Raw genomic sequence first — 60,948 nt, 5'->3', positions numbered from 1 at the left:
TGACTTCACTATCTTACATCAAATAATTGAAAATGCTCGCTAAGTAGCAGCACAAGCCGACCCTTCAATTAAAAAAATTTTTAAGTGCAGGTTTTGATCTATTGAAAGTTACCATTAAGAATCTACTGTACCATCACCAAACTACACATATGGCGGTCGGTAATGTTTCTGTAATGCGACACAAAGTATACTTGGATGTTAATTCCGGCGCCACTAAGTACGGTGGAAAGAAACATACATTGTCTATAACAACTTTGGGAACCAAATACGTTGGCAACATTTAGTCAGTGGCATAAAGCTCCAGTGAACTGAAATGCATCTAACTCCAAGTCTCATCGACATCAACTACAAACAACTTATAATCCATTTAACTGTTTCAACATAAATCATTAAGATTTACTGCATTATATTATGAATGCACTTATAAGTCACTGGTTTTTTCTTACAATCGCAGTAAATTAAAGTAGATCATTGAATATATGATTTTATTGTTACATAGTAGAAAATCATGCTAATACTAAATGCAATAAGTTTTAAGTTAGTGAGATTTTAAAGCAATTGGGCATAATATCAAATTATTATTATAATCATGTGTAATTCAATAAAATCGGCTTTAAATACGACTGACTGCTTACAAATCATCCTCCATCGGTTATTCGAAGTAAATACGTCAAGACTTAACATCAATTTTCTTCCAGCTGTACCGGGAATAAAAAGCGATTGGTATTTTTTAACACTGAAACTAGCTTTTAGGACAAGTAGATGGCACCCATAACAACGTGGCAATCAGGGTGTCTCATAGTTGGCAGCAACAAGGTTACTAGAATAGGGTTACTATTCTAGTAACTTTGGGCAGCAACAGCTTAGAGGGTAAAGGTTTCTAGAAACTTTTCCCCTCCTTACGCACGCGTAAGCGAATCAGTTCAACACTGTTTGGGTCACTACGAACCCGAAAGAAAAACACAATACATCAGCATCAATTACAATAACCACGTGGCCTGGCCAGGACCAGATGATAGCAAAACAAAAGTTATTTAAGTTTCCAAGTGTGCCGATTTTATCTTCAGTTTTTACGTGGAGAAATATTTTTAATGGTATCGGAATTTCAAGTCATCAGCCCGTGGCACATAACGTTTTTTGAAGTAGGGAGCTTATAGTAAAAGAAAATACTGACGAGTTCCTGTGGTCAACATTACGACTTGCATTTAGTAACTTGGTGTAAACGTGTGGAAAATTCAAAAATAAATCTATAATTATAAAAATTATATGCGTGTGTGACAAATTTAAGTTTCATTTAAAACTCAAGTATTAGTACAAAATATGGATTTCAAAAAACTTCAAGAATTTATGGAATTATTAGGTCGACTCAAGGTTGGAAAAACTCATAACTTTTTGTTTTTTATCCGTAACATCGACTTTACTTAATAAGTACTTACTTTTATTTCTTTAGCACATGCCAAGAACTGGATGGGTCTTGCGAAATATCACAGATTCTGAATCGATTGCTTCACATATGTATCGTATGGCTGTGTTATCATTTCTTGTGGACACACAAGAAAATTTAAATAAACAGAGGTAAGTCTATTATTTTCATTTGTCGAACTTATTATTATCACTCATGCTAAATTTTGACGCTAGTAAATTTAATAAACATAACCCTAAAAAACTAATGACGAAGCTGTAACATAAATTTTCCTTAAGGCTGGGCCGCACCTAACGAAATCTCGAATTTAAGAATTCTAATTATTTATTAAATAATTATCATAACAGCAATTTTCTTAGTTTCCGACTAAAAGCAGAAGACGAACTTCCTCGCAAGATTTTCATCATCCAAGTCCCATAAATATTCAAAAAGTAATTAGAATTCTTAAATTCGAGATTTCGTTAGGTACGGCCCACCCTAGCGGTTTTGAATCACCTTGGAAACACCCTGGAAACAGGGTGGAATCACGGTGGATCCAGGGTGGTTACACGGTGGGCTTTTTTTCATTTTATCACCGTGGAATCAGGGTGGTTACACGGTGTACCCACCCTGATTCCACGGTGTATACACGGTGATAAAATGGCACAAACCCAGCGTGTAACCACCCTGGATCCACCGTGATTCCACCCTGTTTCCACTCCCAGGGTGTTTCCAGGGTGATTCAAAACCGCCAGGGCAGCCTTAAGGGTGGGCCGTACTAAACGAATTTTTGAATTTTACTTTTCTTTCAATTTAGTGATCAAGTGTTATTATAGAAATTTTTATAGCTTCCAAAAAAATGTGTAAGACAAACTTTTTTGGAAGGTTTTCATCATTCGAGTGACGTAATTATTCAAAACGTAATTGCAAAAGTAAAATTCGAAAATTCGGTTAGTACTGCCCACCTTTCACTTGAATGCATTATTGGCGAAATAGTATTTTGTGTGGTAAGAAATAGAACAAGAGGATTTAAAAACGAGGGTGAGAGTGGCTCTTAAGCCACAGATAAAGGCTGACATCACGGACTCTAAAATCCTGTTTTATCTCGTGTCTACACTACCATGTTGCATAATCACCTACATTGAAAGATATAGAAAGATTTTAACTTCTCTCATAGCACAGTTTGCTTGAGCAAAAGTTTACTGTACAAAAGTTTTCTTGAATTTTTCATCTAATTTCCGTCAACTTCGGAAGTTTCCATTTTTTACGACAATTTGTATGCAACTCGCTATTGAATTTGACGTAAATTTACTGCCCGAATTAGAATGCAAATTCACTTCAAGAGTTGACTAGAAAAAAATTATCTTTAATTTTCAGGCAAATTTTATGTCAATTTATCGTTAATTTGACTTGAAAAATTGTTAAATATATTTTTACCCTCAAATTGTAGACAATTTTATGTATAAATTTGCTTACGTTCTGAAATGGTAAGAAAGAACATTACCGACTGTTTTTTTTTCGTACAAGTTTACCTTTAAATTGAAGAAAAAGTAACCGCAAATTTTTATTTTCAACTTTTGCTGTGAAATTGTCTGCAAATTCGGGCAGCAGATTTCAGGTAATTTCAACATCAAATTACCATCAATTTCAATGCAAAGTGGCTATTAGGGTTCATGTACTCATTCCCTGATAGCTAAGTTGGCAAGAAACTAGCGTCAAACTAACAGCCGCAACTAGATGCCAAGTTGGCCGCAAAAGTTGGTACTTCCGACGTTGATAGACACTTTCTGAGAAAGTTGGTGGTAAAAGTTGGCAATCCATAAGTTGCCTTCAATTTTCTCAGAAACCTGCTGTCGAATTGCGGCTCTTCCCTGGCGTCAACTTTCTCAGAAAGTTGGCGGTAACTTGTAGCCAAAAGTTGCAAAAGCTAGAATTGTCCACAACTTGTCGTGAAGTTGGTCGCAAACTAATGAATACCAACTTTTTGACGAGCAACTCGTGCTATCAGGGTTCCCTAATAGCTACTTTGCATTGAAATTGATGGTAATTTGATGTTGAAATTACCTGAAATCTGCTGCCCGAATTTGCAGACAATTTCACAGCAAAAGTTAAAAATAAAAATTTGCGGTTACTTTTTCTTCAATTTAAAGGTAAACTTGTACGAAAAAAAAACAGTCGGTAATGTTCTTTCTTACCATTTCAGAACGTAAGCAAATTTATACATAAAATTGTCTACAATTTGAGGGTAAAAATATATTTAACAATTTTTCAAGTCAAATTAACGATAAATTGACATAAAATTTGCCTGAAAATTAAAGATAACTTTTTTCTTGTTAACTTTTGAAGTGAATTTGCATTCTAATTCGGGCAGTGAATTTATATCAAATGCAGTAGTAAGTTGCATACAAATTGTCGTAAAAAATGGAAAAGTCTGAAATTGACGGAAATTGGACGAAAAATTCAACGAAACTTTTGTACAGTAAACTTTTGCTCAAGCAAACTGTGCTATTAGGGTTCATGCGCCCATTGTTGTCAACGGCATTCGTTCAAAATTCCTTTTTGTTGGCTGGCTTTATCGATATAAGTATTATCAAATCCTACCAAAAACAGAATCTCTGTATAAAGTCGCGCCAAGTACACACGGAGAAAAAAATATAGCTCCTCGAACGATCTAAAGTATAGCAACTCGTAGATCGTTACCACAACAATATGTATACTTATGGTAACAATACCGTATCGTTCCTGTAACTATCTATTAGATAGCTGTAAGCCCTATACGACCACCTAAATTATTTAAGCATCCATTTTCGCGTCTATTTTGTGTATCGGGTATAATTGTTGCTAGCAGACGCTTAATAAATAAATTATTTTATTTAATCAAAATGATTTATTTATCATTTATTTATAAATGATAAAGATTTTTAAACGTCTCATATCATTTGCAACGCACGTGACGTCAAATAGGGCTCAGAACGATACGGTATAGGTCTCAGAGCTATCTACCGTATTGTTGTCAAAACGATACAGTAGATCGTTGAAGTAACAATCTAGTAGATAACTTTTTCGTATGGTTACTGTAACTATACAGTATACTTCTCAGAACAATATTTTTTTCTCCGTGCATGTTTAAAATTTTATAAAAGTAATAAAGAATCATTTTTTACAACAAAAAAAAAAAAAAAAAGGAAAGTCGAATCGAAAAAATACCAAGTATCTAATATGATTCCAAATCATGGTAAACATTTTCATAAAATTTCAAAAAAAATTGAAGAACAAAATTTCAATGTACTTGGTGTGCGTTACTACATGTATTCAAGCAAAATTAATTTCTAATTAAATCAAAAGATGTTCTTTCTTTTCCTATTTTGTAAGCACACCAAGTACATTGCAATTTTGTTGTTCAATTGATTTTGAAATTTTATGAAAATGCTTACCATAATTTTGAATCATATTAGATACTTATTTTTTCGATTTGACTTTTTTTTTTGTAGAAAATAATTTTTTTTTACTTGGCGCGACTTAATACAGAGAATTTGTTTTTGGTAGGATTTATTTTTTTAACTGCCCGCTAAGAAAAGTATAAATTTTCAAAAATTCGGGAAGTTATTGTTTTCACCCCGGTTTTCGAAAATCGAGTTTTCATCAGATGTCGACGTTTTGAGGTCCTAGGAAGCTATTCTGACTATTTTCAGAACGATGTCCGAGTGTGTGTGTGTGTGTGTGTGTGTGTGTGTGTGTGTGTATGTGTGTGTGTGTGTGGGTGTAAACTCTTTGTAACTTTTTAACTAATGAATCGATTTGGATGGTTAAGGTGGCAATCGAAAGAGCTTGTTGGCCATCAACTTTCCTGAAAATTTTAGATCAATTGATCATGTAGACTCGAAAATATTGGCGAATTAAGGAAAAAAAAAATTTTTTTTTGAGTTTTTTAGTGATTTCTCAGAAACGACCTGAACGATCGCCTTCAAAATCTAATCAGCTCTAGAATTTAATAAAACGCGTCGATTGCCGCCTTCTCAATCGGTTAATTTGTTCAAGAGATATCGCGGGAGAAAGAAATGGTAAAAAACAGTTATTTGCGAATATCTTTGAGAGGACTCAACCAGGACTCAACCAATTTCAAAATCTAATCAGCTCTAGAACTCAATAAAATGCGTCGATTGCCACCTCGACCATAACAATCGGTTAATTCGTTCGCGAGATATCGTGGGAGAAATAAATGTTAAAAAACGGTTTTTTTCGCAAACAATGGCTTTCGAAAATGTGTTTACAATAATGTTTTCGAGCTCCTTGAGCTCGAAAACAGCGGGAAGTTTTGGGGCTGGCCCGCAGGGTCAACCGATAGACCGATGTTTTTGTATAGTTATTATATTTTTTAATTTTTGGTATTATTTGACGCAGAATTTATTGCTTATCGATAATAAAGTATTAATTAGAGACGAGCAACCTACAGTCACTACGTGACTGCCAAAATATCACTACTAAATTCAGGGTTGCCAGAAAATTTTCATCCAAGTCGCACCATCTATGCTCAAAAATCGCAAAATATTCTAACATGTTGCCCAATCATAAGTTGAAAAGTCTTTTATTGGTAGTTGCATTCTTAGTCTATCCGTGAAAGTATACTTAAATTTACCGCGTAATTTAAAATCAATTTTTCAATAAAAATTATTTGTTTTATTTTTTAACTAGAATTTTTAAATTTTTCATCGAAACTTATAAGGCACTTATAGAAAACATTCGATATACTCCAAAATAAATTTACTATATATGTTTATTGATAATTCAAAAGTCATAAATTGGTTTTTATAACAAAAAAATAAAAAACAATATATTTTTATGCAGAATTTTTTTTTATAAATCAATTAAGCACATTTATTGTTTTTATTTAAAATCTTAAATATTAACTATTTATTTGTTATTATTAGTTATAATCATTTTTAATTTTAATATTAATGCTATAATATAAAAAATACTATTTATTTTTTTGTATTTTCATACAAATATTCAGTCATAAATACAATCATTTCTTAAATGACTATGTTTAATAAACTATTTAAATTAATTTGAGATTACAATGTCTAACAGCCATAAAGGAGATGATTAGTATTTAATTTGAGTACGCGACTTAAAAATACAGAATTTTTATAATTCAAATGATCACATGTTTTGCTTTTATTTAAAATCTTGAATATTAATTTGTTATTATTAGTTATTATTTTTAATTTTGATATCAATGCTATATTATAAGAAATACTATTGATTTTTTTATATTTTTATACAAATATTCAGTCATATATAAAATAAATTCTTAAATGACTATGTTTAATAATCTATCTAACGTAAATTAAAATCACATTATCTAACAGCCATAAAAGATATCATTAGTATTAAATTGGAGTATAATACTTAAAAATAAGTACAGAGTATATCATCTTCTTCATCACAGGTTTGATATTTATTATAAATACATGAGTTATATTGCAACATATCAGCATTTGGCTCGAAATTTAAGCAACATTTTCCGTCTTCTTCTAATAGCATTTTAATGCGAATAAGAGATGATAATGACTCTAATCCCATTCGACTTCTAGTTTTTGTTTTTATCGAAGTGATTCGTGAAAATACCCGTTCTACGGTTGCATTACTAATTGGGAAACTATAAACAGTTAATGCAAATCTTGAAATTTCTTCAAAAGCTAATTCTCCAGAAGAATTTTTAATCGTTATCAATTTTGCCCAAAATTCATCTCCTCTGTTAGGAATATTCCCAGAAAATATTTGGGTGAAGTCAACATTTATTAATTTTGCGCCATTGGCGTTCAATTTGAGGAATGTCGTCCGGAAGAAAAGTTGTACAAATAGAAGGAGATAGATTCTTGGCTTCACGCAGTATCTCAGTGTTACTAGAAATACGTTTAGACACTTCTGTACATGCTTTAACTAAAAATTCATGGCATCTTAACTTAACATTATGCAAGCTGTATGAAGATATAATTTTTTTTTTTTTTTTATATTCATCCGCCAGATTTGTGAATTTAAAGCCAAAGTCTACTTTATCAATAGGAAGGTAAATCGAATTGAAAGAGAAATTAACCTCAAGTTTGACAGGGGATGTGTATAGAACTCTTCCGTATAAACCCAATGCAAATTCCTCTAATTCACTTAATAAGTAAGCATAGTCAGAATAGTCTTTCTGGAATTTGACGTTTAGTTCTTCAAACTCCGTCAAAATTGGGTTCAGAAAAGTAAAATATAAAAATTTGGAAAATCCAAAAGTGCACGACTCGTAATGCTCATATATTATGAAATAATAAATAACAATAAAAAAAATGGCGGGAAGTGCGAATAAATTAAAAATATATACAATTCTCTTTCATTAAAACTTGTCTTGTTTTTTATTATGTTATTATTTTTTTATAATTATAAAAGAACTTATTCAAAATATCTCGATTAATAACAAAAAAAAAATAAACGTAAATAAAAACAAAAATAAAAAAAAATTGAATTGAAAAAAAATTCAGGCCTACCAATTAGCAAAAAAAACAGCTGTTCTAGGACGGTAATGCACAAGCGCCCCTAGCGGAATAAATGTCCGTATAATGTATAGATATATCACCATCCATGTTAGTTTTACATAGATATATAGATATATAGTTATACAGCCTTTTTTATTCTTTTATTAATTGTAATTAAACGACACTGAGTTACCTAGCCATTTGCAATAGGAGACCTACAATTATTTCAAAGAATTTTTTAAAAAAAAATTTGATTCAATTACTGCATTTTTTCGCAAGTTATCGTGTATACGGGTTTCATACTTAACGGACAGGAAATTTTTTAAAACTATTTTTGATGTTTTTTCCGTTTTTATTCAACTAAATAAATTTTTGAAAAGTATGGAATTAATCTCCATTAAATTTTCTTCAAAATAGTATGCAAACCATCTTAATTCCGTAAACTAACAAGGGTATAATAATTGATTAGTTACCGAAGTGAGGCGAAAAAAAATTTTTCGATCGTAAAGCACGAACGAGTCGTGCAATAATTGGCCGGATCTTCAAACATTTTTCCAAGTTCGCGTACGACGTAACGATCTTGATCATCTTTAAGTTGATAAGAATTATCAGAGGTGTCTTGTGTAAAATGTTGAGTACTTTCATAATTGTCATCAATTTTAGAATTATCCTCAATATTGGGATAATTAATAGCATCAAGTCCTACCGTTGGTTGATAATCCTTGCCTCTATTTAGCAATTGGAATTGTAGCTTAATTACATCCCATTGGTCGAGAAGTCGTTTGACTGCACTACTTCTAGCTAACCACCTTGTAGTTGAAAGCTGTATCAGATTTAAAGGTTCGTTGCCATCATTCATCAACTTATAAATTTTTAAATACTCATTTCTTTTGATAGCAGATCTTTTGAACCAATTGTAACATTCTCGGAGCATATAATCTACGTTAGAGAGAAGTTTAGAAGAGGCATATGAACAAGCTAAATGTAATGAGTGGCATACACATTTAACTAAAATTAATTTTTCATTCTCTTTTTTCATGAGTGTATAGAGAGAGTGGATACATCCCCATAAATTTGAACCAGCATCAGTGGCAATCGCAAAACAATTTTTGATGTCAAGTCCAATATTTATCAAAAGCGGTTTAAAGATGATCAAATAATATAACTGCAGTAGTTTCGATGACGAAAATGAGTCCTAATAATTGTGATACTATTTTATTTTTTCTGCTGTTGTAGTATCTTATGGAAATACACAAGTGCTTCGCACAGCTAATATCGGTAGATTCATCTAAAATTAATGAATATTTTACATTTTTAATATTATTAATTTGCTTTTTCACCAAAGACGGAGCTATAACATTTTTGATTAATGCATTACATTTTGTTTTATGTAATTTTAAATGATTAATAGCTTGATTATTATTATTATTACTATGATAATAATTATCATAATCATTAACATTTTTCATCTCTTTTTAAAATAAATCCGTTAAGTGGTCAATCGTACTTATTGCTGAATGACATGAAACGTATACAGCAAGACGTAACTCTAATTTAGTAATTGTGTTTTTATCTATTGGTTGAAATGTTTTTGTGATGATTGGCTGTAGATTTATGGAAGATGCATTGGATGAATGCTTATCTGTACTCTGATGTCTAAGTAAGTCAGTTTTATGCGCTCTTAATTCAATATTGCAAATCTTACATTGAGCTTTACTACCATCACCTACCTTATCTTCTAACCAACTACCAAGAACTGGATCAGTTAACCAATTTTTTTGAAACGATTTATTATATTTGCTCCATTTACTCATTTTGCTTCTTGTAATTATTTCTCTTATTCGTCTTGCCAATACGATTTTTCATCATTTAATGTATATTTTATTAATTACTCTGTCCTCTTCTTTTTCCGGAAAAATTATGTATTTAAAGTTTTCAGATCTTGATTTTTTAGTAAAAGAATTTCACCTTGTATAAAAAATTTATCACCATATAAAATAGATGAAATAAAAATATCATAAATATTGACTTCTATCTTTAGTAAAAAACAGAAAGTTGTTGTATAAATATAAAAAAAAAATAATATTATCAACTTACTTGATATTAAAACAAATAAATAATAATAGTTGTCTCCCTGTTGAAACAAATTCATAGATTCTCATAAAAAAAAACACATTTTTCTATGAGACTTTATGAGCTACAAAATTTTCTATGAGAAACGAAAAATTTGCTCATAAAACTCTTTATGAGAATTTATGGGTTTTTATTTTGTTCATGATCTTGAGCGATATATCTTATACAATTTTCATGGGAATGAATGAGAATTTTTATTTTATGAGATACTATAAGTTAAATCGTCAGAAATTTCTATAAGATTGAATATAGAAAATTTCTTTATGAGTTTTTATAAGTATTTACTACTTTACTCTTAATGAGAGTTTATACAGAATATCCTGATACGTAAAAGTCTCTCAAAATCTCATCAATTCTATTCATATAAAAACACCTACGAGTTTTATGAGTTTGAATGTGACTTTATCTAAAGTTGAATTCTCTTAAAAAATTTTAGAGTATTTAAAAGATTTTATAAGACATTTCCGCAGAGTAATGAATGCAACAATTTTAAAAGATTTAATGAGTAATTTCAGTGCCAAATACACATCAATTTCTCATAAAAATATATATATGTGGTTACTTGATTTATGAGTTTCTAAGAGATTTATCTAACAAGAAATTTCTCTTAAATTACTATTCAAATGTTCAAGTAAATAAAAAGTTCCTACATGATTATTAACTATATTATATCTACTTAACAAAATTGAAAGAATTATAATAAATTTTATTTCTTCATGTTGAAATTGTCATCCTATGAGATCCGATGAGAACTTGGTATATATCATAATGACATAAATTTCTCATAAAATCTATTTTTCGAAAACGCTAGATTTATGAGATTCGATGAGACTTTTTTAAAAATCAGTAACTCTCAGAAAATTTTTTACTGTTAGTAGATTTGTTGTGGTCGACTATTGAAAAATATGGAGCTTAATGACATCCCTTATTAAAAGGAACGATTTAAATCGATTAGAAAAAAAAATTTTTAAATAATTTTTAAAAAAATGTTTTTACCTACGTAATGTTTGAAGATTTTACATAAAGAAAAATTATTATATCTACACGGGGAGAAATTAATTATTGTATCTACAATACAAAAATTGTAATTTTAACTATCTAAAATGGTAATAACATTTTTCAGTGGTTATACTGATTAGTATTACTATTGAAAATGATAACAGTTACAATTGATGATGGTAACGGTTACTATCGAAGATGCTAATTGTAATTATTAAAAATTATAATTGTTACAATCGATGATGGTAACTATTACCATTCAAAGTTGTAAAAATTCTCAACTAAGAATGTGTGTGTGCATGAGTGTGCGCGCGTGTGTATGTCCGAGTGGGTGTATGAGTGCAAGCGCGCGCGAGCGTGTGCATGTGTGCGCATGTGTGCGGGTAAGTGTGCGTACCCGTGTGTATGTACATGTGTGCGAACCCGTGCGTAGGTGTGTGTGTGTGTGTGTGTGTGTGTGTGTGTGTGTGTGTGTGTGAAATTAATCACTTCCCCAGTTAAACAAATTACACATAGACAAGCGTCAGATTATAACGTTTATATTTTAATTTTTTATTAGCTTAGATGGTCATCAATATTTAGGCTGATAGTAACCATTACCATCAGGTTATTAAGAATTACGATTTTTTATAATAGTAGTAATTATTTAATATAATAACAGTAATAATTTCTGGTTATCATAAATAATTGGTAAACTTGACCATATAGATAGTAGATACTACCATTCAGATTGTTTATTTAATAATTTAAATGATATTATCAATCATATAATTCAGTTTAAGAATTGTACTATAACTTGATGGTAACTTTTACCATAAAATTCTCTCCGTGTAGAAGCCTATTAATGTTGAATGATATTTTATAACCGCTTAAAACAATAAGACAAACTATTCCCGTATTAATCCTCATAGTGACATTGCAGTTGATTACTCATACGTTCTCGTATAATAATAAGTCAAAAATGCCTTTCCACCTTATTAATTCATTCAAAATCGCGTAAAATGATAGAAAGATTAAGGATTTGCATATAAAACCTCATAGCAAAATTTTAGTCGATTATTCGTACGTTCACATTTAATTATAAGACGAAAATCGTTTTCAACTTCATTAGTTCATTCAATATCGCTTGAAATGATATGAAAATCAACTATTTCCTCATAAATCCTCATAGGGACATTGCAGTTAATCAATTATACATTCTCATATAATTATCAAACGAAAATCCCTTTCATTCTCATAAATTCATTCAAAATCACTCGAAATGACTTAAAGATTAAGTATTTCTTCATAAAACCTCATAGGAAAATTGCAGTCGATAATTCATACGTCTCGCCCAGTAAACACATTGACGTAAATTTGAGGTCAGAGTGACGTTACGCTATGTCATCATTTACGTAAGGTATAAGTCACGAATGAGTCAGGTGTGACTCATTATTTCCCACTTTTTTACGTAAGATTATGATGTAAAACTAATGACGTATGCATGATGTAAATGTGATGTCTGTGTGACCTTCTATGACGTCAATATGACATATGGGTGATGTCAAAATTATCAATTCGGAAAAAATATTTTGAAAAAGAAAAAAATAAAATGAAATACCGAATTTTTGATTTGATTATTACCGCGCGAACGCATTGTGAATTCTGAAACAAGATTAGATAACGTTAAATGATGAAAAAATCCTGGGCGTCTGCTGGGTTCGAACACGGCTCCTCTTGGCTGGTAGTCCTGAACGTTGCTCACTGGTCCACATCACGAGAGTTCAAATCTCGTGCTTAATTGATGTATTTAGAGTGAAATGCCGGAAAAGACATAGTTAATAAGTTTTCGTGATGGATTTTTACAAAATTTAAAAAACTCCATGAACTTATATGAAATTTTATAGAAGCAATATTTGTCGACCTCGATGATAATTGTATAAAATTTCATTAAGTTTCATCAAATTTTTAAATTTTTTGTTGTGATGTGAAATTTAAAAAATCTTAAATAAAATTTTGCGAAACATTAAATAATTTCACAAAATCGTATGAAATTCAATCGATTGAAAAATTGTGATACTAAACTTTAAAATCATAATAGCAAAAGAGTTCAAACTGTCGTTACATTTTCTTTGTCATCCTAAATGATATTTTCGATATATCATTTAAAAAAATAAAGTTAATTTTTTTATGCTCACACTAATGTTTTAATCTAAAACGTCTGAATGATCTATTATCGAGTTTATCGATTACTTTGACCCCAAAAATGTTCGACGTTTAGTTGTTATTTTTACACATTTACACAGAAAAAAAGAATTTCTTGGCGCAAGAAATATTTTGTATTATGAATTGAAGACAAAAATTTTTCTTGGCTCAAGAATTTTTTTCTCGCCTAAAGAATTTTTTTCTTGTTCCAAGAAAATTTTTTTTACCCCAAGAAAAGTTTTGTTTACACTTCCCTCGCGGAATTGCCATAACGGTATTTCTACGGTATTTTCCGAGTATTTTTTGGGTATAAGTATTATTACGGTATACCCTAGGTATAAATGCGGTATGTTTGTGAAATTTTATTACCGTATTAATACCGTAAATATATTGTGTTGATACCAAATTTATATAGGGACTGTACCGTATTTATACTGCGTTTATACCGTATTTACGATCTCGCTATACCGTATTTGTACAATGATTATACTCCATTTATATGGTTTTTATGCTGTACTTAAACGTTGGTTATACCGTATTTATACGGTTGCTATACCTCATTTAAACAGTGGTTACACGGTATTCATATAATGTTCGCACCGTATTTAAACGGTATTTATGCGGTATAAATATGGTGGTTATGCCGCATTTATACAGTGATTATGCCGTCTCACTCTTACAGGCTGAAAAATACTTTTCATATCTTTCAGTTTTATTAACAAACAATCTTCAGATTCTATAACAGATACAATATGTTTTACTACTACTTGCATTCTTAAATGGCTCATCTCTTCACTATGTTCTGCTTTCAATTTTTCAATAAAAAAGTACAGCTGTAAAAATGAATTAGTTCATTTTTACTTTCACAAAAAAATTTTTTTCAAAAAAATTTCTCTCATTAACAAATAAAAACTCTTGAAACTAGTAAAAATTTTTCAATTTAAACATAAAAATATGTTTACTTGAGGAAAAAAAATTTTGATTCAAGATTAAAATTTCAAGATAATTATTTACTTGGTGCAAGAAAATTTTACTTTTCCGAATCGTTAAAACAAAATTTCTTGAATCAGGAATTGTTTTCTTGATTCGAGTTAACTGTTTTTTCTATGTAGTAATGATTCGCAAGAACATCAGATAATTTTGAAATACATTTAGGATCAATATTATTAACTAGGATTATTTTATGATTAAAAATTACATTCTTCAATTGAAACATGTCTAAACACTGCAGTGTTTATGTCGTATGGGTATTTTGACATAAAAGTCTTTTTTTAGCTCATAAAGTTCTATATTTGTACATTATAAAAACCTTCACGCGTCTTTTAAATTTTAGTTTCTCTACACAGAAAATACAGTTAACTTGAACTAAGAAAAATATTCTTGATACAAGAAAATTTTTTTTAACAATTCGGAAAATAAAAATTTTTTTACATCAAATAAATAATTATTTTGAAATCTTTACTTTGAATCAAAATTTTTTTTCCTCAAGTTAACATATTTTTATGCTTTAGTCGAAAAATTTTTAATTGTTTTAAAAGTTTTTATTTCTTAAAATAAGAGATATTTTATTGAAGAAAGCCGTGCCAGGTTATTGTAGCAATATTGCATTTTTTTGTTTGAAAAAAATAAAATTTCTTGGAATAATTACTATTTGTTTAACAAAAGAATTTTCGTATGCTCCAACCAAAAAAAAAAAAGTTACTCAAACCGAGAGAAAAATTTCTTGGGAGAAAAGATATATATGGAAGAGAGGAAGGGAAGGAAGGGAAGTCACTGGTGCTAGGCAGCAGCAGCGAGAATAGTTCGGTGCGCGCCACTAGGTAGCGCCTACGATTTGTAGTGTCCCTGGTAAGAAACTTATTTCAGAAGTCTTATATTCCGAAATTGTGACCATTCTGGCGCGGGTACTCCTCCGTTATTTGATAGAGTGATAAGTACCTTTTTTGATGGTAATATAGTACAACCTATATTACATAATGACAAAAATATTTATTATCAATGTTTCCATAAATAATTTATCTCTGAATTTGAACTTGAGCTTTAACAAAAATATTTTAATCAAAAGTCTATAGAATCTCTACTATATGATTAAAAATATACGAGTGACATAATACATTGTAAAGCAATATAAATAATTATATAGAGCCATTTATCATTAATAATTATATATAGTTTTTTTTACCATGTACTGGATAAATTCCGTATAAACACCTCATTAAATCAGTAGAATTGTTGTGTGAACTTGGTAGAAATGCCGTATAAATTCAGTAGAAATGCCGTATTATTACGCTAACAATGTCATATTATTACGGTAGAAATTTCGTATTAATATCATATACATGAAGTATTAATCTTATAGAAATGCCGTATCAATACAGTAGAAGTACCGTATTATTACGGTAGAAATAACGTATTAATACGGTAGAAATGCCGTATAAGCTTCGTATAAACGCAGTATAAGCTCTGTAGGAATACCGTAATTAAATTTCACAAACATACCGTATAAATACGGTAAAACTACTTGTTATCGACTACGTGTATGCTCTTTTAATACAGTGTTCAAACCGTATCATGAAAACCGCGAGGGTTTATAATACAGAAAAATTTCTTGGGTCAAGTAAAAATTTTTTGCGCCAAGAAATCCTTTTTTTCTGTGTACACATGTTTGAAAATTCATTCTATGATTGTTTTATTTCAATAAATAGATGATAAAAAACTATGACTCGGACATTACATCAGCATTGCGTAAAATACTGACTTGTCACTGATGTAAAGATATGATTTAAGAGTGACATCCACATTACGTATAACCGTGACTTTGCTACTGACATAAATGTATGATTTAAAAATTACGTCATTATGATATACGGATAATGACTTTATTACTACATAACAATGTAATGTAGATTCTATGTCAAACGTACGTAATACATAAGTCATAACTGTGACATAGTACAAGAGTCATGCTTACATCAATATGATGTCACAAGCTTTACATCATATTAAAGTCATGTAGAACGTCAGACTGACATCAAATTTACATCAGATGTCGTGACATTGCTATGACCTACGTATGACGTCAAAATAAGGTCATGTGTTCACTGGGTCATCTAATTATAAGACGAAAATCCCTTTCAATCGCATAAATTAATAAAATTGAAAGGAAATTTAGTCTTATAATTAAATCAGAACGTATAATTAAGTAACTACAATCTTCCTATGAGGTTTTATGTGGAAATAGTTGATATCGATATATCATTTCAAGCGATTTTGAATGAATTTATAAGATTACACAGTATTTTCGTCTCATAATTTAATGAGATGGTATGATAAATTAACTGCAATGTTTCTATAAGATTTTAATGGATATACATAATCGATGATTCATCCGTTTTCAGCCAATTATAAGACGAGAATCCTTTTTAATCTTATAAATTCATTCAAAATCTCTGGAAATACTATGTGATAAATACTTCCATATAAACCTCAAACAAAAAACCTCATAGGAACATTGCAGTTAATTTATTATACATTCTCATATAATTATCAAACGAAAATCTCTTTCATTCGCATAAATTCATTCAAAATCACTCGAAATGACATAAAGATTAAGTATTTCCTCATAAGACCTCATAGGAAAATTGCAGTCGATAATCCATACGTCTCATCTAATTATACGACAAAAATCTCTTTCAATCTCATAAATTCATTCAAAACTGCTGGAAAAAATACGATCTACTATTTCCACATAAAAGCTCATAGGAACATTGCAATTCATTTTTTATACGTTCTCATATAATTATAAAACGAAAATCCCTTTCATTCCCATAAATTCATTCAAAATCTAAAATCAAAAACTAAAATTTATTTGGGACAACTAAATTTTATTACGTCAATATAATCTATTTTATCATTTTTAACAAATGATTTAATAGACCCTTTTTGGTTGACATTAATATTTCTCTCTCTAAGATAATAAAATCATTTGGTAAAGTTAAGAAAATATTTATTTAAGGGACAAGTAAAATATTTTATAGTCCCAATAAATCCAAATATTGAAGCAAAGTATTGTTATATTAACTCTAATAAACATTACTTAGATACAAAAAAATATATTCATTTAGAATAAATATATATATTTGTTCGAGGTTAATAAATATCTATTTGAACCTAATGATTATTGATTTAAAAAGTTATAATGTTAGGCAGTAGCAGCGGGAGTAGTTCGGTGCTCGCCACTAGATCGCGCCCACCATTTGTGGTGTCCCTGGTAAGATACTTATTTCAGAATTTTTATATTCGCCAGCTTGAAGCATTCATGGGACGGATTATCCGCTGAAAATTTTTGATTATAGTGGTATCCTGTATTAGACTATGACATTAATGTTTAATATTAATGTTTTTTCTGAACAAATTTGTCATAGTACGAAAAAAATTAAGTGGCAAGGAAATAAATTATTCTTTTGAATATGCATTTATTTAACTGTTAAATAAATATTCTGTCATTCTAAAATAATATTCAATTATTATTAATAACACATTCTCTAAAGATCACTCATATATTTCATTATGACTACTTTATAAACTCTACAGGTAATTAATTTGATTTTATGCTTTCTACTAAACACGTAATTATCTTTACTAAATATTTTATAGTTTCCAATAACTAGTTTTGTTGGTTGATTATAAAATATTTAGTTAAAATAACCAAATATATGATTGGCAATGCGGGCAATCAAATCATTTTCTTGTCATAACTAAAATTTAGTTGTCAGGAGAAAATTATTTTCTCAGTGTACTATTTCCACATAAAACCTTATAGGAAAATCGCAGTCGATTATTAATATTTTCTCATTTAATTATAAGACGAAAATACCTTTCAATCGCATAAGATTATTCAAAATCGCTTGAAATGATAGACTGCTCTGCTAATGATTTCATGTCTCATAAAATCATCGAAGAGCTCGAGAATGTATTCACGACAAAGTTTTCGAGCTCATTGAGCTCGAAAACAGCGGGAAGTTTTAGGGCTGGCCCGCAGGGTCGACCGATAGACAGATTTTTTTTTATGTTATTGAATCTTTTATTAGTTATTTAGTTTTCAGAGTAGCAACCATTGTCATACATTTCATTTTAAACAAGAAATCTTTGCAATTTAAGAATATTTTTGGAATTTAAAATAAAATAGTACAAATATTTAAGAACAGAACAAAAATGGAACAGCACACATTGAAAACAGTAGAGATTAACCACAGAGGTAAATCACTAGATGAGAAATTGTTACGTAACAATACGAAATTAACCATCAATGATCTAGCTAATTTTATATAAATCATATTTAAGTAAATCGCCGTCACGTAAAAAAATAAATTTGTCGGGATATTTTTTTATACTTGTAGGTTGTTGCCAATACTGAAAAATAAAAAGCGCCTAATTTGCGACTTATCGCCCAAACTAAAATTTTGGCGCGTATGCATGAAAAAAATCGCCCAATTTGCGATAAATCGCCCAATCTGGCAACCCTGCCAAATTTAGTCTAAATTTACAAAATACGCAGAAAAAAGGATTTCTCTCCGCAAAAAATTTGATTTGCACCAAGAAATTTTATGCATTATCAATTGAATACAAAAATTTTCTTGGAGTGAAAAAAGATTTTTTTGGGCAAGAAATAATTTCTTGCGCCTAGTAATTTTTTCTAGTTCTAAATAAATTTTAGTTTCCAATTTACAATGCAAAAAATTTCTTGGGGTAAGCAAAAATTTTCTTTAGGCGAGTAAAATTTTTCGCGTCGACGAATCCTTTTTTCTTCTGTGTACGCTCTTTCGGCTTTGAGAAGCTCCCTTAAACCAAAAAGGAGCATAAAAATATGTCGTTTCAGAATTAGTAACGCGATGTAAATAATATAGCTATATATTCAATGATATTCAATCATTTTTAGTGACAGAATAATCAAAATATTAATTTATTTAAAGAAAGTAAAAACGATCGTCTTTTTTCCTGCATAATTTGAATGTAGTTCGAATGATATAGATAAATCGATTTATCTCAATGCTTGGCAATAAAAAAGAGTTTAAACTATGAAAAGGCACAAATTCAAGTCAAGACCTTTCTAACGATACCAAATTTAATAACATTAACATGGTGGCCACATTTCTGGAAAACCTGGAAATGTCAGGGAATTATAAATATACTGGAAAAGTCAGGGAAATGTCAGGGAATTTCGTCACAAAGCTGGAAAAATTTTCATATTCTTTTTTTTTGACTGAAAATATCCGATAATTTTTTTTTTTGTCAAAACTGTTCAAAAATTGGCGCGGTGCGAATGCTATTGTAATACCATCTTGAAAAAAAATTAGTAGAAATTGATTCCAACAGCGAAAAAACAAGGCAGTTGGAATTAAAAAGTCTGTTAAAAAAAAAAGTCTTAGTAGAAACCAATCGTCAGGATCTTCAAGCTAGTAACATGTATATTGACAAGTTGAAAAACCAAAAACATTACAAGTCTACATAAGTATTGAACTGATAAGTTTCACTATATTTGTTATTCGCGTGCTTTATTAATACTTTATTAATACTCTATAAAACGTTCTTATTTATGAGATTGATTCTAGTGAAAATGAAAAATTTATTTATATTTTATTCTAAAGGAAGTTATATAAAAACATGGATTTAAAATAAAAAATAATAAATTATTTATTTAATAAATAAAAAAAAACAATAAACATTGACAAAAATAAAATAAAGTTTCATTTAACGACAATGATTGATTATTTATTCAACTGACTTATAACATTTTATTTTAAATTAAATAAATATTTCCAATGATTTAATATTACTATGGTCAGGGAATTTTTGAATTATTTGACTGGAATACCTGAAAAAGTGAGAGAATTTCTGTTGGGAATTTAGGTATGGTAATCGTGAATGAAACAAATCAATTTATTAAACAAATGAATGTTATATCTTTTATTAAAATACACGCTCTAGGGTATGTCTTCACTCGTAAGAGATTTAGCTTAGACTAACTTATTCTTTTAATATTATTCAACACTGAGGTCCAACAACCTCTCCTCTTTTTGTATAACAAAGATCTCTAAGTTCAAAATATTTATATATATGAGTGCAAATAAAGAAAAACATATTGCCTTGCATTTACTTGGAATCTCTCGTCGACCCAAGTACCTAAGGTCATAAAATTTGATCCATGCTAGCCTTCTTTTCCTTAAGTAAACATACACATATTTTGAACTCAACTTAAATATATACTACGACTTAAATGCAATACTATTCGAAATAATATTTCGAACAGAATATTTAGTAAAGAGAAATAATTTAATAAAGTACATATAAGAATAAAGATTGATTTTTGTACAGAGAATCCAACAATTTCAATCTCAAAAATCTGTGACCACCATGAATACTGCAACTCGAAGGAAAATGGTCGTACAGCAAAAATGATAAAAGCAAGTAGTAGCTTCAAGTTTCTAGTTTTCAGATTTGGACTTTCAAATTTTGTATCATGCACGGTTCCGGAGTAATCCTCAGAAAACTACCGCAAAAAAAAAATTTTCAAAGGGCATAGCCGGATTAATATGGGGATTCTGCGCCCATGGCTTTTTTGACTCAAACTTAGGGGGTCGATTTGGTTGGTGTCGAATGAAAATAATTCACCTCGATTTTTAGCTCTTTAACTCAAACGGTATTCGAGAATTTAAAAAAAACCTGTTTTTTCGAAATTATTTTTATTTTTATAGTAAAATTCGGAATTAATCAATGATGATTTTTTTCCTAATTCTTACGAGTCCAAAACATGAAAAAATCATATCATCGTGATTCTCAAACGGAAAGCCGATTTTTAACGGAGAAAAGAAAATTAATAATCTTCTTTATTTTAGGCTTTTTGAAATATGTCACTCACCAAAATTCTTTAGAAAATGTCTTTCACACTCCTCTATACTCAGGAATTTTTGTTAATTTTTTGAATTGGTGGAACAATTAAAAAAAAATTAAAAACTCATTTTTTTCTTAAAATCTTGCGTTTTTAACAAACTTATATTTTTTTTTAGTACAAATAAATACGTCAAAATTTTTTTTATTATAATTTTTTTTCCTGTATCAAAATTCAAAATATTTCTCAATAGTATGAAAAAATATATAAGTATTAGGGTGTCCCAAAAAAAACAAATATTTTCTTTTTTAAGGTCTTATGGACTCAAAAGTTACTATATATTTTTAAAAAAATCCTTACCAAATTTCAGCCAGATATCTTTAAAATTGAGCTATCACAAAGGGGGGTCCCTTTTCCCATTTAAAATACACGTGAAAATTTTTCATTTTAGTTTTTCGTTATTAAGACTATTTAAAAAAATTTTTTTTTAATTTCCGCCTAGCATGATTTCGTTGGATATCAAATTCTCTACAAAAAAGTCCTGATGCATTATGTACGTCAAACGAACTGGGAAAAAGTGACGGGCCTTCAGAGATCGACAAAAATTTAGTTTCCTTAGTGTTATATTTTTTTTTTATTATTTTTCATTACTATTCTATCAAAAATTTTTTTTTAAATTTTGACGAGCCCATTCTTGTAGGAAATTTAATTTCCTACAAAAAGTATCTGATATCATATATACGTCAAATGAATGAGTAAAAAGATACAGGGCTTGAAATGTCAACGAAAAGTTAAGTTTAAAAAAAATTAAATTTTTGAACTTAACTGTCAACGAAAAAGTGAACTTCATTTTTCGTTGACATTTAAAGACCTGTAACTTTTTTCTTATCCATTCGACGTATATAAGATATTAAATATTTTTTGTAGGAAATCAAATTTCCTACAAGAACGTGCTTCTCAAAATGTGAAAAAAAAAATTTTGATAGAACAAAAATGAAAAATAATAAAAAATAATTTAACACTGATGAAACTGAATTTTTGTTGATCTTTGAAGCCCCGTAACTTTTTCCCAGTTTGTTTGACGTACATAATGTATAAGCACCTTTTGTAGGGAATTTAATTCCCTATGAAATTATACTAGGCGGAATTGAAAAAAAAATTTTTTTTTCATAGTCTTAATAACAAAAAACTAAAATGAAAAACTTTCGCTTGGATTTTAAATGGGATAGGGGACCCCCCTTTGTGATAGCTCAATTTTAAAGATATCTGGCTGAAACTCGGTGAGGATTTTTTTTATGATATAAAGTAACTTTTGAGCCTATAAGACCTTGAAAAAAAAAATATTTGTTTTTTTTGGGACACCCTAATAAGTATTACCTTTAAATGTCTTTTGAATCATTAATAACCCTTATAATGACTGTAGGCTACTGATTCTTCATGTTTATCTTTTGCGAAGATGTATTTTTGGTGAAAAAAACTTTTCTACGTATTTATTTGTACTAAAAAAAAATATAAGTTTGTTAAAACGCAAGAATTTAAGAATAAAATGAGTTTTTAATTTTTTTAACTTCCCGCTAAGAAAATTGTAAATTTTCAAAAATTCGGGAAGTTATTGGTTTCGGTCCGATTTACGAAAATCGAATTTTCATCAGATGTCGACGTTTTGAGGTCCTAGGAAGCTATTCTGACTAATTTCACGATGATGTCCGAGTGTATGTACGTATGTATGTACGTATCTTTTGAACGGATGAACCGATTTTGAACTTTAAGGTGTCATTCGACGCGGGTTGTCAATATCTTGAAGCCGTGAGATAATTGAGCTTGATCGGTAGGGCTTGTTCAGAGATATTCCAAAAATAAAATTTTTTCAAAAATGTTTTTTTTGGATAACTTTTAATGTGCTCGATGGATTGATTCCAAAAGGACTGGGCTCTAGAGCTTTATGAGCCGCGTCGAATTTTATATAGTGGAAACCTAAACATGCAAACCTCTCAATAAGACAATTTATAGAGAAATTGAGAAAAATATAGATAGCCCGAACTGGGAATCGAACCCAGACCAATTCGGTAACGCGCCGAGTGCTCTACCAGTTGAGCTATCCGGCCCTATACTATATTCCGTTCAATTTGATCTATAACTTATTGAGCCACACCGTCCTTCTTACGGCAATACACCATTTTATATAGTGGAAACCTAAACATGCAAACCTCTCAATAAGACAATTTATAGATAAATTGAGAAAAATATAGATAGCCCGAACTGGGAATCGAACCCAGACCAATTCGGTAACGCGCCGAGTGCTCTACCAGTTGAACCACATCAACCATCAAAATCGGTTCATTCGTTCAAGAGAAACCGTTGTCGAAAGAATTAAAAAAAAAAAATTTTTTTATTTTTTCTGAAATATCTCAAAAACTACTCGATAAATCGAATCCAAAATTTGATCAGCTTTAGAACTTGACAAAACGCGTCGATTGCCACCTCAATCGGTTTATTCGTTTGAGAGATATTGTTGGAGAAAAAATGGTGAAAAACGTTTTTTTTCGAAAACAACAGCATACAAACGTATTTTCGAGCTCGAAGAGCTCGAAAATGTATTCATAATAATGTTTTCGAGGTTCTTGAGCTCGAAAACAGCGGCAAGTTTTGGGGCTGGCCCGCAGGGTCAACTGACAGACCGATTTTTTTAATTGTGCCACCAATTCAAAAAATTAAAAAAAATTCCTGAGTATAGAGGAGTGTGAAAGACATTTTCTGAAGAATTTTGGTGAGTGACATATTTCAAAAAGCCTAAAAAAAAGAAGATTATTAATTTTCTTTTCTCCGTTAAAAATCGGCTTTCCGTTTGAGAATCACGATGATATGATTTTTTCATGTTTTGGACTCGTAAGAATTAGGAAAAAAATCATCATTGATTAATTCCGAATTTTACTATAAAAATAAAAATAATTTCGAAAAAACAGGTTTTTTTTTAAATTCTCGAATACCGTTTGAGATAAAGAGCTAAAACTGAATTATTTTCATTCGACACCAAATCGACCCCCTAAGTTTGAGTCAAAAAAGTCATGGGGACAGAATCCTCATATTAATCCGGCTATATCCTTTTTGCTCGTCTTAAAAAAGGTCTATGGGCTCCAATAATTTTTTTTTGATAATCCAATCCTATGACTCGTATAGGAAATTTCATGTCCTTTCATTTGCCGCCCTTAAAAAGTCTCTTCGACCATTTGGCGCGAAGTTATCATTGATCAAAGCAAAAAAGTCCATTTTAGCTTTGACAATCAATAACTTGGGACATATTGGTCGTATAGCAAATAGAAGTAGGGTTTTAAAATTGAAAAACATCTTCTAAAAGACACAAACAGCGGCATTTAATGAAAAAAAAGGTTTTCGAAGCGACAATGTTGACTAACAAAAAGGTAAAAATTCACACATTTGGAAATCTTAGTATAACTTTGGATATAATGAATGAAGGAAGGATACCTTCAGTTTTTTATCAACCTCAAAGTGACCTGAAAAAACCCTGAAAATTGCAAAGCGCTGCGATTTTTCTTTCTTAGTGTTCTGAATTTGCTGATTCTGAAGCTTTAAATTTATCGTATTCGCCAAAAATCGTATAATGAGCGATTCTTCCGTTTTCACTCATTTCTTTAATTTCAAAAGGTTTTTTTTTAAGTGAAAAAGTTTGATTCTTTAATCAAAAACATTAACTATTAGAAAAAATTAAAAAAAAAAAATTTTGCGAAAAAATCGATCTTTTCGAAATTTTTTTTTTTTAATATTTTTCTTTCTCATTATCTTCACAATTTATTTTCTTAACATCAAGAGCATTGTGAAGATGATAAGGGAGAAAAATATTTTTAAAAAAATTTGGATCAAATCAATTTTATTTTCTTTTATTTTTTGAAAAATTTACAATTTTTTTTATATCCTTTAATTACTTCGACCAGTGTATATCAGACTAACAGACTTATCACAAAATGCCAGAGGATTTTTTTTATAGACAATTTTTATTCCCTACAAATAATCTTTGATAAAGTTTTTTCAAATTCTGCATAACTTTCTAGTTAGGGGAGGAAGGGGCAAAGTAGGTCTTTCAAAATTTTCAATACGCCAATAAATTCGTACGGATAATAAGCTTATCGAAATTTCTTATATAATAAGAGTTAAAATAGACCACCAAAACTGTTCATTAAATATAATTCATTAAGAAAGTTACAGATAATAAAATTACGTTTTAAAGTTATATCGCAGCAGACTATTAAAATGAATTTTATATTATTAAAATACAATTGTTTTATAGTTATTTGCAAATATTACAAGTGTAAAGAATAGAAAATATCAAATCCGAAATTTTTTGGAGGGTCCACTTTGCCCCTAATTTTCCATTTTTCAATTTTAATGGACGCAGCATAATGAAGTGAAAATAAGTATCAAAGGGTCTGAAAAAAGTAAACGCGTAAAAAAAATTAATGATATTATAATTATTTTCCTTAAGAGGCCCACTCTGCCCCCCTCTCCTCTATATCTATTTCAATGTCAAGCTTTAAAAAAAAAAAGTGTTCGGATCGATTTCAAGTGCTTGATATTAAAATGAAAATAACTAGAAAACAACTGGGAATTTTAAAAAACTTTATCAGAGATAATTTGTAAGGAATAAAACTGTCTACACTGAAAAAAAAAAACTTTTCTCAAGTATAAATACTTCATTTAAAGAAATATTTACTCGGTACTATACAAACAAATAACATTCTTAATCATAGTAAATACGTACGTCAACCGAGTAATATTTTCTTGATTTAAGAATTTCTATACTTATTTTAAGAAAATATCCTTGATCCGAGTACATTTTTACTAAGATTAAACAAATATTTACTCGGTAGGATACAAACATTTATATAATTGAAAAAAATTTTTTTTTCTCTCAGTGTACAAAGAAGTCCTGTGACACTTCGTGATAAGTCTGATAGTTTCGCCGGAAGAATAAAAAGACATCTAAATTTACTATAAATTTGATTTCAACCTCCAATAACTTTTGAACGGATGAATTTATCAAAAAATGATAAGAGACTTTTTTTGTAGGACGTTTGATTTCCTATGAGGAATGAATTTCAAAACTTGAAATTTTTTTTTTCCCATGTTATTTAAATGGGAAATAGAAAATTGCGATTAGCGAACTCTAAAAGCGACAAGCGTTGGATTTCTTTTTCAAAAGCCTGTGACTTGGTCAAGATGTTGTTTTTGAAGAAAAAAATACACAAAATTTATTATTGGTGTCGTCTATTTTTTTTTTTAATTTTTTGAAAAAAATCCAAATTTTTTTGAAGATTACTACTTATAATTCTTTTTCTTCTCAATTTTTCAAACTCTGAGGTCTTTTATAAATCCTCGAAAATTTCCAGAGTGATGTTTTGTGAAATAAGCCCAGCTGGAAAAAAATTTTTTATCCAATCGATAAAAAAAAAATAAAAGGAAAAGTCGGCCCACTCTGCGCTGAGCGACATTCTTTTCCGATTTGAACAAAGCTTTTTTTAAGATAAAAAAAAAACAGTCAAGACGTCGGACTTCGAGAAAATTTCCGATTTTTCTCGAAAAAGTGAAAATTCCATAGATTTTTAAATCTTAAAATTTTTTCGTATTTTTTTTAGAAAGTACATTCAAAGACAAAAATTTTGAAAAAAATAAACGTCCTAAATAGTCAATTTTTAAAGAAGTTATAGCTATTCGAAAAAATAAAAACCTCTTTTTTGAAAAACTCATAACTTTTTTCGGGTTGGGTAAAAAAATTTAAAAATTTCCTGAAAAATCATTTTAATAGGGTAGAAAAGGAAAAAAAATTTTCAGCCAAATCGAAAGCGGTCGGGTTCAAAAGTAGCCGACTTGACGTGGAATGCCCCATATTAATTATTTTGAAAATAACAAATAACTTTGAAGACATTAATTAATTTCCAGGACATCATTAATTTTGCAAAAATATATTGTAATTTATAGTTATACCAGTAATTGCTGAAAAAGAATAATAATTATTTGTAGTATCTACAGTACTACAAGGAAAGTGACTATTTTGTTCAACATTTTGTGTATTTATTAAAAAACACATTATCAATTCAGCAGGGTGGTAAATTTTTTAATTAAAACGATACGATAAAAAAATTGATTTAATCTCTATAATAAAAAAACTGAAAATTAAAAATACAACAATCCATTTGTTATTTTTTTAATCGAATAAATAAAGAACTTTTAAATACAACTCTCGATCGAATTTATTGAATCTAAAAACTAAGGTGTGCATTTATACGGCATGAAGTTGTTATAGGAATTGTACCGTATTTTTAACTTCCCGCTAAGAAAATTGTAAATTTTCAAAAATTCAGGAAGTTATTGATTTCAATCCGATTTCCGAAAATCGAATTTCTAAGAGATCTTGACGTTTTGAGGTTTTAGGAAGCTATTCTGACTAATTTCAAGATGGTCCGAGTGTATGTATGCATGTATGTACGTATGTAAATATCTGTAACTTTTGAACGGATGAACCGATTTTGATCATCAAGGTGGCATTCGACGCGGCTTGTCAATATCTAACATCTGTAAAAAATTGAGCTTGATCGGTATGGCTCATTCGGAGATATTCCAAAAATAAAATTGTTTCAAAAATGTTTTTTTTGGATAACTTGTAATGTGCTCGATGGATTGATTCCAAAATCGAATCAGCTCTGAAACTATATAAGCCGCGTCGAATGTTACCTCAACCATCGAAATCGGTTCATTCGTTGAAGAGGAACCGTTGTCGAAAGAATTAAAAAAAAAAAATTTTTTATTATTTTTGAAATTTTTTAAAAACGACTAGATAAATCTTGAGTTCTAAAATCTATTCAGCTTTAGAACTCAATAAAATACGTCGATTGCCACCTGAACCGTCTTAATCGGTCAATTCGATTGCGAGATATCGTTGGTGAAAAAATGGTGAAAAACGTTTTTTTTTCGAAAAGAACGGCACACAAAAGTATTTTTGAGCTTGAAGTGCTCGAAAACAGCGGGTCGTTTTGGGGCTGGCCCGCAAGGTCAACAGATAGACCGGTTTTTTTTCCATACTATAATTTATGTACTTAGTAAAATTACTTTTTATTAAGATCATCAAATGTTTAACTGTTTTCAACTTTTAGGATAATGCAAATGGCACTGGTTCATGATCTCGCAGAATGTATCGTTGGTGACATTACTCCTTATTGCGGAGTATCAGCTGAAGAAAAACATAGGAGAGAAGACAATGCTATGATGGAAATTTGTCAATTATTAGGAAATAAAGGATCGGAAATATTGGAAATTTTCCGGGTAAATATTTAAGAATTTTTGACATTCCCATTTTTCATTATTTTACTTAATGAATATTGATGCTTAACTCTTCAGCACTCCTGTGTTTTTTAGTGTCTTGCTTGCATTACAGCGACATCTTATAATTTGAATATTGTCCAGTGAGCAAAATACTCATACCGAGAGTGCTGACGGGTTAAACATACACTGAGAGAAAAAAATGTATATTTTCGAGCAAAAATGCTTGATTGAAGTATTTTAGTTACTTGCTTATTACTAAGAAAAAAATTTGATTTTCTCAAAAAAATATTATTAGAGATGCCTTTTTTTTATATAATGTTATCTAGATTAATTTGGTAACTTAAACATTTTTTTTATAAAAAAGTAATTTTACCCTACGTAATATTCGAGCCTAGACCGTTCACGCGAGACTTATGACGCTCAGTCACGGTGCTTATTGGAAATCATTTTTTTAATAAACTCTTAGTTATTCATCGATATTTCTCATCTTAAATATTAATTCACGCAACTAAATAATTAAATTGAAATATTTAATAGTTTGTAAGAGCAGCTCTTGAAAAATTTAATATATTATAAATTTTTATCAATACCAATGAGAAATTTCATTTTGTTATAAAAACAAGTTTTCTTTTTGAATGCAAGAATATTAATCTAATTTTTAATTATATCTCTCTTCAATTCCTTTTTTTTCATTCAACCAAATAAGTGCTGTATTGAAGTTCTTAATTGTAATGAATTTGAACAGGTATCAACTAAATTAAAGAAATATTTGCTTGCTATAAGTTATTGATGCTTCTAGAAATTTGATACTACAGTGAAGCAATCGTTTTCTTAAAATAAGAAGAATCAATTTCATTTTAGACAATAATTACTTATTTTGAGTATTTTTGGAAACAAGAAAAAGAATTACTTGAATTTCATGTTTTTTCTCTTATTGCTTTAAAAAGTACTGCTGACAATAAAACTAATTTTATATTATTTTTTAGGAGTATGAATCTCAGCAATCACCTGAAGCTAAATATGTAAAAGATTTAGATCGTTTGGATCTCATTTCTCAAGCTTATGAGTATGAAAAGCGAGATGGTACTCCGGGGAAGTTAGAAGAATTTTTCACAAGCACGGTAGATAAAATTAGTAATCCATTTCTGAAAAAGATGGCTTCTGAAATTACATCTCAAAGGGAGGAAAAATCCGAAAGCACATCAGCAGTAGATTGTGGGGATAGTGATATAATATAAATATATTCTCAATCGTTATCTTTTATATTTTCGAAAATATCAATATGTTAGTTTTAACATAATCATCTTCAGTATTTAATATTAATAATAAGCCACAGATAATTAGTGTTCAAATTAATTTAATATATTACTTATAAGAATAATTGACTGCGTATCAATTTTTATAAAAGTGTTCTTTTATAATTAGTAAAATTAAATAAAAATGTGTTCGTTTCCACGAAAATTATATGATTCAAATATTTGTTAAAATTTTTTCTCAAAAACTTCATCTAGAGTTCTTTATTTAATTACACACTGAAAAAAAGTATTCCCCCCCCCCCCCCGGTAAATTTTTTGTTCTAATAGCAATGCTGGTATTCTTGTAGTAAAAATACCCAAAGTTTATTTCACAGAGTAATACGTAAACTGTAGCAAAACTCCCTGAGAACAAATTTTTATATATAATCATATAAAATTATATATAATTACACTGGCACACAAAAAAAATTAAGTAGAATGTGCATTTGACCGGACCTACTAACGGGTACGTATTTTGGTCCGCTGAATCCGAATTCGAGGTCAGTTTGACCCCTACACCCTCGAAATTTCGAGAAAACTTCGAAAAACCGTAAAAATGATGAAAATCGGCAGTTTTAATGATAAAACAATTTTTTGGAACTAAACTAAGCGTGATTTTCATGTATTTCGATCCGCTGAATATGAATCGAAACTTTCTTGAGACCACGAGCCGTTTTAAATGTAAAAAAATCACACAAACCCTCCAAAATTCCGAAAAAAGTAATTTTTTTGGTTCTTTTACTCTCGTATTTGACTTTTGAAGACTTAATTGCTTGTGCCTGTAACCAAGGCACCTCCACGTAGTGACGGTGGGCAACAGAACCATCTGACAGAGTCCCTGGGTTAACGGCGTGTGTGCCGTCATGGCAGGTACAAGTGATAAGTACTTTACTATGCAGGGAGTCAGAGCCCCAGTATCGGCGTCTGGTCAGGGTGAGAGCTCTTCAGAAGTGGGAAACTTGGCTACTGGAGGGTATTCTATTACAAGAAGTAATTCTCATCTGTGTAATAAAAGTCCTGATTCATTTTGTTACATTTGTGGAGAATTCAATTTGGAAAGGAATCGAAGATCGTTATCAGATAAGATCAAACAAATTTATGAAGAATGTTTTGGTCTCCAAATTACTAATTTGGATTCAGCATGGGTTCCACATACGATTTGTAGTCGATGTAACATGATGTTAACCCGGTGGGAAAAAAGTTGGATGTTAAAAAGAGAAGTACCCAAGAAAATCGTAAACGAAAGAGGAATCCACTACGAAGATCATTTGAGGATAAAAGAGTGCGATACAAACGAAGGAAAGTTTAGGATTCGTAAAAATCATTTCTTTCTATCTTTTTATTTCTTGTGTTTTTCACAGATTTCAAGTTATTTGATATATCTACGTTATAGAGTATTTATTTTAGGCATTAAATCATGTTCAATCAATTTTTTTTCTGTTATGAATGGTAATTTTTACAATTTTTTCGAATTTTTCCAGCTTTAGAGGGTGAATAGACTAAAAAAATTAAGATGCGAATTGAAGACATCAAAAGATATAAAATTTTATCTGAATTGGACCAGAAGAAGTTTTTTTATCATGAAAACTATATTTTTTCGGAATTCTCGAGAGTTTTGTGTGATTTTTTCACATTTAAAATGGCTCGTGGTCTCAATAAAGTTTCGATATATATTCAGCGGATCGAAATACATGAAAATCACGCTTAGTTTAGTTCCAAAACATTTTTTTATCATTAAAACTGCCAATTTTCATCATTTTTACGGTTTTTTGAAGTTTTTTCGAAATTCCGAGGGTGTAGGGGTCAAACTGACCTTGAATTCGGATTCAGCGGACCAAAATACGCACCCGTAGGTAGGTCCGGTCAAATGCACATCCTACTTAATTTTTTTTGTGTGCCGGTGTTATATATGAATGCCCCATAATTATATATAACTCGATTATATATAATTATGGGGCATTCCATACCAAATCGGCCACTTTTTGAGGTCACCCCCTCCGATATTTTTGAAAAATTTATATGTTTTGGAGGCTGATAAAAAACGCTCTCATGAATTTTTTCAAATTTTTTTGACTACTCGTTTCCGAGATACCGAGAAACGGTTATAACTTCGCGAAAAGTACACCAATCGGATCATTTTTTTTTTTTCAAAATCTTCATTTTTGAATGTTCTTTCAAGAAAAAAACACGTTTTTATTCTTAATCAATTCCTTCATTGTTTATTTTAAGTTTGAAGCAAAAAAAATGTTTTTTGGAAATGTATGCCCCCTCCGATTTTTTTGAAAAAATTTTCAAAAAAACTTGGATGAATTTAGAAAGTTTTGAGACCAATCCGATCGTGGACAAACAATTCGTTCTATTTTGTTTCTTAATTTGAAAAAAGTTTTTTTCCCTAAATATTGTTTTTCGACTTAATTTGACCAATGAACATTCTCAGATCAGTCTATTTAGATGCTATGATTTTTTTTCAAATACTGTGCCGTTCGGAGTATACTATTTTTGGAAGTTTTTCTACTCATTCAATAAATAAATTTTAAAAATCAACTAAGAACTACTTATGAGTTATCTTTATGACCTAGAAGGTACGTGGCCTTATTGGGACGATAGCCAATAAGGAACAAAAAATACCCAGGAAAGGATAGTAAATGAAATTGATCCGAATTTAAACCCCAAAGTAATTTACGGTAATTTACCGTAAATTACGGTAATCTACGGCAAATTACGGTAAATTGCCGTAATTTACGGCGAAATGCCGCAAATTTACGGCAAATTTGCGGTGAAGCTGCGGTAAATTTGCGGCAATGTTGCGATGAAAGTACGGTAGTTTACGGTAAAAATGCCGCATTTTCGCCGTAAAGTTGTGGTAACAATGCAGTACTTTACCGTAGAAGTTTTGTAAAATTGCGGTATTTCACCATATAATTGCGGTAAATTTGCTGAATTTTACTGTAATGTGAAGCTTTTCACTGGAATGTCTGTTGATAATCGGATATTTGACTGTAAAGAACTGTCTTTACTTGACATTTCGGTACCGTGTCTTTAAGATTTGGTATTGTGTAGTGCTGGATATTATTCAAATCGTAAAGAAATCTGTTCTCATCAGTGTTGACCGAACTTTCAAATTGTAGATCTACATTGATATCATTACAAGTATTCAGATAACTTAGATTTTCTCACATTAAAGGTATAGATTAGAATCTATGCAATTTAATAATTTTTTACTTTTTCGATCTACTTTGATTTTTTCTAATAAATGTAAAAAATTAATAATTTGATCTACATTCATCAATATAGAATGCCGTATTTTTATTCCAGTATATTTACGCTATTTTTCCCGTAGTATGATCTTATTTTGCGGTGTTAGATGTTAAAATACGAGAGTGGATTTTGAAGTGTCAGAACCCGTACTGGTTTGCCAGAAGTTTATTCGTTTTTTGCACGCCTCATATCACGAAGCGTTTGAGATAGTGCTCTACTCTCAACACGTCAAGATCAAGCAATGTTTTAGATTTTATTTTCTTCGTTCAATTTATCAAAACCCTAGCAGATCCGAATTACGGTAAATTACCGCAGATTTTCGGCGAAATTACGGTAAGTTGCGGTAATCTACGGTAAATTGCTGTAATTTACCGTAATTCGGATCTGCTAGGGAGTCCCCTGGACTTTTATACGAAATGGCCACCGGCCTGATCCCCTGGATTTTTTTATTAATTACGACGAACGAGTCCCCTGGACTTTTATACGAAATGGCCACCGGCCTGATCCCCTGGATCTTTTAATTAAAATAAAATTAGTCCCCTGGACTTTCACGAAATTGGCCACTGGCCTGATCCCCTGGATCATATAAAATAAAATTCAGTCCCCTGCACTTTTACGATTGATTTGGCCACCGGCCTGATCCCCTGGTTCTTTTAATTAAAACAAAGTGGCAACTTGCCAGATCCCCTGGATCTATTATTTTAAAACGTTTCCACAGGAAACTTAAATTTTCTCACACACACACACACGTTTTAACACTCGAGTCCCCAGGACTTTATTCACACTCACACACACGCGTTTACAAATCATTATTTAACCGATTAACTTCACACACACTTTCAATTAATCTCAAATTTATTTAATTGTCCACTGGACTAAATTTTTATCCACAAAATTTTCTTTCATAAATTTTTTTGACTCTACCAAATTTAATACGATAATTTGTCCAACACGGCAAATTTTAATTTACCTTATAATTTTATACTTAAAATTTTCCACGACAACATTTTATATTTTCAGTTTTTCAAGTATCAAGTTTTTGAGTAAAGAAGTTACTGATACTGGAAAACTGACGCCAACGACAGACGCTATCTCTCTTTTATTCATTTATAACTTGTCTTCACGTTAATAACCGAAATTCACAACAAGAACTGATTTCCATTACTAACAATTTTAATTAATTCTATCTTTATTCTTTTATCACTATTTTCACTGCACTTTTAATTTTCCTTCAATTTTCAGTTTTGTAAATTTTGTATTTTTACATTTTTCTTATTAAATAAAATTGATTAATTTATTATATAACAATTCCTTAATGACTAGATTTATTATCTATAATTTCTGGCCCTCCTGCCGAGAAATTAAACTTTTTAGTTTATAATTAATGTTTAAGAAATTCCGGCCTTCTTGCCGAGAATTTATATTTTAATACAATCAAATCGGAAATGGCGACTGCCCACGAATTAACTTAATTATTATTAATTAATTAATTACTTAATAAATTGTGGCAACTTGCCGACGATTTATTTACCTCTCCTTAAATTTTTCCAGCGATCGTGGCGTCCTTATTTATTGCAGCATTCCTGCCGATTTCCGTCTGACTCAGTTCTTTCCTCCAACAAATTATTTCTCCTCAAAATATATCTGTAGTGATGTACGCTGTCACCCGTCTGGTGTCTATACCGGTCCATCTGACTGTGTCCGTCTTCACCTCGTGCACTCGCTTATCAAATCTAAGTTCGCGATCCTTCGGTCCTTATCGGAAAATCCACCACTCCAACCTATTTTCTAATTGGGTCTTTGGGACGAGCCCCTTAAATTAGCGCCCCCGGCGTCAAGTCGATGAAATAGTAACGCATATGGGGTACTCTGGGTAATTAATCAACCGCGGGAAATCAGGTTGATTTAAAGTTGAAAATTTAAATTTTTACCCCGTTACACTCCCCCCTGCCAGACTGTCACCCGGGTCCACTAATTAAAGAGTCTCGTCCGTTTAGGATGTAGGACGTTGTCTGGAGCGTGAAAATTTCAGTGATTTTAATGTGTTGATAATTTTCACGAATTATTGCGGAGCTTGAATATTCGCGGACTTATGATTTTATGTTTTATAGCTAGCCTTACATGATTGCGCTGACTCATAAGTTTATTAAGTTTAAACTTTCAGCATTGTTGGATTTGAACCTGCCGGGTCTGGGGTTTCGCGGCTTCACCTCACCTGCCGGTGAATCCTCAGACTGGTTCACTGACCGAGTATCTGAGTTATTAAATTTGTCACATTCATAAATTATTAACCCCTTTGTTGTTTCAAGAATCACCTGATCCGACGGGGACTTCAGACCAGGTGTTATTCGTTTTTTCGAGCTTGACCGATCCTCTCCGATTGCGTCTTAGGACTTTCTCTACTTCCACCAGCAGCTTGAGTGCCTTCTGTGAATTTTATCAGTTCACAATTTTCTCGAGTGTGTCCAATCCCGAAGCACAAGTTACACACTACTTGACGCGGATTCTCACATACTTCAAAATTGTATCCCTCTATGCCACAATTGAAACATGTTTTATTGCTTCTTGGCACAAAAATTGGAGCTTGAAGAAATCCTGGTGATTTCGGAGACTGATTGGCACGTGATCGGAATCCCATTTGTTGTCTGCTTTGATACTGTCCTCGATTATAATAATTATTATTATTATTGTTGGATTTCATTTGGACACCATATCTGTTGTTATAGGTAGTTTGTGAGCTTGGTTCCATGAAATTACAGCGTGTATATTCTTGATCTTCATTCTCGTACTCAACTTCTCTGGTCGGTGATTGCAGTAAACCAAAACGAGGTTTTTCTTGGAATTTGGCTGTATTTGGAGTCACTGTCAGCTGTTGAGCTTCTTTTATACACCTTGTAGCCTCATGTGAAGCATTTAGCAAGCCCTCATACGTGGAAACTTGTCTCGAAAAGACCTACGTCCGGAGTTCATCTGTTAAATGGTTTCTTATACACGCTACTTGATCTTCCACTGGAGGTGGGATATTCATAGACTGGTACTTTTGTTGGATCTTCAAAACAAATTCGGTGACGTTGTCTCCCTTATTCATTCTCAGTTTGCTTATGTCCACTATGATCTGATGGTCGGTTGCTGGACTACCAAAAGCTTTACGGAACTCGGTTTTGAATTGCAGGTAGCTGGACCAGTTGTGCTATCTGGTACGAACATCAACATAAAGAGTGAAACCTAAATTTATACATATATATATTAGGGTGTCCCAAAACAAATAAATATTTTCTGTTTTAAGGTCTTATGGACTCAAAAGTTACTATATATTTTTAAAAAAATCCTCACCGAATTTCAGTCAGATATCTTTAAAATTGAGCTATCACAAAGGGGGGTCCCTTTTCCCATTTAAAATACACGTGAAAATTTTTCATTTTAGTTTTTCGTTATTAAGACTATTTAAAAAAATTTTTTTTTAATTTCCGCCTTGCATAACTTCGTAGGATATCAAATTCTCTACAAAAAAGTCCTGATGCATTATGTACGTCAAACGAACTGGGAAAAAGTGACGGGCCTTCAAAGATCAACAAAAATTTAGTTTCCTTAGTGTTATATTTTTTTTCTCCTCCCTAAGCCAAAAGTTCGTACTTTTTCTCACCTCCGGGCGGAAAGCGTCAACTTTCGTCCCGCTGTGCAAAACGAAGTTGCCACTTTCCGCCTCCGTCGAGGAGAAAAATAGTATACACTCCTCGGGAAGTAAATAAGAAAGCCTCAGATCACATGTTTGTTGACCTCGGCTTCGCCTCGGCCAACAATTACATGTGATCTGAGACATTTCTTACTTTACTTCCCTAGGTGTGTAATATACTATTTTCCCTTGCTTGCGAGAAAAAAGTCGCACTTTTTTTCCCTTGGGAAAATAAGTTGCGCATGCGCCCAAGTATCTGTCATAGCCAAACTTGTGTATGCACGATCGTGTTTTTAGCTGCTGTCAGTTGTTGTCATTTGTCACGAACTTAACATTCTCTTCAATAAAAAAAATACTAAACAGTGATAAATTTTTTTAATTATAAATTCAAATATGAGCTCTTCCGAGAGTTTGGGTTCAAGTGATGACGATACAGCCATGAATGTCGAAAAAGAAGCTCGGTTAGTAGAAAACAAACTAATTGCTAATAAATCAAGTGCAGTGTACAATCTTTGCTATCAAAATTTTGTCAAGTGGAAAGAGGATAAAAAAATTAAAGAAATAACAGAGAGCGTGTTGCTCGTCTATTTCAATGAATTAACAAAAAGCTTGAAACCGTCTACGCTCTGGAGTCGATGGTCGATGTTAAAAACCCAACTTAATCTCAAACATTCAATTAACATTGACACTTTTCACAAACTTAAAACTTTGTTAAAAAATAATGGTAAAGGGTTTAAACCTAAGAAGTCTAAAGTTTTATCGATGAATCAGATTAAAACATTTCTCAATGACGCTACTGACGAGATTTATCTGGCTATGAAGGTTAGTTAAAGCTAAATAATATAAATTATAGAATATACTACATATAAATTATTTACAATTTTATTTATATACAACTAAATATTTACAAAAGTTATTTTATTATAGGTGATACTAATATTCGGTTTTTGTGGGGCGTTGAGGTCTGGCGAATATTGCTCAATCAAAACTTATGATGTAGAAGACACCGGATCTCGATTTATCGTTAACATCCAAGATACAAAAAATTATTACCCGCGTTCATTTGTTATTCAAGATGAATACAGTGATACAGTTCGTAAGTATGTTGCTTTACGACCCGAAAACACGGAATTAGACAGATTCTTCATACTCTACGATAAAGGAATATGTAAACGTCAACCAATAGGAAAAAATACTATAACTGAAGTACCTAAAAAAATTGCTGAATTTTTAAAATTACCGGATGCGTCGAGTTACACAGGCCACTGTTTCAGACGGACCTCAGCGACGTTACTCGCAAATGCCGGTGCAAGTCTCACTACCCTCAAACAGCACGGTGGGTGGAGGTCGAGTACCGTTGTTGAGGGGTACATTGAAAATTCTCTGTGCAACAAAACAAAAATATTCAATCAGATTGTTAATTCTAGTGAAAATGTATTAACAGTACGGCCAAATAATTCCTTGAACACAACGACAAAAGATCAGAATTACTCAAGACCTTCGACTTCAACTTCGAATGTTTCACCTGTGGCTAAATCGACAATTAGTAGTAGCAACGCGAATAAAGAAAATTTACCAGCTGCAATAACAAATACTGTGAATCAAAACGAATCCACTGAATCATCATTCGATTTTCAAAATGAACCAGTAACTGAAAATGACATCATTTGGGACGAAGAATTCGACAATTTGGAGTTTGATTATCAATTTTCGCCTATTCCAGACGTCGATCCCAATTTAAAATCTACGAACCAAGAAAAATTACCAGCGAAAAGTAAAAGTTCGAATAATTCAACTGATACAAAATCATTAGGAGAAGTTAACATGAACAATCCGATAATAAAAATTAATAACTGTAAAATTATGAACGTTACTATTAATTACTCAAAATAATAAAAAATGTGATCTTAACTACTATTTTATTGGAGTTATTACTAGTTTGGAAATTTTAATTAACATTGTTATTTTACTCCTAATTAATGTTACTATTATTGTGTCTCATTTTATATTCATTGCTATTATTGCTACTGCGGTTATTACTACTAATAATATTATTAATATTATTAGTATTATTACTATTATTTTAATTATTACTTGCAATATTATTTAATTATTACTTATTACTGTTATAACTGAATGAGTTTAATAAATAAATAAATAACTAAATTTAATTAATATTTAAAAAAATTTTTTTAAATTGTGTTTGAGCATCAAAAATGAAATTTTTTTTTTTTGATGAACTAATTGAATGTGTAATGGTAACTTTTTTTGTAGATGTATTTGATGCCTGCCCCCCGGGCCAGCAGCACTCGCTTCGCTCGTGCCGCAAATGCCGGGGCAGGCATCAATACATGCTAAAACATAGTTATATAATCTATACAAGTTTGATTTGTCGACGTACTTTCGACCGGGCACAAAGAAAAATAGTATACTATTTTATGTACATATATATATATATATATATATATATATATATATATATATATAGTTAACTTCATAGTTTACGCTGTATCATTGTTTTTCCCGGGTTAACCTCTTATTCGATTATAATAATTTTCTACTTAATAAAATTTAGCGAACTTTTGGCTTGGTAGGAGAAAAAATAGTATGTACTCCACGGGAAAAAAGCAGGACATTTTGTCCCGCATGTTGCCACCCTCGCCTTCGGCTCGGGTGGCAATTTCACACGCGGGATAAAATGTCTTACTTTTTTCCCTAGGGATACAATGTACTATTTTTTATTATTTTTCATTTCTATTCTATCAAAAATTTTTTTTTAAATTTTAACGAGCCCATTCTTGTAGAAAATTTAATTTCCTACAAAAAGTATCTGATATCATATATACGTCAAATGAATGAGTAAAAAGATACAGGGCTTGAAATGTCAACGAAAAATGAAGTTCACTTTTCGTTCACATTTAAGTTTAAAAAATTAATGTTTTGTAAACTTGCCTTTTAAAGCCCTGTAACTTTTTTTTCATTCATTTGACGTATATATGATATCAGATACTTTTTGTAGGAAATCAAATTTTCTACAAGAACGTGCTAGTCAAAATTTGAAAAAAAATTTTTTGATAGAAAAAAAATGAAAAATAATTTTAAAAAATTTGACACTGAGGAAACTAAATTTTTGATGATCTTTGAAGGCCCGTAACTTTTTCCCAGTTCGTTTGACGTACATAATGCATCAGCACTTTTTTGTAAAGAATTTGATATCCTACCAAATTATACTAGGCGAAAATTAAAAAAAAATTTTTTTCATAGTCTTAATAACGAAAAATTAAAATGAAAAATTTTCACGTGTATTTTAAATGGGAAAAGGGACCCCCCTTTGTGATAGCTCAATTTTAAAGATATCTGACTGAAATTTGGTGAGGATTTTTTTAAAAATATATAGTAACTTTTGAGTCCATAAGACCTTAAAAAAAAATCTGTCTAGCGGTTAACCCTGCAGGCCAGCCCTAAAACTTCCCGCTGTTTTCGAGCTCCTTGAGCTCGAAAACTTTGTCGTGAATACATTTTCGAACTCTTCGAGCTCGAAAATACTTTTGTATGCCGTTCTTTCCGAAAAAAATAGTTTTTTACTATTTTTTCTCCAACGATATCTCTCAATCGAATTGACCGATTAAGACGGTTCAGGTGGCAATCGACGTGTTTTATTGAGTTCTAAAGCTGAATAGATTTTAGAACTCAAGATTTATCTAGTCGTTTTTCCTCTTAAACGAATGAACCGATTTTGATGGTTGAGGTGACATTCGACGCGGCTTATATAGTTTTAGAGCTGATTCGATTTTGGAATCAATCCATCGAGCACATTACAAGTTATCCAAAAAAAGATTTTTGAAACAATTTTATTTTTGGAATATCTCCGAATGAGCCATACCGATCAAGCTCAATTTTTTACAGATTTTAGATATTGACAAGCCGCGTCGAATGATGCCTTAAAGTTCAAAATCGGTTCATCCGTTCAAAAGATACAGGCATTTACATACGTACGTACATACACTCGGACATCATCTTAAAATTAGTCAGAATAGCTTCCTAGGACCTCAAAACCTCTACATCTGATGAAAACTTGACTTTCGAAAATCGGGGTGAAAACAATATGTTGGAAGGAATGCCCGGGGATGTGGATGTTAAATAATAATTTTGTTTAGCAGTTAACTTTTATATTTATTAAAACTCTTATAGGACACTTTTAATTAACTTTGTATTATAGAATATGTGGTCACACTGAGGGCTAGAAGCCAAGTGCGTGTATCGCAGTCGGTGCGACACGCGGGGACCCTTAGGCTACTGCGCACACATGTCGCGCATGCTTCCGCATGTAACTCAGCTCGTACTCTTTCTTAGGGATGGAAACAGAATTCAAAAAATCGATTTTCGATTTTTCGATTAATCGTAATTTTTGTAATTATAAGAATCGATAAATCGTTGTTCACAATCGATTTTAATCGATTTTTTTCGGTTATTCTATCATTCAAGCAAACTATGGCATACAATATGATAATTTACTTAAAAGACAAAGATTCAAAACTTATATTTATATTGTAACTTTTATTTCAACATATCCATACTTTTAAGCTATATCAACATACAAGAACAACAATTTAAAATATTCGAAAACAAACACTTAAACCTATTAGATCTAAATAATTTCTCCGTACTTATCGTTTATACTTGACATATTTGTTGATTTGGTGTTTGTTATTAATCACAGGAACTTATTTGGAAATTTAAATTGCAAACAGCGATAAAAAAGACTATTAGTACTAAAAAATATGTAGTCATGAAAGAGTTATTAAAAAAATGTAAACAGTGATATGTTACTAGCGATAGGTAATTAGGCATAATTACACGCAGAGAATTTTACGGTATTTTTTGCATCAAAAATTTATAGAAAAATTACTATAGTCATAGTAACATGAGGACATTTTGATCATAGTAACAAATGATACTGTAGAAATTTTTAAAATACATCGAACAGAATTCACAAGGTGCATTGTAATTTTGAAAAAGCAACAGACAAAATTTATACCAACTGCATACTAAATATTCTGATTTAGCCTGATAAATTTTACTATGCAGTTGGTATAAATTTTACTTGTTGCTTTGTCAAAATTACAATGCACCTTGTGAATTCTGTTCGATGTACTTCAAAAATTTCTACAGTATTGGTAATTTGTACAATAATTCCATACTGTCCTCATGTTACTATGACTATAGTAATTTGTGTATAAATTTTTGATGCAAAAAATACCGTAAAATTCTCTGCGTGAACAGATCTCTTCTTTATATTTTCCATTTGCATGAAAATAGCATCTGCGGACTTTTGTGCGCTGCTGTTGCGACGTCAACCGTACTAAAGTCGGAAGCTTGAAGTCGATTATCAATCGATTTCGATGACGATAGTTCGATTGTGAAAAATCGATTATTTTGAGTGAAAAATCGATTTTCGATTAAAATCGAAGTCGACTTTACCATCCCTACTCTTTCTCTGGTTCTGGCAAAGTCTCTCTTACACTCCCTCCCTTTGTCAGATCATTTAGGTTTCTTATACTCTATATGTAACAGAGAACAACGAACAAAATTTAATTATTTCAACTTACCAATTTTTCTCTAAGATATTTATGATTCTCTACGGCTAATGGTTTCGTCATTATGTCTGCAACATTATCTTTAGTTGCTATCCAGTGTACTCTAACTCTATTCTCTTCCACGCATTGTTTTATAAAGTCTCCATGTGTATTCGCCATGTGTTTTCTGCTTTCACTCTTTTCTCTGTTTAACAAGTCTCTGTTGATTTCTTCTAAATCGTTGTCAAACGTTTTTAGTTTGTGACTTCTATTCTTTTTGGTACAATCTCCTGCTGAACGGTTATCGCACCAAACTGTGGCTGGAAATGATGTTTTGCCAATTATGAATCTTGTGGCTTTGTCCAATGATATGATTTCTTGACAAGCGTCACGAATGGCAAGATACTCGGCTTGACAAGTGGAGTATAACAGGGCTAAGCTGCTACTCTGGTCATCCTTACTAAGGGCGCCACTGGAAGTAATAACGGCCTCCCAGAGCCGGATCTTGGATCGTCAGGGTCGGTGTAAATTTTGTTTAATTGTAAGAGAAGGAAGAGGAAGGATAATTCATAAATAAATCAATATAATTTTGACTTTCCACTCTTATACCTTTTTATTTAATTAAACCTTGTAACCTTTCTCTTATAACCTTGTACCTTATAAACCTTTTTAAACCTTATAACTATATACCTTATATAAACCTTATAACTTTTTATAAACCTTATAACATAAACCTTATTTTAACCTTTTTATATAAACCTTTTATTATAACCTTTTATTTTATTTATGACCCGCAATATTTCATTTAACCAATTTTAATAACCCGAAAAATTAAAATATAGCCGTCACCTTTGGCATATCACACACACTCTAATAAAATTACAATAATAATTAACCCGCAATTATTTATTTCCTTATTTCACACACTCATTTACTCAGTCCCCTGGACTATGACACACTCACACTGAATTTTATATATTTTTGAACCGAATGGCGTCTCGCCATGGAATAGTTCTCCCACCACAACTTTTCCTCTTCAATAATTCAATTAATTAATTAAATATTTAAATTAAAAAGATTGATTTAATTAATTAATTGTTTATTTTAATTATATTATTAATTCCCTTACGTGTTTAAATTTTACTCTTCGATAACTTTTCCCAAAACTTTTATCAACGTTTCTTTCCTTCAAATACTCGATTATTTTATTAACGATTCCATTCTTAAATTTCCTTTTTCCTTTTATCCATTTATTTACTTCACTTAATTTAATTCTTTATTTAATTAATTATTTTATTTAAATTAATTTCCTTAATTAATAAATTGACTTGTCACTACCGGTGACCTTGACTACGGAAATTATTCCTTTTCCCGAGACATGAATTTCTTTATTTAAATTTTAATTTATTTATGATTATCTTAATAATTAATTTATTAATTCTACGACTCTATTGTTGACTAGACTCAATAATTTCCGGTACGTGGATTGCACGATCTACCTGGAAATTTCTAGAACATTTCCGGCGAACTGCCTGGAAATATTTTACTACGCAATAGCTCCGGCAACCTGCCTGGAGTCAATTTAATTATTTAATTTATCTATTTTTAATTTTAGCCAATTTATAATTGTTAATTTCCCAAATTAATTACGACGCGACGATACCAGATATACCACTAAATACTTAATAAATTTTTCCGGCTTCCGGCCTGGAATAAATTTATGTAAATACCTTTACAATTATTTTTCGCTGTTTTGCCCTCGTCGTTTTTTCGTCTAGTATCTGGTCCTGGGTCTTTGTGTATTTCCTCTGTCCTCTCCTCAGTGTTTTCTGTCTCGTTCTATCTGGTCTTTGTCCTCTCGCTCTCTTTCTCTCACCAAACTCTCGTTCTCTCCTTCACCTGCTTTTCAAGTACAATAAGTAATTTTGCCAGGGAAATACCGGCTACCTGCCTGATATTTTATATACGATTTGCAAATAATTATCGCTTGGTTCCACAATCGAAAACGCAAGTGTGAATAAATAATTACCTGTTGATTTAATTTATGGCGTCGGTTGATGGTGTCTTTACTCTTGAACTTTCTTCGATGTGTCTCAACAGTCCGGTCGCTCTCGTGACAAGTGCCGCTTTCCGTTCCGGCTTCCGTATATGAGATCTTTCTCCCCGCATGACTTCGGGTGTCTTCGGTTATCAGTCACTCCTACTTAACGCTAATTGGGGACTGACGGACGAGCCTCCAATTTTCACTCCCCGGTCAACTAGTCGCAACCTACCCGGATAACCCTGGGTGGTATTGCAACTATACCGACAGTGTGAACAATAGATTTTATATTTGAATTTAATTTGGACGCGGTAAATTCAATTTACCCCGTTACAGGAGAGAGTCACGTAATTTTGTTTGTGGCTTCTCCAAGCAATCACATCTCCAAATACTCTAATTACGTATCCTCCAGTAGATGTTGAGTCTTTATGGTCTCTGAAACTAGCATCAGTGAATGCCTCTAATATCTCTGTTTTACCTGTGTACTTCAAACCTAAAGATGAAGTTCCTCGTAAGCATCTGAAGATTCTCTTTACATCAGGGGTGCTGAACAAAAGTTTTACTCAAATTCATTTTTATTCATTGAACTAAATAGTTGGCTCTATGTTGGCAACGACTTTGAACTGAACTATATTTTAGGCGCCAAACGAACTATAGAACCGAATTGAGTATAATGTATAGCTAGAAAACTACCTGGGCTCTGATCCTAAAATCCACAAACTTAAATACTTAACTATATGAGTGAACTGACCACAGCTTCGAAGACACCGCTCTATTCATGAATACTATACCTAGCATCTACGCTGTTCACACTATATACAATTCAAAAACTCTTGAGGCCTACTCTTGAAGAAAACCTCACTGATTTAAACTCATGAACAAAACTGTCTGAATAATACTGCCACTCATACCATTGAATCATTCAACTCCATGAAATGTAGTCCCGCTAGATGGTGCTATTAGTAATATCATTGTTGTGTAGCCAACGGGTTACACAGCGCTCTCTATGACCATCTTATAGAAAATGAAATAAAACAATTATATTTATAGGCGGGAATTTTCGAAAACCATATATATATATATATATATATATATATATATATAGTTATAAAATAAAAAACTGAATAAGAATACAAGTATTGTAATGGTCACTTGGAATATAAAATAAATGAATATTTTGGGAAAACCCACGAGGATCCTTTGCAAGATGTTTAATTCCATATTTTTATGACTGTAATCCTCTTGTTGGCAAAACTTTCCCAAAATATTCAAAACAATTAAGGGATTATTTTGCTGGGACTAAGCTGCGGACAATATGGCGAGACTTCATGGCAGCGACAGTCCGGGGAAATCGAAGCTGCTGTGACGTCAAAGTCCGCACGGACTCACCCATTTTGCGAGGGGATGAAAACGAGTGACGGTGGGACTCAACAGCAGCACTCGAAAACACGCTCACTACTCATTTTTACCCCCTCTCTTAAAAAAGAAAAGGATCGCTGGAGAAGTCGGAGAAAAAGCTGATTCAATATTGGGATGGAGAAATCATTCCAAGCGTGGTAACCAACTTGAACGTTGGTAACTTAGAAACGATATTTTATAAAGTTCGTCTTTTTTGTGTAAAATATATGAATAAAATAATACAGTTTTATTTAAATTGAACGAGTTAATTTAATTCATATTCAATATTAATTCCGACGAGTATATTAAAACCTAATTCAAATTTAAACAGTAATATCGCGCGCTTTTAAATCCTACACATTTCTCCGCGAGCTGAACGCCTCCAAGTTCCGAAGGGCGAATTAAAAGAACTATTCACGCTATAGTCAACCTGGCGGCTATACAACAATCATATTTTAATATGTGTCACCAGAAAAATTCTTACAACCGTACATGAGTCGATATAATTAATTCTCAATTTCTCAGAACTCTTTGAATTTTATAATATTTGACATTATTGATTTGTTTTCAAACTACTTTTTTGACTCTCTTTTCTTTTGGATTTCATAAGAAAATAAAATATGGTACATTCAGCTTAAAGGAATGCTGAGGTAGAAAAATTTGGAACGTTTTGAAATTTTAATTAATATTAATATTAATAATGAAAAAAATATTAAAAATGAAAAAAATCTACAGAAAACCCTGCACGACTATTTTTTATAAACAAATAGTGCATTTCGTAAACGGATATACATATTTTTTTTTTTTTGCAAAATACTAGAAAAAAAATAAGGAAAAAAGTTGACATAACTTTGGAGGGTGATCATTTTTTTTTTATACAAAAATTAGATGTAAAATGAAATATTTCATAAACTATTGAGAAGTTATCGAGACAAACTAGTATCATTGTTTTTAAGATTTAATAACGAACAAAATGAATTCTGAACGAAGTCTCTACGACAAATAGTTGCTGTGATAAAAATTATTAAAGCGCGAAAGCCGAAAAAGCGCGTCATTTTGTCCGCGCCCGGATAAACAAAAGAGTGTAACTCGGCAGCAAATCGATGATTTTACAATTTTTTTTTTGATTCCCTTAGTAAATAATATATCAACCATAAAGAAAAATTGGTAACTTCCAAAAAAATTTTTTCGAATTTTAAATTTAAAAAGAGTGAAAATCACTTTTTGTTAAATAAAAAATAGAAAAAATGAAAAATAAATAAAATGAGCTAATAGATAACTTTCTTTGAACCATTACCCAAACAATTACGGGTCAGTACAGTTAAAAAAATTTTTTTTTTCATAAAAAAACACGACTTGAAAAGTTTTTGAAACGTATCAACAATTAAAAAAAAATTTATATGCTTTTTTTTTGATACGACAGAAATTCATCTCGCGAAATTCTGAATCGAATGGTATATAGGAATTTTGGTCATTTTTTTGAAATTTTTGTTTTATAATTTTCAGTACAAGAACTTATAAAAATTTCTTGCCGTGTAACTTAGAAAAAATTCGACTTCGGATATCTTCGGGAATTGCTAGAGAGAGAAAGTGGTCAAAAGACGTAGTGTCTTTCTCTAAAGGATTAAGTCCGTGCGTATCCCCACGGACAGATTGTGATCTTTTTTTTTTTTTTGAACAAAACATATAGCAGATTTTTTTCATGTTTTTTATTTTATAAACGTCTTTCAATACGAAAAATAGACATGATCGAACGATAAATTTCTTTTCGAAAACAATGACGTAAAAAAGTATTTTCGAGCTCGAAAATGTATTCACGACAATGTTTTCGAGCTCAAGAAGTTCGAAAACAGCGGGAAGTTTGGGGCTGGCCCGTCGGGTCAACCAAAAGACAGATTTTTTTTTCTTGGAAACAGGTTCAAAAGTTTTATTTAGTTGTAAAAATACGCATGTGAAAACTAGAGCTCTTTATATAAACACGAAGAGGTTCTGCATTGCACTTTTCTATTTTCCATAAGAATAACAAAAAAATTTTTTTTCCGAAAAACAAAAAATTAAAAAAAAAAATTTGGGCAATTTTTCTACGAAATTTCAAGAAAATAAAGACGTGAATTTTTTTTTTTGGCCCGGCAACATTAACCTTTTCATCAATATTTGTAAAGTAGCGGTTGTATAACAGGGCTAAGCTGCTACTCTGGTCGTCCTTACAAAGGGCGCCACTGGAAGTAATAACGGCCTCCCAGAGCCGGATCTTGGATCATCAGGGTCGGTGTAAAATAGATTTGTAAGAGAAGGAAGAGGAAGGATAATTTATAATTAATTAATTTATTTCACAATTAACAATTTTAACCTTTATTTATTTAAACCTTGACAATATTTATTTAAACCTTTATTCTTATAACCTTTTATTACCTTATTAAACCGTTTTATATAAACCTTTTTATTTTATTAATGACCCGCAATAGTTTAAAATATAGCCGTTACCTTTGGCATATCACACACACACTCACTCTGAGTCCCCTGGACTATAATACACACACCACTTTTCTTAACTATTTTCCACGCGGCCGACAAGACCCTCTACGTGGCTAATATTTTCCCCGCGCGGTCCCCTAGACCCTCTACGCGATATAAAACCTTAACTAATTAATTCACGCGGTCCCCTGGACCCTCTACGTGATTACAAAACCTTAATAACTATTTCACGCGGTCACCTTGACCCTCTACGTGAATAAAACCTTATTTACTTATTAACAAATTCCATAATTACACTATTCACACTCACACACTTTACAATATAAAATTTCATTACCTATTTTCCGACTACACTTTAAAATCACTGATCAATTAAGATTAATTTCTTATAACCACTACCACTTTCTTTATCAATTTAATTAATCATTTTGTTAAGACGGTTTTAGGATTATTTTATTTTACCGCTTAACATTCAAATCACCGACTCTATATCCAATACTCAAAACTTGAACACGTTTTACTTTACGACACCTTTAACGTTTATACTTTATTAATTGATTTTATTAATTACTTAATTTAATTATAATTATTTTATCCTAATATTAGTGACTAGATAATTCTGACTAGATCGCGATTGCATTTCCGGCGAATGCCTTTCACAAACTGCCTGGAAAATTCCTGAAGAATTTTCCGGCGAAGCTTTATACAACCTGCCTGGAAATAACAAAGCTAATTATGTTAAGACCGATTTCCGATTGCATATTACACGAAAATAGACACGACAATATTTCGCAGACACGACGTATAACTGCGTATTTAATTAATGAATATTCTGGAAATTTTTCCGTAAAATACTTATTACGATTTATGCTGAATTCTTACACCGTCGATTGTCCAGTATTAATTGTCCTGGTCTGGTTATTGTCCTGGTCCATGTAATTGTCCTATTCCGTGTAGTTGTCCTGGTGGTTACTTGGTCCTTCAGGCTCGGTACTTCCCGGTTGTAACTTTGGGCGTCTGGATGTTTGCCCGATCCTACTGACTCCGTCCTGAACGTCTGTTCAGTCTGGTCGTTCCGGTCACTACTGTCTTTTTCACTGCTGTCTTCTAGTTTTATTAATTCCACTCGATTATTTTCGGCAATGATCGGAAAACTCCTCCCTTATTAATTATGATTGGGCCTAGCGTGAGAGTATTTTCTATTAGCGCGCCCGGCGACAAGTCGAAAAACTTAATCGAATGCTTAATTTGGGGTAGCAGGTAAGGTAGGTGGCCATCAGTGATAAATCACAATTTTGGTCAATAGAATGACCCAATTTACCCCGTTACACTCCCCCCTGCCAGACTGTTGCCCGGGTTAGCGATAATTGAAAATGCTGGTCCAACTTACAAGTCATATATGAAGGCCTTGAGATTGACTTGGTGTTTCCGATCTGTTTATTCCGAATGATGATGTTGGAATCGAGTCTACTGCCTGCGATTCTGTAAGCTGGCTTACTGACCTGCCTAGTTCCAGAGATCACGGCGAAGACATGTCAGCTTCTGACTTAATCGGTTTCTTGACTCGTTTAATTTTTTGTCTCCCAAGTTACTTAATTCTGACATTCAATTTATGTAGTCAGTTATCGAAGCTATAAAGTTGAACTTGAAAATCCGATCTGGCGGTTCCAGATCTTTAATGATAGAGTGTAGATCTTTTATCACACGTACAGCCTGACCCACGGCTTTGATGATATTTACTGTTGTTATTGCTCGTCTTAGAAAATATTTTCTCGATGTTTATGACATTTTTTGACGCTGTGACTGAATGCAAGTTACTGTGAGAACTGCCTGGAATGAGTATTGCGGTAGAGTAGATACTACAACTACCTGCAAAATCTCATACCGGCTAACGAGTTGAGATTTACTGCCTGGATGAAAAAATTGCGGCGAACCTGCCTGCAAAATGTCCGACCGGCTAATATTGACGTCTTGTATCGGTTTAATTAACCATTTAGTTACTCCAAGAATACCCTGAGCCGACGGGGAGTCTGGTCCAGGTATTAATCGTTTGCAAGTTGTTTCCAGGGCTGTCCTTATCCTCCTGATGACTTCGAATTATTTTAATTGGCAACGAATTTTCCAGTAGATTGTTATCCGCATATCCCAGCTGACTGCAATCACGTCTTGAGTGACCAACCTCAAAGCAAACGTTGCAAACTTCTCTTCTTGGGTTGATGCAAGCTCTAAACAGATGTCCATATAGTCCGCAATTAAAACAAGGCTTGGTGAATCTCGGAAAAGCAAGCGAAGCTTTACCAAGCTTTGATTTGACTCTTTGAGCTTGTTTAAAATGCTGATAATGTTGCTGTGGATTCATTTTGTCTTGACTGGTATTAAACTGAGGTTGATAGTTGTTATTAGCCTTTGTATGAACACACAAGTTATTGTGTGTCCCAGGTGATTTAGATCTTAATAAATTACAACCAGAAGGTTTTACCTTGTGTTCCTCGAAGATGATGTCGTCAGGTGGAGATTGAACCATGCTGAATCGAGGTTTCTCTTGAAAATCTGTTGGTATAGTAATAATAGATGGTTGTTGAGCTTCTTTAAGGCAAGAACTCGCCTCGTGTACAGCATTAAGTAGATCCTGGTATGTAGAAACGGTTCTGGCGAAAACCAAAGTCCTCAGCTCGTCTGTCAGATGGTTCCGGATACAAATGACTTGCTCAGCGACTGGTGGAGGCCTCTGCATCGCCTGATATTTTTGCTGTATTTTTAGGACGAACTCAGTCACATTATCTCCAGATTTCATTTTCATTCTGCTGATTTCCGTTATTATTTGATGGTCAGATGTAGAGCTTCCAAATGCCTTTTTGAACTCTGATTTAAATTGCATATAATTCACCCAACGAGGATAGTTGACGTCGAACCAACGTGCTGCAGTACCTTGGAGTACGTAACTGATAACTTTAAGAAGTTCTTGTTCAGTCCATCCTTCTCTATTGGCTCTGGCTTCGATGGCGCACAGGAAGTCATTAACTGTCATATCTTCTTGAGGAAAATTCAAATTGCTCATTTTCAAGCTGTTCAGAATATTTTTCCACCTTCTTTCCTCAGCGTATGGTTCACTATACCTGCCTAGATTTTGTTGAGAATCTGGAATAGAAGCGGGTACCCCCGGCAAGTTGTAAAAACAACCTTCTGCCTGGAGATAATCCCCTGCTCCTGTTCTCTGGTAATTATTGTTGCCATTTTGATTTGACGACGGAATCTGGCGATGTGGACTCATTTCTTGTTGTTGAGATCGTTGTAGTTGCTGTATTTGTTCTTGTAAGTAATTAATACGATCTGCAATCGATATGGTTTGACTAGCTGGATCAGGCCTGTCATCGCGATAATTACCAGGTTGATATTGTGGCTGCGGCTGTTGAATTCCGTGCGATTGCTGGTTTTGAGGCCCAAAGTACTGACAATTATCAGCAGCTGAGTACTCCCCCCTCGCCAAACCTTGACCCACCGGGGCAAAGGTTGAACCAAATGATTGAACATCAGCTGCTCTCCAGTTTATTGGTGAATTCGAATGCCACGAATTTTCAAGTGCGTTTAACCTGTTGTTCATTTCTCTGTTACAATTTAAAACTTCTCTGAGCACTTGAGATAGTTGATTAATCGCTGCAGAAGTTTCCAGTTGTCCATCTACTATCAGGTTTTGTTGAGGTAACGGCCTATGGACGTCACCAGCCTGCATACTGGGTAGAATATCCAACCCATCAGCGGCTCTGACAAACCCATGGCTACCTGAATTTGAAATTTGAGGTAGTGGATGAGTCATACCTCTTGAAGTCGATGTTACTAAAGGTGTTGGTCTTGTTGATGTTGAAAACGTCAGACTTGTCGATGATGTCCTTGATGTACTTGGATTTGGGGTGGTTGTTGAGCGGCTATCACCCCTGCCTGCTAGCAACCAACACTCTCGTGCAATGTCTGTGTCTTGTGATTGAGTAAACATTTTAGTGTTTACGATTTTTTCAATGTTTAAGTATTTCAAAATTTAGAATAATAATTTTCAACTCAAACCAATGTTGACCGTTTGATTATTAAGTTTAAATCTTAATCTTTTGCGTTTAATTTTAAGTCTGAGGAAACTTAATCTTTTTGTTTTTCAATTTTATGTCCGAAGATTATTCTAAATTAAGAATTATGACGTGTCCAGTAATAAGTAAAGCCTTTGTTGTTCTTAAATTTAAGCTGACAACTACTTTACTTAATTTTGTATATTATCCGCGATATTTATTTTATATATTTTAGAGTACTTATTTAATGCTTAAATTTTATCTGTTGAATTTATTTCAAGTCTTAACAAAATTTTATCTAGTACTTTTCCTCAATAATTATTTAAAAAATTATCTTTTTCTCCAAAACTATTTATCACAATATTTTTCACAATATTTTTTCACAATTTTACTCTACCACAAAAATCTTTTTCAAAATTTATTTTTTTCTCAAAATCCACAATAATTTTTATTTTCTCATTTCCACACGACTTTTTCCCAAAATTTTCAAATTTACAACTTTTCCAATGCCACGCCACACTTATTTTAAAATTTACTAGTGTCCACGCCACACTACTTTATCGTTTATTCATCACGAAATTTTTTTCACAATAGTTTCCCGTTTATAATTAATCAATTATAAACTAACTCCTCAACCTTACTCTTACAAATTTTCACGGGGTTTTTCAAAAGTTGGGCGCCAAATATAACAGGGCTAAGCTGCTACTCTGGTCGTCCTTACAAAGGGCGCCACTGGAAGTAATAACGGCCTCCCAGAGCCGGATCTTGGATCATCAGGGTCGGTGTAAAATAGATTTGTAAGAGAAGGAAGAGGAAGGATAATTTATAATTAATTAATTTATTTCACAATTAACAATTTTAACCTTTATTTATTTAAACCTTGACAATATTTATTTAAACCTTTATTCTTATAACCTTTTATTACCTTATTAAACCGTTTTATATAAACCTTTTTATTTTATTAATGACCCGCAATAGTTTAAAATATAGCCGTTACCTTTGGCATATCACACACACACTCACTCTGAGTCCCCTGGACTATAATACACACACCACTTTTCTTAACTATTTTCCACGCGGCCGACAAGACCCTCTACGTGGCTAATATTTTCCCCGCGCGGTCCCCTAGACCCTCTACGCGATATAAAACCTTAACTAATTAATTCACGCGGTCCCCTGGACCCTCTACGTGATTACAAAACCTTAATAACTATTTCACGCGGTCACCTTGACCCTCTACGTGAATAAAACCTTATTTACTTATTAACAAATTCCATAATTACACTATTCACACTCACACACTTTACAATATAAAATTTCATTACCTATTTTCCGACTACACTTTAAAATCACTGATCAATTAAGATTAATTTCTTATAACCACTACCACTTTCTTTATCAATTTAATTAATCATTTTGTTAAGACGGTTTTAGGATTATTTTATTTTACCGCTTAACATTCAAATCACCGACTCTATATCCAATACTCAAAACTTGAACACGTTTTACTTTACGACACCTTTAACGTTTATACTTTATTAATTGATTTTATTAATTACTTAATTTAATTATAATTATTTTATCCTAATATTAGTGACTAGATAATTCTGACTAGATCGCGATTGCATTTCCGGCGAATGCCTTTCACAAACTGCCTGGAAAATTCCTGAAGAATTTTCCGGCGAAGCTTTATACAACCTGCCTGGAAATAACAAAGCTAATTATGTTAAGACCGATTTCCGATTGCATATTACACGAAAATAGACACGACAATATTTCGCAGACACGACGTATAACTGCGTATTTAATTAATGAATATTCTGGAAATTTTTCCGTAAAATACTTATTACGATTTATGCTGAATTCTTACACCGTCGATTGTCCAGTATTAATTGTCCTGGTCTGGTTATTGTCCTGGTCCATGTAATTGTCCTATTCCGTGTAGTTGTCCTGGTGGTTACTTGGTCCTTCAGGCTCGGTACTTCCCGGTTGTAACTTTGGGCGTCTGGATGTTTGCCCGATCCTACTGACTCCGTCCTGAACGTCTGTTCAGTCTGGTCGTTCCGGTCACTACTGTCTTTTTCACTGCTGTCTTCTAGTTTTATTAATTCCACTCGATTATTTTCGGCAATGATCGGAAAACTCCTCCCTTATTAATTATGATTGGGCCTAGCGTGAGAGTATTTTCTATTAGCGCGCCCGGCGACAAGTCGAAAAACTTAATCGAATGCTTAATTTGGGGTAGCAGGTAAGGTAGGTGGCCATCAGTGATAAATCACAATTTTGGTCAATAGAATGACCCAATTTACCCCGTTACAGTTGATTGATTAAAAACCATAAAAATCACTTTTTTGTACGTTTTTCAAATCATTGTCAAGGATGAAAAAAAAAATTTTTTTTCGAAAAATCGAAAATTAAGCTTGTAGGGATTTTATCCAAGTTTTTAATACTGCCCTTAAAATTACCGTGCAACTATCAGTCGCTAAGATATCAATAATAGAAGAAAAAAGTATCCTTTTTCATTTGAAGGCTGATATCTTAGCAACAAATCGTCGTACAGATACAATCAAAGAAGATAATTGTAGCTGAATAAACTCCCTAAGTAACCTATGCATTCGTTTGCTTGAAAAAAAAATTTACCGGGCCCGTAGACCCAAGAAACAAAACCAAAAAATTAAGAAAATTTTTTTCTCAAGCTATTTTTTGTGATTACGCTTCTCAAAGCCAAAAAAGTGTGTATAGAAAAAAAAGGATTCATTGACATAAAAAATCTTCACTCGCCTAAAAAAAATTTTTACTTACCCCAAGAAATTTTTTGCATTGTCAATTGAAAACAAAAATTTATTTAGAACTAGCAAAAATTATTCGGTGCAAGGAATTATTTCTTAACCGAAAAAATCTTTTCTCGCCCCAAGACAATTCTTGTATCTCATTGATGATGCATAAAATTTCTTGGTGCAAATTAAAATTTTTTGCCACAAGAAATAATTTTTTTCAGAGTATTTTATAAATTTAGTAGTGATATTTGGGCAGTCACGTACCCAGTGAACACATGACCTTATTTTGACGTCATACGTAGGTCATAGCAATGTCACGACATCTGATGTAAATTTGATGTCAATCTGACGTTCTACATGACTTTAATATGATGTAAAGCTTGTGACATCATATTGATGTAAGCATGACTCTTGTACTATGTCACAGTTATGACTTATGTATTACGTACGTTTGACATAGAATCTACATCACATTGTTATGTAGTAATAAAGTCATTATCCGTATATCATAATGACGTAATTTTAAAATCATACATTTATGTCAGTAGCAAAGTCACGGTTATACGTAATGTGGATGTCACTCTTAAATCACATCTTTACATCAGTGACAAGTCAGTATTTTACGCAATGCTGATTTAATGTCCGAGTCATAGTTTTTTATCATCTATTTATTGAAATAAAACAATCATAGAATGAATTTTCAAACATGTGTAAATGTGTAAAAATAATAACTAAACGTCGAACATTTTTGGGGTCAAAGTAATCGATAAACTCGATAATAGATCATTCAGACGTTTTAGATTAAAACATTAGCGTGAGCATAAAAAAATTGACTTTATTTTTTTAAATGATATATTATCGAAAATATCATTTAGGATGACAAAGAAAATGTAACAACAGTTTGAACTCTTTTGCTATTATGATTTTAAAGTTTAGTATCACAATTTTTCAATCGATTCAATTTCATACGATTTTGTGAAATTATTTAATGTTTCGCAAAATTTTATATAAGATTTTTTAAATTTCACATCACAACAAAAAATTAAAAAATTTGATGAAACTTAATGAAATTTTATACAATTATCATCGAGGTCGACAAATATTGCTTCTATAAAATTTCATATAAGTTCATGGAGTTTTTTAAATTTTGTAAAAATCCATCACGAAAACTTATTAACTCTGTCTTTTCCGGCATTTCACTCTAAATACATCAATTAAGCACGAGATTTGAACTCTCGTGATGTGGACCAGTGAGCAACGTTCAGGACCACCAGCCAAGAGGAGCCGTGTTCGAACCCAGCAGACGCCCAGGATTTTTTCATCATTCAACGTTATCTAATCTTGTTTCAGAATTCACAATGCGTTCGCGCGGTAGTAATCAAATCAAAATTTCGGTATTTCATTTTATTTTTTTATTTTTCAAAATATTTTTTCCGAGTTGATAATTTTGACATCACCCATATGTCATATTGACGTCATAGAAGGTCACACAGACATCACATTTACATCATGCATACGTCAATAGTTTTACATCATAATCTTACGTAAAAAAGTGGGAAATAATGAGTCACACCTGACTCATTCGTGACTTATATCTTACGTAAATGATGACATAGCGTAACGTCACTCTGACGTCAAATTTACGTCAATGTGTTTACTGGGGTAGTAACTGCAGGTTGTTCGTCTTTGTTATTGTTTTTTTTTTATTATTAAAAGCTACATAACAATATGTTTTAAAAATTTTTTACTTTAATTGTTACAAACAAATGCATTGTTAATAAGATAAAAAAAAAAAATTTTGGGAATCTTATTTTTGATAAAGTTAATGATTTGAAAGAAAAAACTCGTTTCGTGAAACAAATTTTTAATTGCTGTAAAATGCACTTTTGAGATTTAATAACGATCAAAATGAATTCTGAATGACGTCTCTACGACGAATAGTTGCTGAGATAAACATTAATAAAGCGCGAAAAACGAAAAAGCGCGTCATTTTGTCCGCGCGCGGATAAACAAAAGAGTGTAATTCGGCAGCAAATCGATATTTTAACAAATTTTTTTTTTTTATTCTCTTAGTAAATCCTATATCAACCATAAAAAAATTGGGTAACTGCCAAAAAAATTTTTTTAAATTATAAATTTTAAAAAAGTAGAAATCGCTTTTTGTTAAATAAACATAAGAAAAAATGAAAAATAAATAGAATGACCTAATTGATAATTTTGTTTGAACCATAACCCAAACAATTACGGGTAATGACAGATGGAAAAAAATTTGGTTTTAACAAAGAAACGCGTTTTGAAATTTTTCGAAATTTATCGACAATTAAAAAAAAAAAAAAGATTTTTTGATACGACAGAAATTCATCTCGCGAAATTCGGAATTGAATTTTCCTTTATAATTTTCAGTATGAGGACTTGAAAAAATTTCTTACTGCGGGACTTGGAAAAAATTCGACTTCGGATATCTTTGGGAATTGTTAGACATAGAAAGTGGGCATAAGACGAAGTGTCTTCCTGTAAGGATTACGACCGTGCGTATCCCCACGGACAAATTGCAATTTTTTTTTTTTTTTTGTTTATAAAAAATTAATTAACAAATTAAAAAAAAATCGTTCGTACAATATAGGTATGAAAAAATTGCAAATTTTCTGAATCGGAAAAATAACTTATCGTGTAGAGGACTTTTTTTAAAAAAGTTTTCGTCATTATTTATAATAAATTAGTTAACAAATTTATAAAAAAGTTCTCTTCACGATGAGTTATTTTTCCGATTCAGAAAATTGACAATCTTTTGATACCTACATTGTAGAAACATTGTTTTTTTAAGTTTTGATGACATTGTTTATAACAAAATGAGAAATGAGAATTGATGAAAAATAGAATTTCAGTCGTTGGAGACGAAAAAAAAAAAAAAAAAAAAAGATCACAATCTGTCCGTGGGGATACGCACGGACTTAATCCTTTAGAGAAAGACACTACGTCTTTTGACCACTTTCTCTCTCTAGCAATTCCCGAAGATATCCGAAGTCGAATTTTTTCTAAGTTCCACGGCAAGAAATTTTTATAAGTTCTTGTACTGAAAATTATAAAACAAAAATTTCAAAAAAATGACCAAAATTCCTATATACCATTCGATTCAGAATTTCGCGAGATGAATTTCTGTCGTATCAAAAAAAAAGCATATACATTTTTTTTTAATTGTTGATACGTTTCAAAAACTTTTCAAGTCGTGTTTTTTTATGAAAAAAAAAATTTTTTTAACTGTACTGACCCGTAATTGTTTGGGTAATGGTTCAAAGAAAGTTATCTATTAGCTCATTTTATTTATTTTTCATTTTTTCTATTTTTTATTTAACAAAAAGTGATTTTCACTCTTTTTAAATTTAAAATTCGAAAAAATTTTTTTGGAAGTTACCAATTTTTCTTTATGGTTGATATATTATTTACTAAGGGAATCAAAAAAAAAATTGTAAAATCATCGATTTGCTGCCGAGTTACACTCTTTTGTTTATCCGGGCGCGGACAAAATGACGCGCTTTTTCGGCTTTCGCGCTTTAATAATTTTTATCACAGCAACTATTTGTCGCAGAGACTTCGTTCAGAATTCATTTTGTTCGTTATTAAATCTTAAAAACAATGATACTAGTTTGTCTCGATAACTTCTCAATAGTTTATGAAATATTTCATTTTACATCTAATTTTTGTATAAAAAAAAAATGATCACCCTCCAAATTTATGTCAACTTTTTTCCTTATTTTTAACTTCCCGCTAAGAAAATTGTAAATTTTCAAAAATTCGGGAAGTTATTGGTTTCGGTCCGATTTACGAAAATCGAATTTCCATCAGATGTCGACGTTTTGAGGTCCTAGGAAGCTATTCTGACTAATTTCAAGATGATGTCCGAGTGTATGTATGTATGTATGTACGTACGTACGTACGTACGTACGTATGTAAATACCTGTATCTTTTGAACGGATGAACCGATTTTGAACTTTAAGGTGCCATTCGACGCGGATTGTCAATATCTTGAAGCCGAGAGAAAATTGAGCTTGATCGGTAGGGCTCGTTCAGAGATATTCCAAAAATAAAGTTTTTTCAAAAATGTTTTTTTTGGATAACTTTTAATGTGCTCGATGGATTCATTCCAAAATGGACTGGGCTCTAGAGCTTTATAAGCCGCGTCGAATGCCACCTCAACCATCAAAATCGGTTCATTCGTTCAAGAGAAACCGTTGTCGAAAGAATTAAAAAAAAAAATTTTTTTTATTTTTCCTGAAATATCTCAAAAACGACTCGATAAATCGAATCCAAAATTTTATCAGCTTTAGAACTTGACAAAACGCGTCGATTTCCGCCTCAACCATCAAAATCGGTTAATTCGTTCGCGAGATATCGTGGGAGAAAGAAATGCTAAAAAATAGTTTTTTACAAAACAATGGCATCGAAAAGTATTTGCGAGCTCGTAGAGCTCGAAAATGTATTCACAATAGTGTTTTCGAGCTCAACGAGCTCGAAAACAGCGGGAAGTTTTGGGGCTGGCCCGCAGGGTCAACTGACAGACCGATTTTTTTTCTAGTATTTAAAAAAAAAAATGTTTTAAAATTGATCTTTATCCACTGAAAAAATGATCCTTGATCATTTTATTGTGCGCATCGACTGGAAAATACTTGTGCTGAGGTATAATAAGATTTTACTAAAATTTTATAAAATTTTATACAATAATTTTCTTACGGGCAGTTTCAACTAGTTTGTATTTTTGACTTTACAAATAGCTTAAATTACCTCTTCCCCCCCCCCATCTTAAGCATCTCCTCCCAATGCCCCTCTCTCAATAATATTCAGAAGCTTCATAAGCATATTTTATTGAATGGTCATTTTTTGAATAACACTATTCATGTCAATATTATTATTAGCACCATCTAGCGGAACACTGGCTCGTGCAGTTGAATGATTCAAACGCCGTGAACTAAACGTTTTACTCACGAGGTTTTGTTCAGAAGTTTAATTCAAAGGTTGTTTTGAGTTATTCCTAATATAAGTATTTCGTTCAGTTCAAGTCATGATGTGGTGGGGATAAAATTCACACCTTTCCACTCACGTCTTTTCGTTGACCCGATTGAACACGAAGATTTTTACTCATCGGCTTAAAACAACAGACTGAATTTTTTTAAGATCGGAACGAAAAGATAGTGTCCTAAGCCGATTGGGTATAGTATCGTCATACGGTCGGTCTTCACAAAAGGTTTTCTTCAACTGTCTAAGTTTTGGTCAGTGAACTAAATGTATTTTGTTCATGAATTTTACTTGATTGAATCACAGCCGTGATTCAATCAGCACCCCTGCTTTACATCGAGCCAATTATTTTCTGAAGGTTCCAATTGTTTTCTGGCCAAATAATTTACAGCAAATGCAATATCTGGTCTTGTTGCATTTGCTAAATACATTAAGCTTCCGATAGCTTCTCTAAATGGTACTCTTTTGATCTCTTTACTCTTGCCCATAATTTCTGTTTCTGTTTCCTCTAATCTTCTTCTTTTACTTCTATTCTCGACTTGTCTTGTGACCATTGGTGTATTCTGGGGTTTGCAGTCTTTCATATTGAATTTCTCTAGGATATTTTTAATGTATCTCTCTTGATTAATACTCATCCATCTTTCATTTCTGTTTCTCAGTATTTGCATTCCAAGGAAAACCTTTGGTTCTCCTAAGTCTTTCATCTCGAAAGCTCTGTTTAGGTGACTCTTAATTTCCTCTAACTTTAGTTTGTCGTTGCTCGCTGCAAGTATGTCATCTACGTATATCACTAACATTGCCATTTTACAATCTTTTCTCCACGTGTATAAACATGGCTCATGCAGGTCATTCTCTAACCCAAGTTTCTTAATTTCCTCAGTGAATCTTTTGTTCCATTTCTTTGAACTCGTTTTCAATCCATAGACTGATTTTT

General features: G+C 31.7%; 2 protein-coding genes across 2 annotated transcripts; both read left to right on the top strand.

Annotated features, from left to right (window-relative positions):
- The first annotated feature begins 904 nt into the window (after positions 1-904).
- Positions 905-29,932, top strand: LOC130669191 (5'-deoxynucleotidase HDDC2). Its single transcript, XM_057471963.1, has 4 exons — positions 905-1,371; positions 1,451-1,575; positions 28,288-28,456; positions 29,443-29,932. Exons 1-4 carry the CDS (start codon positions 1,321-1,323, stop codon positions 29,692-29,694), a joined length of 597 nt encoding a protein of 198 aa, XP_057327946.1. The 5' UTR covers positions 905-1,320; the 3' UTR covers positions 29,695-29,932.
- A 6,933-nt stretch (positions 29,933-36,865) lies between these two features.
- Positions 36,866-38,794, top strand: LOC130669182 (uncharacterized). Its single transcript, XM_057471952.1, has 2 exons — positions 36,866-37,504; positions 37,610-38,794. Exons 1-2 carry the CDS (start codon positions 37,076-37,078, stop codon positions 38,573-38,575), a joined length of 1,395 nt encoding a protein of 464 aa, XP_057327935.1. The 5' UTR covers positions 36,866-37,075; the 3' UTR covers positions 38,576-38,794.
- Positions 38,795-60,948: the final 22,154 nt, after the last annotated feature.

Source organism: Microplitis mediator, chromosome 1, assembly GCF_029852145.1.
Source record: "Microplitis mediator isolate UGA2020A chromosome 1, iyMicMedi2.1, whole genome shotgun sequence".
NCBI classification, from domain to species: Eukaryota; Metazoa; Arthropoda; class Insecta; order Hymenoptera; family Braconidae; genus Microplitis; species Microplitis mediator.
Note: the sequence above shows the minus strand (reverse complement) of the source record. Positions and strands in the feature narration are given on the sequence as shown.

Excerpts from the sequence above, each read along its gene's own strand:
- LOC130669191 (XM_057471963.1), top strand. The coding sequence starts at position 1,321 with ATGGATTTCAAAAAACTTCAAGAATTTATGGAATTATTAGGTCGACTC. Across the intron at positions 1,372-1,450 it reads AATTATTAGGTCGACTCAAG|CACATGCCAAGAACTGGATG; the intron begins GTTGGAAAAACT and ends TTATTTCTTTAG. Across the intron at positions 28,457-29,442 it reads AAATATTGGAAATTTTCCGG|GAGTATGAATCTCAGCAATC; the intron begins GTAAATATTTAA and ends ATTATTTTTTAG.
- LOC130669182 (XM_057471952.1), top strand. The coding sequence starts at position 37,076 with ATGAGCTCTTCCGAGAGTTTGGGTTCAAGTGATGACGATACAGCCATG. Across the intron at positions 37,505-37,609 it reads AGATTTATCTGGCTATGAAG|GTGATACTAATATTCGGTTT; the intron begins GTTAGTTAAAGC and ends ATTTTATTATAG.